The 72,089-nt window shown below is 40.8% G+C and overlaps 1 protein-coding gene and 1 long non-coding RNA gene across 2 annotated transcripts; one reads left to right on the forward strand and one right to left on the reverse strand.

Annotated features, from left to right (window-relative positions):
- Positions 1–8,875: 8,875 nt before the first annotated feature.
- On the reverse strand, positions 8,876–12,614 carry pim1 (Pim-1 proto-oncogene, serine/threonine kinase). The gene is made up of 6 exons (XM_077514789.1): positions 12,200–12,614; positions 11,909–12,009; positions 11,742–11,792; positions 11,278–11,644; positions 10,361–10,537; positions 8,876–10,269 (listed from the first exon to the last, which is right to left on the reverse strand). Exons 1-6 carry the CDS (start codon positions 12,270–12,272, stop codon positions 10,055–10,057), a joined length of 984 nt encoding a protein of 327 aa, XP_077370915.1. The 5' UTR covers positions 12,273–12,614; the 3' UTR covers positions 8,876–10,054.
- A 57,921-nt stretch (positions 12,615–70,535) lies between these two features.
- Positions 70,536–71,720, forward strand: LOC144013189 (uncharacterized). Its single transcript, XR_013282165.1, has 2 exons — positions 70,536–70,664; positions 71,392–71,720. It is a non-coding gene; the product is annotated as an uncharacterized LOC144013189 (long non-coding RNA).
- The last annotated feature ends 369 nt before the right edge of the window (positions 71,721–72,089 follow it).

Raw genomic sequence — 72,089 nt, forward strand, 5'->3', positions numbered from 1 at the left:
TTGTATCTCCAAATACTCACATAATGTCCTCGTGCCTGAGGCCAACACCCCCCACACCCCCACCCACACCCACACCCTGTCAGCACAAGCAAGCAGAAGCTGAAGTGTTGCCACATCACAGTTCTTTATTGGTCTTTCAGGAATGGGGAAGTGTTTGAGGCTGCATCTTTACGGGAAGCCGGCACGCGTGTGTGCGTGCGTGTGCGTGTGTGGCGGAGGGGAGGAGGGGCTTAATGGGAAAGTGTGTGGGTGGGGAGGGTATGACAAATATTTGCTAACGCAAACAGGAAGAGGGGATTAAAAAAGAGTCAAAGTGCAAAGGTAGAACATTTTAAAGGTATTCATCACAAGCAATCACACAGTCACGGATGACTATACTCACACGTGCTTGAGGGCAAACATTAATGGTTATTGCAAAAGAAGGAAATGACATCCGACGTCTTGTTCTTGCTCAGGGGCTATTCAGTAAGGGCGTTATCGTTGCTGATCAAAGTGATACACTGTGTTCTCTTTCACAATGCAGTGATCTTTTTATGTGGAAAAAAAAAAAAAAAGAGTGAGGCACCATCTACTCCAAATGGCATGTTCTTTCAGCTTGTCTCCAATGGCAATGCACCAAATAGTACAGACATCAGTTTTTAAAAGAAATTGAAAGGATGGATATGAGAAAGACAAAACAAAACAAAAAAACAGCACTACCTGCTGAATCTAGTGGGTCTCTGCCAACAGCTACACCAAAAGTGTGTCAATTTCTCAGTACAATTGTATGTTGTTGTTGTTGTTGTTGTTTTTTAAATGGCAAGTATGATTAAACAGCACAGAAAACACATGACTCACGGTTCAGTGTATGAGTGTGTGTGCTTCATAACACAACAAAGGCACTGAGCACTAACTGCGAGACTTCACCCTCGCAGTGAGGGAGGAGACGTTGACCTTTTCCCATGAAGGAAATGGTGGCCGCCAGGACCACGTGTCAGGCCAAGTCAGCCAAGTGGAATGTGGCGCTCCCCCGGCATCTCCTTGAAGGCCTCACCGCTTTTACTACTTTCTTTAATCCCACCAGGTGATGACGTGCAATTTATTTGTGTCATGTGTACATATTTACTGTTGTTCTGTGCGTGTCGGTCAAACATAGAGAACCCCCTGAAATGAATAACACTGTTTACTCTCCACTTTGAGGGATGGAAGGCCATTTCTTGTATCATCTCGTTCTGGGCCCAGTGACCTTTAGCATAAATATTTGAGGTGAAACTCAATAGTCCCACCCAGATTCTTCCATGTGGACGAGTAACCCGAAACAGGTCAACCTGGTTGACCTGGTTGCAAACCTGCTTGTCTACCTTGTTGTACGCTATTCACCACAAAGCTCGCCGGAAGGACAGGTTCCAAACATCAACAGAAACTGTGGAACACTTAATACATTTGAATGTTATTATTAAGTCATCCATGCTGTAATTGAAAGAAGAGTTCATATTGTGTGTCACAGTTCAGCAAAAAAAACGAGTTATAGCCTTATTTTTCAAGCTTTTGAGCTGGTTTTTATTTGCTGAATCAGTATCTTTAAGATCAAAACAACACAATTAAACGTCTTTTAAGAAGTCTTAATTAAAAATAACAAAAGGGCTGAAAATAGCTGTTAATTATTTCAATGACTAACAAAGCTACTTTGACTTCTTTTTTCATAAGATTGAGTCATTTCAACTTTTACTTTATTAGTTTTCGCAAAGACATTAATTAAAGTCCTCAGATAGCCAGCCAACTATTTTGCCTTCAAATTATTTTCACACTCAATAACTACGATGCAGATACAAGCACTGGGCCAATTCCAGTTTGTTTTTCATTATTGGACAATTTCCAAACAAAAGTCATCTAAGGACATCTGGTTCTGCTTGTTTCACCGAGAGCAACTGTTACGAAGGCATCAGACTAATTATATCGAGCTCATGAGATTTCTTTGAAATCACATGATGTGACAACAAACAATGCATTTTTTAATTTTATTTTTGATCTACTGTATAGAGGGAGAAACAATTTAAATAGCCTCCGTCATCACCAGCCATCTCTTCCTGCACACATTTTCTCACATCATTGGGAGACACCTACAGTGAAGCATGGTGCTGGCAGCATTATGATTTGGTGCTCTTTTCCTTCAGCTGGAACAGGGGCCTTAGACAAAAGGGGAAGAATTGGGAACAGTTCCAAATAGCAGTCAGTGTCAGCACAAAACAATCAGGTTTATGCTACAATGGGGAAAAAAATTAAAAAAAGGACAATCCTACTGGAACTGCTGTAATTTATTTGGGGTAAATCATAGGTACTTGAATTGAGGGCAAGTGTGTGCTAACTCACTATTGACATGTACTGTAACATTTTTAGCTTGGTGCTTTTTTTAAACAGCTAGTGATGTGAACATGTCGAAAGAAACAAAAAATATGTATTACATTACTGTCTCTTCCACAATTTATAAGATTAATGAAATAAAGGTAAGCCAACACGAATGTCCAAAAACAGAACCTTTTCGTTGACGATTATGTCTTGATCTATTCAAGCTGGCTTCTTCAAGTTCCTATTCCCATAACCTTTCACTTCCACAAAGCGCTTGCTGCCTCCCCATCTCGCAGCCTATCAGATGCTCAGGGAACTGGCCAAAGAGAGAGTCAGGGTTGCCCCTGGCTCAGACAACGCACTCCCCACTACCTTGGAAACCCAACAGGCATCCTGGAGACAAACACAGAGATACACTGAGCGAGCGCACTCACTTCCTGGATTCCCACAGAAGCCTGCCAGGCCTGGGAAAGCTGCTCACTACTAATGCTTAACCAAGGGCACAAAAAAAAAAAAAAGTTCAACATTAAGAACTCGTAATTCTCGCTTCGGGTTCACACTCCTTTCTCTTGTGGACATTATGAATGTGGTGACAATGCAAAAGTCAGCAGGATCTGAATGAGATCGAGGGTTTCTTGAATATATATTATGCTCTGCTTATTATCTACATTTCCTAAGAATTTGGAACTTTGCAGCAGAAAAGGTCTGCTGTATACCAGTTAATTGATACATCTATATTCCTGTTCATTACACATGTGAAAAGTCAGACACACACTCAAGGTCACGTTCTTGACCTCAGTACCTTTTTTGTTCCCCAAGCGAGAGCTCAGAATTGTTCATTCGGCAGTCTTACCGATTCAACATCTTATTATCATTGCTCTCTCTTTTTTTCTTTTTTTGTGTGTGTATGTGCGCATTTGTGAGCATGTGTGCATGTGTCTGTGCGTGCGTGTGCGTGCGTGTGTGCGCGTGTGCATCCGTGTGTATGCATTTGTGTAAATTTGTACTCATTAGTTCACCTCAAACCTAATAAAAAAAATCCCATTACCCTTCACCTTAACCAGATACTTCATAGCCTCGCCAGAGTCGTGAAGTTCAGAAGGTCAGGAGACCAGAGGAAAGGTCAAAGGAAAGAAAGATGAACCAAAGTGAAATCCATCACCAACTAAACACCATCTGCCACCCACATGGTTACAAAACCAGAATCTTACGCCAACCCAGAAACCTCTAAATCCAGAAACCTCTAAAGATAAAATGTAAGATCATTCTTCAAATTAATTAAATAACACCCGAACTCAATTTGCTTGCTATTTTAATGACAAAGTACAACGCAGGTCAAATATAAACAAAGTCACAAACTGATGTAACACCAAAAAGCACCCAGGAACAACTCAATTGCCATGCCTGAATTTGACACAGTTCATCAAACAAAATGTAGCGGAAACAGTTCAACTTGCAGCTAAAATCATCAACTTGCTGCCTTGGCTCAAGACCATCTGACTTTTTCAAAACTTTTGTGCAAGGTGTGCAAACTGAGTTAAAACAAATAAATTGTTCGCTTCAGTCCAGGCGACTTTTCTAAACACTTGAAAGTAGCTCCCCTCAAACCACTTCTAAAAAAAAAAAACTGAACACTGTGGTTCCTTGTTAGCAAATTATAGATTCATATCGAACCTCTCTTTTGTAACACAAACTTATTGAAAATATGTTTTTTTAATGACTCAGCAATTTCTTGAACTCAAATGGACTCATAAATATCAGTCAGATTTCCGACCTTATCACAGCACAAAAATAGCTCTTATTAAAGTTCTAAAAGATACATGATTGATCCATGACTCATGAAAAGTATCAGTACTAGTCTTATTATTTTAATAGTTTTTTTTTTGATAGACCGCCTTAACAGAGCATCAAACAGCTGCAGTTCATTCAGAAAGCTGCATCTTGGGTTCTAACCAAAACAAAGACATCAGAATATTACTCCATTACTATTACTCCATTCCTAAAGGCTTTACATTGGCTCCCAGTCAGCTGTAGAACAGATTTTAAAATGATGCTACTGGTCTATAAATCATGAAATGTCCTGAATACATTAAAGAAATGCTAATTAATATAAGTAAGGCTCAGTAAGGCTCTGAGGTCTGCAGACTAAAGTCAATTCGTGGAGCTCAGAGTTGCAACCAAACGTGGCGAAGCAGCCTTTAGCTGTTATGCTGCACTTAAATGGAATACGATGCCGGTAGAAAAGAGGTCAGTCACAAGTGTGAATGATTTTAAATCAAGATTAATATTAAGGTCTTTTAAAGCATTTGCAAACTTCATCTGCATCTGTCCTGGCATCAGCCAGCTATTTCGGTACCGTGTATTCTGGCACTATGATTCAACTCCCAGGCTGAAGGAATTATTCAATTTTATTACACATTTTACTGTACACTTTACACTTGAATGTTAATTCAAAATGTTGACTCTGGAACTAATGAATAAATTTGTGTTCAGCCTTAAATGTATCAAAGTGCCCTTTGCCTTCATCCTGTAAGTCCAGTCTATTTACTAACATAAATAACCAGCTAGCACAAAAAAACAGAATTTGAATTTTTTTAAATGAAAAAAATAACTAAATATACAATTACAAGTATAAGGATGGAAAACTATGTTAAACAAGTCACACTTTAATTACAGAAAAATAAACAAAAAAGAAAACAAAAGATACACAAAAAGTTTTCAAAATATAACAACTTAAATTTCATAAAATGTTTTGATGTTCCTCTTGACTATTTCCATAGTAGAAGTGTATTTTTTTGTGTGTGTTCCCCTAATATGCTAATACAGTATGTCAACCATACTGTAAATGCTACCTTTAAATTTATTCACAAGTCAGACAATAAATAATATACATCGTTGGTCAAATTTCACATAAAAAAAAAATAAAAATCTATGCTTTTGGTCAGTCCACATATGTGGGTGTCATTTTTTTTTTTTTTTTTTTTTTTTTTTTTTTTTTTTTTTTTTTTACGAAATATTGACCAATCTGAATTGTTGAAAATGTCTTGTTCTCTGTGACGATGCCTGTTAATGATTGAAAAACAAAAAACATGTCGTTTAAAGGATCTCCTGAAAAGTGGTGATTTTGGAGGTACAAGGTTTTGTCCAGACACTAGTGATATAATATATGTAATTGATATAGAATACTCAAAATATATATACACACATGAACAATAGATAATAATACATAAACAACATAGTGATGCTGAATTGGAAATTCCCAACATGCGCATCTGACCTTTGGCTCCCGTGTTGTTACACAGGAGTTTCAGTCTGTTTTCCTGGGAAAACTTGATGCAACCAACTGTGTGGGAATTCTCCCTGGATTGAAATAGGATCACTTTGTTTTTCCAAACCTTCACGCACGTACCAACCTCCCGACACCTTCAACTCACGGACCTCCTTGCGTCATCCTTGCCCAGACATGTCGGACATGGAGGTGCCAGGCAAGGCCTCGGCCCGTGGGACCCGGCTTCGGAGTGCTGAGGCGGGGCAGGGAGTTGTTTCTCTGCGCCTGAATCACTCACTGTTCGCATGTGAAAACAAATTCCACATGCAGGTTGACATTCATGTGAATACAAGTGCAGGAGGATGACTGCCGGCTGTCTTCTCATGCAGATGAAGCGAGCAGGAGACGTTTACGCATTCCTGCTTAATGAGTCAATGAATAACAGCATCACGGTCTCATCTGCTAATGAGAAAATGTTGTCCTCTGGCTTGTTTGCTTTGATTAAAATCTCACTCTGCTAGACTGGATTTACCTGAAAATGCAATTTGATATTTGTTTTACAAAAATGCTGCATTCATTCGAAAACGGCTAACATAAAAATCAGGAGATACTATTTTTCCTTCTTTTTCTTTCTTTCTTTCTTTCTTTCTTTCTTTCTTTCTTTCTTTCTTTCTTTCTTTCTTTCTTTCTTTCTTTCTTTCTTTCTTTCTTTCTTTCTTCGAATAATCCCATGTTCAACCCGATATTTTTATGACTTCAATTTACAACCATCACTAGACCCAGTGGCTGTGAAACTTGCTATTTAAAAGTTCAATCTAAACCTGCAATGTGACTGATCTTTTTGAGTTACAGTGTAAAGGTCACGGGTTCAGGTCTCAAAGAGTGAATAAAATATGTGAGTGTTGCTTTAAGATGATGGAGCAGCAGCGTGTTCTCATGAGAACCAAACTTTTTTTTTTTTTTTTACATGGCCACAACTTCTCTTGATCTCGTACATGAGCGTACACATTTGTTGGGGAATTTTCTTATCCCTACCAATTAATCAAGTATGTCATCAACCTGCCAGTGTGATGACTGCATCATGAGTGATGGCTGTATCTTCTTATCAGTATGTCTCTATCTGACTTGTACATGCTTGATGCAAAAAAAAAAAAAAGATCAAGATAACAGAAATTATCATCAATGAGCAAATCATGGAAAATGTTAAGGGACTACAGGACTTACAGGACTCTCAATCATGATGAATGAGAATACTTGAAACAAAGGTGAAGAAAAAGTTGCATTTGGATTTGATTATCTTTGCAAAGCAGTCTTCACAATTTCACATGGAGACATGCAACATCTTGCAGATTGTCCAAGAATGTTTTTTCATTTCAAACATTGAACTTTTTAAATATTCCTACCTGTAAATGGTTGAAATGATACACATAATGCAAGAATAGAAAGACAATTGTTCCGACAGAAAACAACATGATAGGAATCAAGGCGGAAATGCATACATGCAGTTTTGCCCCTTCACCTTTCATAATTGTTCTTGATCAGACACCTGGAGCCTCTCTTGAATAATCACAAGTGTTGTGATTGACTGTTGAATGTACAGGAACAAACTGAAATAAGCTATACTATAAAATGTTCTCTAGAATAATATACAGTAAATGTCTGGGAGGCCCAATTAAGGAAAGAACAGTCTGTAATGTGGCACGAGGGCCGTACTATCCCCACCTTTACTTATCATGCTATCCAAGGCCAACATCAAAAACAAATCTTCTAATAGTAATTCTAATGCTCAGTTTTAATAGACACTGAGCTCTATCTATGAAAACACTGGTATTAAATTAGAGATAACACACTGACCCAGGGGCACATGCTATTTCCCATCTTCTAACGAACATTAGCTGTGCAAGCAAGAAGGTGAAGGAAGGGACAGAGACGAAGCGATAAAAGGGTCGGCGTCATGAGCGATGCTTCGTCAGTATTACCCAATCAATCTAACAGTCAGGACAGATGAGTGGCTGATTATGCAAGTGAGGAACGAGCACTTACGGGAAGAAGACAGACATGATCAGCTGGTGGACAACACACTCACTGATTAAAAATGCAAGAAGGAGGAAGATACGGCACACTGTAATAAGATAACGGCAAACACCACATTATTTATCATTAGAATCAAGCTGTCTTTTTTTCTGAATCCTACTCGTGTCCTGTTTTAGTGATGACTCATCTGTAAACTAAACTTGTCCGTTGACACCGTGCATGAATGTTGTGATAAGCCGACACACACCTACATCAGTTTACTGGCATGCATTTGCAATACGGTGCAGTTTCTGCGAATGGGAGAGGAAATGAAGCGCTGAGACATTCACAGAAACCAACTGTGGTGCGATGCAGTTGTGCAGCTACCTAACGGCAGTGAAGAAGCTGCCTGCAACAAAAAAACCTTTGCTCTTTGCTGGGGTCTATAGTCTTCCTTGGAGATTCATTTACAGTAGTTGTCCCCAAATGAGACAGGAAAATAGCAGGTGGATTAGTGGCTAGCACAAAGCTCAGGGTTTGGATGTCGGTTCCAGCCTTCCCATGTGATGTTTGCATGTTCTCCCTGTACTTTTGTGGGATTTCTCCGGGTACTCCAGCTTTTTCTTCCCCAATTAAAAAAAACATATATATATAAATTATTATATATATAAATTGTTCTCTCTTTGGTGGGGAGGGGGCGTTTTCGTTGGAAGGAATCCCATTGGATGTGACTGATTAAATGTGCTGCCCTCGTCTGTTCAGGTGAGCAGCTTCATAGCCCGCTGTTGTCTAGATTAACTAGAAGAGCATCTTGAGCTTGTTAGTGAGATTAAACACACGGGGGACACGCCACCAACACCATCTCACTTGATTATTTCACACCTCCTAAACAATGCAACATGGCAAACGATGTGATTATCCTCTGCTTGTTAATGCCACAGCGCCCCGACATTTTTCTATAAAGTGCTGACGCTTGAATTAATGCTGTTTTTTTCTAGTATATAATACTATGAACTGCAAATGACTTCCAGTTTTCACAAATGTAAGGCAAGCCTATATAATATGAGGCTACTGACTAGTTACAGTAAATGTGGGCCCACTATTTGGCAAGCAGATGTTCGCTACCTAATCACTCTCTGTGTAAATAAAACGTATAATTTAAACCAAAATTGAATAAATATATTCAAACCTTATTGTAAAGTGGACGTTATTAACAACATATATTTGTAATCTGTCCAACATGTTGAAGTAATACACAAAACTCAAGAGTCAACATTGTAACAAAAATATTTATTGAAGTCGTATAAAAAAATAATTTCTAACATAATTTACAATTCTAATCTGAATGGTTGAAGGAAACAAACAATCAAAGCTGCATTCAAATGAGGTTTCTCGCTTTCATACACACAAACACGCTGCATCCAACAGTTCATCAGTAGACGTTCAGTGTTCAAATACACTAACATGGAAGTGCTTTGGGAACTATTTACAAGTTATTTACAGGACATACACAAACATGTGTCTGCTCTTTTATCAAAAACAAAGTTCAAGCCATAATAAATATGGTCAAAAAATATTCTTGCTTTTGTCTCTTAAATAATGGTGGGCCCTTCAGTGACTGTGGAATGAAACATATGAACAGCCATAATTCTTTTCATAAATAAAATAAATAAAATCTAGTTAAGAAGCTTGTCGCAGAAAAAAAATAAATACCATATTATAAAATTCATACCTCCCACCAAAATGTTTAAGACCTGTGTGAGGCACTGTTTCAACATTTTCCCCCCCCCCAAATTGTGAAGGCGAGCAGAGGATGATGCATTTGGGTATTGGTTGACTTTGCATTGAGTAGTAGTTTAAGGGTGTGAATGTGACCCATAAAGGAAAGAAGGTAGGAAGTGTAGAAGGAGAAAGGCAGATGCTGTGGTTAAGAAATGGGTGAGGTAAATCCAGTGTTGTTGTTTGCACAGGATGCTGCCAGAGCCGTGAGGTTTGTCTGGTTGCTAATGAGATTGGATTGAGCAGTAGTAGTGCTAGTAGTGGTTGTAACGTAACGGCATAGGCTTCACTGATCTAGGCCCATGAGTGGAAAAATAAGATAAAGCCTTGAGCATAGGAAAAAAAAGAAAAAAGAAAGAAAGACTATCAAGAACATTAGCCTTTTTTTGCATTCCAAATATTCAAGTATTTCCAGGCTCCCTCCCTCCCTCCTAACAGTCTCATAAGGCACTTTTAACAACAAATCTGCAGCAGAGTAGTTACATAACTCGCACTCTCCTGGCAACATGTGCTGTTCTGCAAGCAGAGCACGCCCTCCTACAGGCTAACAATCAGCCATCAGAGTTCATGGAGATAGATGGTGGTCTGATGTGGTCACAGGGAGTAAATCAAGTGAGGCACGAGGATGGCGAGGTTCTCAACATGGTGCTTTCTTTTTTTCCTCCACCGTCACAGCGCCACAGCCACAGAGGTCGACGTGAAGGCCGAGGGTTCGTGGCTGATGCTGTGCAACTTGATCTCCGTGCTCAACTTGTCCGTTTGCGGCGCGGCGGGTAGCGCCGAAGAGGACGTGCTCTGCATCCACGAGTGGTTGATGATGTCCTCGAAAGACGGTCGATCGGCTTGCCGCAAAGACAGGCACCACTTGATCAGCTGCTGGCACTCTGCAGGGAGGAGGGCGGTCACTCGGTTAGTCACATTATTGGAACACGTGAGAAATTAAGGAAACTGTTCATCGCCTTGTGCGAGTCTTACCGGCGGAGATTCTCCTCCTAAAAAGGACCTGCCCTCGGAGGATCTCCTCATCGTGTTCGAAGGGGATGTCTCCACACACCATGTCGTACAGCAACACACCTAGCGACCAAACTGTGGCTGAGCGCCCCTGATAGCGGTGGTATTTGATCCATTCGGGTGGGCTGTAAACTCGCGTGCCTTTAAAAAGAAAACGACACATTTGGTGAATTTTCCAAGTTGGACATTGTCTATGGGAATAAACCAGGAATTATTTTTGTTCCTGAATAAAATGCGCTAAAACATGTTTGTAGCTGTTTAAGATACAAGCATGTGTTGTGTGTGCTGTATGCTGCTGCTCAGATTAAGTGAAAATAATTCACCAATTATGGTGAATGTAGTTATAAAAAGCTATCATTTGCATGATGTCTATTTATGACAAACATACAAAATAGCTTTGCATGAAATAACCTTCAATTACTAGTTAATTTGCATGAACTGTTTCCAGGTTGGACTATTTCCAAAATTCCTCAGATTAATTTCCATTGAAATATTCCACCCCTTTGCAACCAACAGGCTCTTAATATTGTGTCTGAAGTGGAAAAATGTGTATCAGGTTAATCCTGTGTGCATGTGTTATCTGGGCTCAGGTGCCAGGGAGCGTGACAAGGCATGTGTGCGTGAGAGCAGAGCAAGTAGGCTACGTGTGGGCGGGGGAGCAGCCATGTGACTTTGTTTACAAACTTTGAGTTGTAAAAATACCCCATTCGGCCAATGGGAGGCGCCAAAGCGCCTGTGTTTCTGGGCTTGTATAAGAGCGGGCTGCTACACCCGAATGATTCAGCTTCAAAACATCCACTTTACGAATTAAAAATAGAATCAAATGCAACCATAATTTCAAGCGATCAAAAACAAAATAAGTAAATTAAGTGACGCCTCACCATCAAAGTCTGTGTAGATGGTGTCCTTCAGTAGAGCTCCTGAGCCGAAGTCGATGAGCTTGATCTCTCCCGTCCGGAGGTCGATGAGAATGTTCTCGTCCTTGATGTCCCGGTGCACCACGCCACAGCTGTGACAGTGACGCACGGCGTCAAGCACCTGGCGGAAGAAGCTGCGGGCCAGCTCCTCCGGAAGGGCGCCCTTCTCGGTGATGAAGTCGAACAGATCCTTGACGTTTTCGGGCCTCTCCATGACGATGATGAAGCTGTCCGCCCGCTCGAACCAGTCCAGCATCTTGATGACGCCCCTGAAACCCGTCCCGACCTTTTTTAACAGCACGATCTCCATCGGGACCCGGGAGCCGTTTGGCTGGGGAGGAGTGGGGAGGGTGGGGAGATTAATTCACGTTGCCATGAAAATGAACGCATCAGTAAATAAAGGCTGCATCATAAACAATAATACTCACCAGCTCCCCCCACTCGGAGATTCGGTCCTTGGCGACATGTTTGACAGCCACCTAAGCCAAACAGAATCAACGTAAAAAACAAACAAAAAAAACAAAACAGTAATTTTCACCCTGAAATAGATATATACAATATATTATTTAGCTTGATAATTAATTCGAATACTAACCGGTGCTCCATCTGACGTCCTAGTGCCAGAATACACGGTACCGAAACCTCCGCTGCCCAACACCGCCCCGACCTGGTAGAGCTTCTCGAAGGGTTCCTTCGCTGCGCACACAAACACACGCACATCTCCGGTTACAGCAGCAGTCACCAAATGCTACATAAATGCTTCCACGATACGATTGATTTAATTGGCTAGTTCGGGTAAATATATAAGTGGCGCCCTTGAGAGCGGGCTTCGCCTTGTCCTCAATGACGGCACAAAAAAAAGGAAAATAAAAGAAGGGCGTCTAACCTGGATGAACTTGCAGCTTCGCCGGCATGTCGCTGGAAATGTGAGCCAGGGAGTTGAGCTTGGAAAGCAGCATTCCTTTATTTCAAGTCCCCTTGACAAATAAAATAACAATGGATGTGTTTTTCTTTTTTAGGAGGCTTGAGTTATAATCCTTTTGGCGCGGTTCTCCCGTATCTCGTGCGCACGTCGCAGGAACAAAAATGCGCAGAGGATCCTTTCATCCGGATAGAGCCTGAGGGAAACCCGCTTTCGGTCCGAAAAGGAAGAGTGGTGAATGTCGTCCAGGCGAGAGGCGGCGTGTTTGCGTTCAGACAAAACGCACGTTCGCAGCCTCTCCTCGGTGTTTTGTAAACAAATGAGTACAAATCGACGACATAAACAGACGGCGTTCTGAGCCCGAGGATTGCTCTCAGACACCGGCTTTGGTAATAAGAGGCGGGGGGGAGGACGTTTATATGGCGGTAGTAATGGGCGTTACCGGCCACTCCCCGCAACGCCCCCTTCCGCTCTGCCCACCAATAGGAGAACGAATGCCCGCTCCAACTTCACGTCAATCACCGACATAAAAATCGAGTGAACTCGGTAACCCAGCCCGCCAGACACAGACGTGGCGGGAATCAAAACGCGCCAAAATGGGGGTAGGCTTTGAATTAAGCGCAATGGACTCACGTTGGACAAGGAGGAGGAGGAGGAGGAGGCGGAGGAGGAGAGGGACATTCAAATCCAAGTACCCCCCTGGAAGCCTCACTTAGCGGGAAACTGACGACATTGTGAGGAAAGAGGAGCATGCATTCGACAGAAACTCACGTGCTCCCAGCTTCAGTTTATAATAAATGACACACTTGAACCATAACACTTTGAAATGCATTTGCAAAGTGAAAATAGATAGTGGTATTGTATTCTGCTTTTAATACTAAAGCTTCCTCATACCATCAACGTGTGGGTGTGTGTGTGTTTGTGTGTAGGGGGGGACTATGGTGGGGTTGGCAGTCCATCAACTGCATTCCAGCTATTCTAACCCCCTGCCATTTACCTGATTGTTTCCACATTAAACACGGAGGTTTATTGGCTAAAGTGAAGTCTAGGACTATGGTCTTTATTTGGGCTGACTGACAATGCCTCTGAAGCGGTTTGCGCATCAAAGAGCCGGGTGGGGGGCGGCCGTTGGGGCGGGGAGTGAATGGACGCATTCCACTCATTCTTTCAAATTGGGTGGCCGCGTTTGGAGCCGTTCACAGGATGTGGGAAACTGGAGATAAAAAGCTTTCCATTTACTCCCATCCCCCACCACCACCCCACCCTTGTCTTTGCTCCTCCCATCCGCAAGCTTCCCTTTTCCCGCGCGAAGTCATTGTTTGAAAAGCCTGGATGACACCCCCACCCCCCATGGTCGCCTGCCCCACCCACGCAGCGTGAGAGCTCTAGTTTGGTTTTACTTTGAATGGGAAGTGTAAAACGTGCACATAGGCTGCCTGTGCACACTTTTTTTTTTTTTTTTTTTTTTTAATTTCTAATGACGATTTTAATTTTAGGCACTTCACTTTCAGTTGTTCAAATCATATATCACATCCTCACTGACATGTATATATATATATATATATATATATATGATTTTTTTTGGGTGTGCAAAATTATGAGATTTTATTTTCAAGGCCATACTGACCTTCCTTTAAGGCAGTAGTTTGCTGTAGTGTAGAACTGTTGAAACTCTGTGGGCACAGTTTTATTTCTCTGCAAACAGCCACACTATTTAGCAAACTGATTAATATTGCTCAAATGGTGTATTATTAATAGTAGTATTAGTAGTATTAATTCCTTATGTTTCCTGGGAAAACCTAATAATGGGCTCAGTGACTCTAAGCACATTAATTTACAACAAAATGTTTGAACGTATGAATAAAAATTAAAACACATTTAAATTAAATGTATATTTTTTTCCAATATTTTTACAACTGAAAAAAAAACAAAAAAAAAAAAAAACACACGCTTTATTTACCGGGAGGTAGTGGAGAGCTGCCCCCAATGCCCCCCACCCCCCATGACTGGAATGACAACGGGAACATTGGAATGTTCATACAAGCTTTTGGGATGCCCGGGGCACATTCTTTGAATACCTTTGAAATGTTGCAAGACTACGCAAATCAGGCAGAGAGAAACCTGAGGGCTTTCTTTAACATTAAAATAATTGGAAAGATTGGACATAGAGTAGTAGTCTGTAAAAGCGGATCAACAGATGCCCTCTTGTAATTGGATTCCTTGCAGCAAGTTCCGAGAAGCACGTATGATCGTTATTGTTGCAATTGGGTGAAAGCATATGATTTACCAAGTCCTGAAAGATTCAAAGAGAGGTGTGCAAGTGCTGAGATCATTCCCACTCAGGTCCATTGGGGAGGTGTGTGAAAATGGAGAGGTCCAAGTCAAGCAGTGTGACAGTGGTAGGCCTTTGAAATGCCAGCGGTGAGTGGGTCTATCCGGGGCTGCAGCTATGCTTGCCTGCATGGTCAGCAGGGCTCAAATGACAGCCCATGTATCAGCGGCGGGGGTGGCATTATTAGCTGCATTGCTTGCTTTGGGGCCAGTTGCTCACTCAGATCTCAGGAAGGTTTGAAGACAGGGAGGGCAAACAGCTTCTTTATGTAAAACAAGAGCTCTTCCTTTTGAAACTCTGTGCCATTGTTTCAGTAACACTGAAACTTTAGACAGGTTGGATGAAATTAGCACAGTGATTTATGTCATATTTCTTTCTCTTTCTAGATTCATGGGAAACAGTGTCCTCGATGGCAAATGAATTGTACATTTGATTGCAAAATACAATAAATGTTACATTTAATGCTTAGCTTTTTGCATGGCAAGAACAGAGGAACTGGATCCTCCTCCCTGTTTCCCTTCCTTAATATTAACGTCACTGAGAAATAAATAGCTATGTTTTTCAAGAGTTTCATGTGATTTTAATAATGTGTTTTTACTCATTTCTAAATGACATTACAGTATATTTATTTTGTCACCACATACTGTTAAAAAAAAATAAAAATGTATGTATAACATAGTTTTGGGGCTGGAACACATTAATTGCATTTCTCTATTCATTTTAATGGTAAACATTCCCTCGATTTGACCTTAATTGTTTTAGGTTATAAACGGGACAATGGGATCATTAGTTCATACACATTCATAGACACTAGAGATGGAAAAAAAAAAAAAAAAAAACTCCAAGTGAAGGAAAGTTCAAAGCAATAGCATATTACGTATAACGGTTATACGTAATATGCTATTGTTTTGAATATATATATATATATATATATATATATATATATATATATATATATATATATATATATATATATATATATATATATATATATATATATATACATGTTATACTATAACCTCGTGTTGAAACAAACCTTAAAATGTGGTTACTGAAATTTGTACTCTGATAAAGTATCATTCACAATTAAGCACCTGATTTTTTTTCTTTTAACTTCTTTCTTTCTTTTTTTTTATTTTAGTTGTGTCACGCCGCCACCGGCGTGACGGTCCATGCTTTTGTTTTGTTATCCATGTTTCCTGTTTTACTTTGAAAACCCTAACTCTCATCTCACCCCAGGTCACTTGCCCTTCCTGCCGCTCCATAATTACCGGTCCCCGCCCTTGATTATCACCACCTGCCACCAATCACCTACAGCAATAAAAGCCACCTGCATTCTCCCCTCCGTGGCCGAAGTGTCACAGTCAGTGCATGGAAGCGTCCCACAGTCCTTATGTCCTCGTTCATGTTGCCAAGTGTTTTTGCCTTGTTTTTGTGCTTTTTCCTCCCCAGTGGAGCGCCTTTTGTTACCCCTTTTGCCTTGTGCCCTTTTTCCTCCCTAGCGGAGCGCTTTTCGTTGTCCCCAGTACCTTTTGCCTGTTTTTTCCTCCCTAGTGGAGTGCCTTTTGTTCTCCACTTTTTTGCTTCCCTGTTCTCCTCTAAGCTTGACAGGAGATACCTGTTGGCCGGAAATAAACCTGCTGCCTTGGTGGCTTACCTTACGCCTGCGTCTGAGTCCTACCTTACCTCGTCGTGTCAGTACACTTCGGCCAGCATGGACCCAGCAGGCAAGGTCGAGGCTGCACTGCAGAGCCAGGAGGCCCGGCTCGACAACCAGGACCGGATCCAGCAAACCATGCTGTCCCAGATTGGGGAATTGTCCAGCCAGGTCCACGAGCTGGTGAGCCTCTCACGGCGTCGAGCGCCAGCTCCCACCGGACAACTTCCTCATCCTGAGTTCCTAGTCCCGATCACGCCAGTCACCGGGGTAGGATTAAGTCTGGCCTCCCCAGAGCGATACTCCGGTGAACCCGGGCGCTGTCAGACTTTCCTCACGGAGTGTGACATACATTTTGAACACTTACCACAGGCATTTCCCACAGCCCGGTCCCGAGTGGCCTTCATGGTGTCTCACCTGACGGGACGGGCCAAAACCTGGGCGACCGCGGAATGAGCCAGGGGTTCCTCGGTCTGCCAAAGCGTACAGGACTTTCAAATCGCTTTGCGCCAAGTCTTTGATCCAGAGAACAACGACTGAGAGAAGGCACGAGCATTGAGCCGGCTTCAACAAGGCAAGGAACCTGTCAGCGATTACGCTGTCCGTTTTCGAACATTGGCAACGAACAGTGGCTGGAACGCCATAGCTCTACATGACCATTTCTTGAAAGGACTCTCACCTGCCATTCAAGAACTTCTGATCCCCGTAGAACTCCCCACGGACTTGGACGCTTTGATTTCCCTCGCCATCCGTACAGATCATCGTCGCCAGGAGCTGGCTAAGATCGGCGGACCACGAAGGAGGGAGGAACCCACCCCCTGGTCACGGCCACCGGAGGCCGGAAGGCCGCAACCCATCCTTCCTTCCCGACCGGAACCAGGAGAGGTGGGCCCCGCCAGAGAGGAACCCATGCAACTGGGAAGGGCTCGGCTTACGCCTGAGGAGAGACAGCGCCGCCGCCGAGAGGGCCGTTGCTACTATTGTGGTGGTCTTGGACACTTGGTGGGATCCTGCACCACGAAGGGCAGCTCACCGGTGAGTTCTCCGTCACCCCGACCCGCCAAGAACCACAGACTCACGTAAATTCAGATAACCCACCACAATGTCACCACCGATCTGTCAGCCCTCATCGACTCCGGATCCGACGAAAGTCTCATGGACTGGGAGCTCGTAAGGCAAATACGAGCCTCCACCGAACCCCTTTCCTCGACCATCCAGGCTCGAGCGCTGAATGGCAAGGAGCTCTTCAAAATCACCCACATCACTGAACCTCTGGGAGTCCGAATCGGATCTCACTTCGAGACTCTCCGCTTCCACGTTTTTCACGCAGCATCCCCCACGTTGGTTCTGGGCCATCCTTGGTTGCGTCTACATAATCCCAAAATCGACTGGAACATGGGAGTGGTTCTGGAGTGGGGAACGGACTGCATCTCCCACGGGTTGGAACAACCCGCTCCCCGAAAATCCACAGCCCAGGTTCACCAGGTGACTCTCGTCCCACCGGCTCAAGAAGAGTACCCGAACCTGCACACTGTTCCCTCCTGCTACCACCACCTGCGGGAAGTCTTCAGCAAAACCAAGGCCATGACACTCCCTCCACACCGACCATATGACTGCCCGATCGATTTGATTCCCGGTTCAACCATTCCCATGGGGAGACTGTATTCGGTCTCAGGACCCGAACGGCAAGCCATGAACAATTACATTGACGACTCCTAGAAGGCCGGCCTCATCCGACCGTCTTCCTCACCTGCGGGCGCAGGCTTTTTCTTTGTGAGCAAAAAGGATGGATCCCTACGCCCATGCATCGATTACAGCCCTTTGAATGACATCACTGTTAAGAACCGGTACCCCTTGCCCTTGATGTCCTCGGTGTTCGATCAGTTGCAACAGGCTAAGATCTTCACCAAGCTCGATCTCCGGAACGCATATCACCTCATTCGGATCCGCGAGGGAGACGAATGGAAGACGGGCTTCAACACTCCTCGGGGACATTATGAGTACCTGGTCATGCCATTTGGCCTCACGAATGCTCCAGCCGTCTTCCAGGCCATGATAAATGAGGTACTCAAGGACTTCATAGATCACTTCGTGTACGTTTACTTGGACGACATTCTGATCTACTCTCCTGACCTAATGAGCCATCGAGACCACGTAAACAGAGTACTGCAACGTCTTCTGGATCACCATCTGTACGTGAAAGCTGAGAAGAGCTTATTTCACGTGAACACCATCTCCTTCCTGGGATTTATCGTTTCACCAGGGAAGGTGGAAATGGACTCGGACAAGGTCAGCGCCGTACGAGAGTGGCCCACGCCGGACTCTCGGAAGAAAGTTCAACAGTTCCTCGGATTCGCCAACTTCTACCGTAGATTCATAAGAAACTTCAGTACCATTGCCGCTCCCCTACACGCTTTGACCTCCCCACAAGTTTGTTTTTTATGGAACCCGGAAGCCGAAAAGGCCTTCAAAGACTTAAAAGCACGCTTCACCAATGCCCCAATCCTCAGAGTCCCTGACCCCAAACGCCAGTTCGTGGTGGAGGTAGACGCCTCCAGTATTGGAATTGGGGCGGTACTGTCCCAGCGTTGTCAAGAGGACGGCAAGACACAGCCCTGCGCATTCCTCTCACGTAAATTATCCAAGGCTGAACGCAATTACTCAGTCGGAGATCGGGAGCTTCTCGCGGTAAAAGTGGCCCTAGAAGAATGGAGACACTGGCTGGAAGGCGCCGAACTTCCTTTTGTGATCTGGACCGATCACCGAAATTTGGAGTACTTACGCCAGGCCAAAAGACTCAATCCTCGACAGGCCAGATGGTCCTTGTTCTTTAACCGCTTTGTGTTCTCCCTGACTTACAGACCAGGCAGCAAGAATGTCAAGGCGGATGCGTTGTCAAGAGTCCACGAATCCGAACCTTTGGAAGCCGAGCCTGAGACCATCCTGCCCCGGGACTGCATAGTTGGAGCCATGAGATGGCAAATTGAGGACGATGTCAAGGAGGCACTGCGCAACGTCACTCCCCCCACGTCTTGTCTACCACGTCGACTCTTCGTGCCTGAGGAACTAAGGTCTCAGGTGATACACTGGGCTCATACATCAAAGCTATTTTGTCATCCTGGAGTCCGCAGGACCACGTATGTTGTTGCCCGGAGATTCTGGTGGCCGGCAATGGAAACCACGATAAAGGAGTACATCGCGGCCTGTCCGACTTGTGCCCGCAACAAGACGTCCAATCAGTCCCGGATGGGTCTACTCCAGCCTCTACCAATCCCATTCAGACCATGGGCAGAAATATCAGTAGACTTCATAACCGGACTGCCCTCATCTCAGGTCTCACCCCGTTTAAATGTGTCCACGGCTACGATCCACCATTCTTCGCTGAACTGGAGGAGGCAACGGTCCCCTCGGTCCAGGCCATGATCCGTCGGTGCCACAAAGTCTGGTCGTCGGCCCGGACGGCGCTTCAACACCAGGGAGACCGGGTGAAGAGGGTCGCCGACCCGAATACCGCCCAGGCCAGCGGGTGTGGCTATCAGCCAAACATCTCCGACTCAAGGTACCATGTCCAAAGCTGGCCCCGCGATTTGTGGGGCCTTTCCCAGTAACCAAGTCCATAGGTCCCGCCGCCGTTCGACTCCGCCTGCCAAGATCCCTCAGAGTTCATCCAACATTCCACGTCAGTCAAGTCAAGCCGGTCCACGAAAGCCCACTTGTGCCCTCCGAACCCGACCCACCCCCCCCAGAGATGATTGAAGGCGGCCCCGTTTACAAGGTCAGGAAACTCTTAGATGTGCGTAATCGGGGCCGCGGAAGACAATACCTAGTCGACTGGGAGGGGTACGGCCCGGAGGAAAGACAATGGGTCCCCTCCCGGTTCATTGTTGACCCCTCGTTAATTGATGACTTTTACTCTGAGCACCCTGACATTCCTGGGCCGTCAAGAGCCGGCCGTTGAGGGGGGGGGGGGTACTGTCACGCCGCCACCGGCGTGACGGTCCATGCTTTTGTTTTGTTATCCATGTTTCCTGTTTTACTTTGAAAACCCTAACTCTCATCTCACCCCAGGTCACTTGCCCTTCCTGCCGCTCCATAATTACCGGTCCCCGCCCTTGATTATCACCACCTGCCACCAATCACCTACAGCAATAAAAGCCACCTGCATTCTCCTCTCCGTGGCCGAAGTGTCACAGTCAGTGCATGGAAGCGTCCTTATGTCCTCGTTCATGTTGCCAAGTGTTTTTGCCTTGTTTTTGTGCTTTTTCCTCCCCAGTGGAGCGCCTTTTGTTACCCCTTTTGCCTTGTGCCCTTTTTCCTCCCTAGCGGAGCGCTTTTCGTTGTCCCCAGTACCTTTTGCCTGTTTTTTCCTCCCTAGTGGAGCGCCTTTTGTTCTCCACTTTTTTGCTTCCCTGTTCTCCTCTCAGCTTGAGAGGAGATACCTGCTGCCTTGGTGGCTTACCTTACGCCTGCGTCTGAGTCCTACCTTACCTCGTCGTGTCAAGTTGTATCCTATGTTGAAATACTAGCTTTCCATAAACCTTTTGTTATCAGCTCAGTCCTTCAGTCCACCCTTGACCTGGTACAGCATCTCCCGTCCATGATCACAAATTTGTAACACTTCATGTTTTCTGCTGCAGCTTTGTGTCATTCTCGGTAATGTGGAAAAAATGTCTCTTCCGACACGCCACCTCAACCACTTGTTTGTCCATCATTCATTGTGACCAGCCTGTCACCTCCCCAGCTGCATGTAGTCAAATCCCACCTGCTGCTGCTCAGCAAGTGGCAGGAAAAACAGTGCGAAGCAGTGACGGCCCCCAAGTAAACGCAACGATGAGGTACAACATGAACTCTGAGGAAAATGAAACATGGTTGACGTCGGGCTGAAACCGCCAATGTGACAATTTGGAAGTTTCATAATTTTTGTCACAAATCATGTGTGTTATTTTTTCCAACTTATTGACCACTCTACGGTGTTTTTTCCCCTTTTAGCCGATGCAATGTTAATGGCAGAGGTGGGCACTTCAGTCTGCCATCTCTTCCTGTCGTTGACAGATGCCCACATTTTTGGTGAATTCTTTATGACGCCAAGCCTCGACAAGGACCGTCTATACTGACCCGGATCGGCGGACGACAATCTGCTTCAGTCGTTGCTCAGTTCATTTTTATTTTTATTTTTTATTTTTTCTCTCGAGGCTTTGCGCCATAACACACTTGCCATAAAAGTAGGCAACTGTCAATGAAGGGAAGAGACAAAAGACGAGAAGTGGCCACCGCTGGTTAATAGTTGAGAAAATATATACTGGTACTTACTATCGACTTTACTTGAAAACATGAGAGTTTTTGGTCTCCTGAAAAGTGATGAATTTGGAGATATGTGGATTTTGCCTGATATCAGCGATAATGCAGTACTGGATTACTGACACAACATATTTCTTTTCCAATATCTAAATGTTTGCAAAATAAACCTTTATAAGGCGAAGTACATAAATTCCACAAATAACCACAAAACCTTGACTAACCCAAATGTGCCCAATAACGATTTGAATCAAATCTTAATCCTAAAATGGTCTGTTGAAGAACAATTCTATTGTTTTCATTGTTTTTTTTTTTCATTGTATTGTTTTCATGGCATGTTTCTGAGACCTTAAAAGTTCAATAATGTGTCCAGAATCTCCGCAAAGACTTGGGGCCCTAATTTGTGTCTAACGCAAGTTTAGCGCAAAGGACAGTCTAAGTTTGCGCATGGGTGGAATTTTCTTTCTTTTTGGTATTTTTGCTAGCCTAGCACAGAAAGAAGAGGCCATTGTGGGAGGGAACACAGCCGACTTCCACTCAATCGAACCAGCTCTCCTCAATGTTATACCCCCACCATTTATAGTTGTGCCATGCAGTTAAAATATTTGTAAGATAAGAATTCATTCAATAAATTGATTTCTACATTGATTCAGAGGGATTAGGGATTGTTCCATGCTGTTATCATTGTTATGAACGAAATGTGATGACATCCACCAAATTCATACACCCGCTAAACCAGACTTGTTTCGGCACGCAAATGAAGATATTCCAATTATTATACTTTGTATCACCAAATTCTAAGGTGTGCCGGGGATGTTGTGGCAACATCCGCCAGATCACCCAGCGAGGCACAATGCGGTCCTGAACACAGTAAACGAGACTTGCCCCGGCACGAAAATAAAGATGTGCCAGTTTTTACACCGAGTGCACGGGCCCCTGTCCAAGAAAATAAGGCCCTTACATTTTCTAGTTCCTTTATGTTCCTTTAACAGTAATCTTTGACCTATATATAATGCAGCAAGGATAACTACATATCTTGCATCTTACGAAGCTGTTTTGTTACATAATTTAAAATCTTTCCACCCGGTTCCCAAAATAAATCATTCATTTACTTAAATTACAATCATCATTCACTTTGGTTTTGTATGTCCTTTCCTTGTCTTTCTATCACTGGCCTTGTTTACTAATGGTTTTGTAGACATAAAACTCCTCCCCTGATGGCATGCTCACAATTTTGCCCTTATTTTGTGGCAGTAATTACACATGCAATACACATATATTTGCTTATGTATAGATTTGAAATAGAAACGATCAGGAGAATATGCCACCCTCATCATAATAAAGCAATTAAGGGGACAAGTCTGTCTCATACAAGAATCATAAATGTAGCTATTAGGCAATCATGCCCTCAAGTGCTCCAGTTAAATCGCTCAAAGCACCCTAAAAATCATCTGCTACGCTCTCCTCTGACAGCAAGTCTTCGTAGCGATGTGATGCGTAGTGCAGGATGCAGAACTGGACCGGAGCCAGGTGTGTCCTGGTGTTGTGTGTGCCATGACAGTGATTGACAAAGATTACTCCATAATTACAGGAGGATCGTAATATAGCTCTGCAGCTCAGCATGAGGAGCAGCCTCACTCCTCTCACACAAACAAAGCCTGCCCACTTACGCTGATGGGACAGACAAACAATAGACCTCATTCACTAACCATGTACGCACAAATTTGTGCGCCAAATGGGCATTCTCAATATCAATATCTTTGTACTGTACTTGAATTTCTGCAATGTCTGCAAACAAGTTTATAACATCCTCAGAACATGCATATACACAAATAAGGATGTATTAGCCTTTGAAAAAAAAAACGTCAAAGAAACACGTACATCTCTTACCCAGTATTCGCAACATATTGAAACTAAAGTAATTTATAAAATCATTAATTATTTCAATGATAATAACTTAAATCGGCCATTTGCTAATGAGTTGACGATAGGTCCTAAATATAGCTCTTCTCTATTCTGTTCTTGACGTTTAGAAATGTGTCTTTGGTTATTCAACGGTCGCCGGAAGAACATCTTCTTCAAGAAGACAAATAAGTAGAAGAATCAGATGCAGAAGAAGTAGTCGTCATGCCGACTAATGTGAGGAGATAGTTTTTTAGCATCGTGAGCATGCAGCCGCAACAAAATGGTTAGTTTATGAAAACAATAATCAACCAGGATTTAACCTTTAGCTACAATATGATGCAATTTTCTAGTTAAGGTCAGCCATTTTAAACAAAAAAAACCAAAAAAAAACCTTTAACATAGAAATGGAAATTTTCCACCTTGTCTGGCACTATCATTTACAATGAATTCTGATTCATCAACATACACACAGTGGTGCAAAGAAAATGTTTTGTGAATCTGACGGTGATTTTGCGATGCGCTCAACTTGTACATCCCTACGAATTTATTAGTGATTGGTGTGTAATGAAGCCTTTGGGGTTTCCGTGTTATTTTACCTTACAGTTGGTACCAAGGAAAACACCAGGCATGCCCACACGGGTTACAGTATCAGTTCTTTTATTTAACAGCAACCAAACGTTTTATACAACTGTGTATATCGAATGCTGTCACGTGCATGTAATCAAAGACAAAGTGAATACTCCAGTGGTGGTTTAGCTTGCCTGAAGTGCACATGTAAACATACTGATTACTGCCAAACTATTCTTGTTCTGTGTGGTCTAGAGTTAAAGATGTGCCTGATTGATGCTTTATCCTCTCTCAGCACTGATCTCACCACCCAGGGATGCCTGAGGAGAGAGTTATGTTTGGCAGCTGCCCACTCAACTACAGAGTGCCATAGAAGCTACGAACTTGACCGCTTCACGCTGACGCACTTAAACACACACAAATAAACACACAAACCCTGAAATATTATCCGCCAAGGCTGGGAATTAGCTGCCAAGTCGTTTTAACTCCTCCCAAATAAGGAAGTCGTCAGCATGTGTGAAAGTTTGCAAGTGTCTGTCGCAGGGGACCGGATGAGGTAAAGGGTTGGGGGTTAGCTATTTTTAGAGGTGTCATAAAGGAATAGCTGTGCGGTGGGTAACCTCCGGTGTGGCCTGACCTCTCCTCAGGTAGCCTTCACCCCTTACCCCCATGATCCTGAGGAATCTTGACGAGCGACGCCATGGGAAAAGTGCTCTATTGAACATCAAGTGTGGCCTTTGTGGCTAGGCATTCATTGAAAGGCCTGTTAAAGGACCCCAAGGGTCACCATGGGTCAACTTTCATGTCAGCATAGGTCTGCTTTGAGGTCAAAGGTGATCAACATACCTGCCCGGCACCCCTCATACTGCTCTTCCAGGAAATTATCCCCACTTGTCTCAATTAGGGGTTTGGCTACTGAAGGACTGGCGAATGGTTTGTTTATGACTATTGTTGGGTCTTTTTAGGGGTAGTTGTAATCTGTGTGTAAAAAGGGAATGACGCATTGAGGCCGCCAGTGTTTACAATGGTGTGATTGCAGTCAGATCCAGACCTTTCCTCATGGGAGTTGAGATGACAGGAAATAAGACCTCTGGGTTTATCCTCCAGATTCCTGCTGGTAATGACACTGTTGACAGAGGGGATTTCGTAGTATCCTATGAATAGGATAGTCTGTAATTTGTCATTATCAATTCCTCAAATAGTTAACTTTTACCCAGGTGAAAAGGTGTGTCGTTTCACATTTAGAATCTCTAGTACTTTGTCACTCGCAAGCAAACATTTTTGGTTGGTTTCAGATTACACTATTGGGGAAACCTGCACTCAGTCAATTCTGATAGGATTTTGGAAAGCAATTGCACATTTTCTGGGCTTGTTTGAAGTATGAACCTTTAAATTATATAAATTTTTAATTAATTTAAATGTATATATTTTTTTATTTAAATGATATGCCGATAAATTTTTAATAATTAAAAGTAAACAATTAGAGATTAGTAATTGTGATCACTTAAACATCTACTCAGGCAATTTTTTTTCTCTATAATAAAAATTGGGACGTGACAACAATGACTAAGTAAAAGTTTATCAAGATGACAACTTTGCCAGACAGTAGTCCAACACTTTTAAAGAACCGCATTATTGAACAAAGCTGCCTTTTGATAACCCTGGTTTACTATATTATGTGAATTAAGGATGAATGTGACACTACAGAGAACATTTGCAGTACGGTAAACGTACACATTTTACAGGTTAAATATTATAAACATAAAAGCAGCTTAAGTGCCAAGTTCTACCATTGCTGATTCTTTGTAACATAGAATGTTTTTGTTTTGTTTGTTTAAGCCAAAATGATAGTGTTTCTGTCACTGGTCTTTGCTAAGCGGCCCCTGTGGCCATGCAGACATGGCATGCAAATCTTTTACCTCAAGTTGCTTCCATTTCTCTGTTGCGCCATCGGTTTGTTGAGCAGCGCACTCATGAAGATGACACGGAAGTGTCTGAAAGAAAGGCTATTGCGAATAGGCAGTGTTTTGGAAAGCCTGGCAAAATGACAAGGAATGCGCTGAACCAGGAAGAAGGCTTCTTGTGTCACCTTCCCACGGAGGTTATAAGAGAGGAGGGGGCAAATTGTCCGGTGAGCTCTGTACACATTTATCCTCGTGGGAAATTGAGAGTGGTGACATATTAAATGTCGTCACCCAAACATCTCATGACACTGCTGCCGTTGTGAAAGCAGGTTGGCATGGACTCATGTTGAATTCCCAAATGGGGATGGACAAAAGGGTTTTGCTTTTTCCATTTCCCTATGTTTGGTAATGGAATTTGAAATCACGTAAAAGGCATATTTAGAGTTGAGTAACATCCTCGGAAAACAATCATTCATGGAATCATTAAAAAAAATAAATAAATCCCAATGACCGTATAGTTCTGCATTTTAGTTCTGCATTTGTTTTTATTTAAAAGATGGTAGCTGTTCTATTTTCTACTCTGTCAATACAAAGCCTGCCTACCCCCCCCCCAACCCCTGACACTGTTTACAGCTGATTTGCATTGGCACCCAGGATAGGGAGTTATTGTTGTTGCCGTGATGGCAGTGGGGTTTTTTTTCCCACCAGCTTCCTCATCTCCTCCGCTTGAATCAAAACACTTCTGTGTTGCTGCCACTGATGTCATGACCCAGAAATGGCTGAATGCGGCTTCCCTGGGAAACCCCATATCAGGAAGTCCAGATTATTTTCCCTTCGACTTGATTGTTATAACAGAGTATATTTAAAAAAAAAAAAAAAAAAAAAAAAGCCTGATGTTTCTGATTGTGTTCCCATACGTTGCCAGTTGGGACGGCTAGCGTGAACTTGCTGAACCCAAAATCAAATGAAGCTTGAGTGCTCAGCTATTATTGGTGGATCTTTGACCAGGACGATGCTGCTTATGTGCTCAACTCGCTAAGTCTCACGAACCACAAAATTAGCTAAACTAGCAATGCAGTTGAGTTTTGCCAGGTATGAATTTTGTATCATCTATCTATCTATCTATCTATCTATCTATCTATCTATCTATCTATCTATCTATCTATCTATCTATCTATCTATCTATCTATCTATCTATCTATCTATCTAAGAGATGGGAGAGGTCCCGTTCAAGGTCCTCGTAGAGGTCAATTTTGTGGAATTGTAGCTTCCGTTGCCTGACAAGTGGATTGACCTTTGAATAGTAGGGACACAATGCAGCATTCGGCCGGCTCACCCACCCACCCGAACCTCTCAACTCACTGCCCTGGAGGAGAACGCAGGAAGAGTCGTCTCGCCTTGTTGTCCCCTGGGCTGGAATGCTATGCAAAAAATTCCTTCCCTCCCTTACGCCCTCTTCTTTTCTGCCGTCTGTTCTCTTCCGGTGATATCCTGTCACCATATCATCACAGATGATTTTCCCTCTGTGATTAAAATGAGTGAAAAATACCACCCTCTCTCTGGTGGCATGCTTGTAAATAAACATTAGTGGCCATTTAGAAGTTAGTGACATGATGGAAGTCGATGGATGTTGGATGTTTGGAATTCACAACATTCTGTAGTCTTCAAACAAACTTAGTTGGAACTATTTTGATATTCACAAAAAAAATCAAAGTGCATTTAACTTATTAATTCACAAATGCAATGTGATTAAATAACCATGTTTCCTATGGTAACAAACTTGTACTTTATGTTGAGAATTATAATTTAATACCTCAACTTTTTATACACCTATAATATTTTACACAGCTTTCAAACTGGATCTTGTTATATGTGTTCAAGTGTAGATCTCTATAGAGTGATTTCCAACACAAAATAAGATAATCCTTTAATGATTCCCACAGGCTACATTCACATACTAACTAGCAGTTGTCACTTGTATTCTCCTTTACTTTCACTTGAAGATTTTGAGGAAACTTCCAGTGCTCATCAACCTGTACACATACACAAGGCCTCCATCATTATGTAAACCATCCTTTATTATACCAGGAGGACTGACTTAAAGTTTTACGTCAAGGCCAGCTGTTGACTTAGCTCCTCTCCCACAGATGACTGCCTGACAAGCCCTGCACAGAGCTTCAGAATGTGGACAGTGCAAACAAAGCAGCACAAAAGCATGCTGGAGCAGTTCTCTCTTGCCTCAACACTCACGGATGTGGAACTTTCCTCTCATGATCCTTCGTCACTTGTGTACAGGGAAGCCTATTGTAAACACGGGCCATTGATGTGAGCAGGGGAGGCGGCAACGTGGGAGAGATTGCGCCTGGAGTCCCGGCTTTGTTGACATTCTCCTGGCCTGACGTCAGCAGCGGAGCACAGTGCTTGGTGGATCAACACTGTACATGAGTCGTGTTGGCTCACACAAAAGCCACGGAAATACACTGATAATTTCAAATAGGAACCAGGGATAAGAGAAATACAAATGTGGAGGCAAAAAATGACAAGAATCACTCACAGTTATGAATAGAAATTTCACCAAGCAGTTCAATTGAGCTCACCATGGTATGATACTGGGAAACAGGTTGTGTAGAAAGGCAGGAAGGGTGTGTCTGCCAGCGACTCGTGTGACATCATTGAATACAACAAGGATGAGAAACACAATGGAGGACATCCTCCTTTGCATTTGCTGTTTATGTTTTTGCCGTGTGGCTGTTTATTACACGTTTTGGTTGAGAAAATTCAAGTGACATTTATCTGCCTACCAATCAACAGACTACAGTACACTGTGCCAAGCTCTAGGCAAGGCAAGGCAAGGCAAGGCAAGTTTATTTGTATAGCACATTTCATACACAAGGCAACTCAATGTGCTTTACACGAGGAAAGACAACACATAAGCATCAAGAAACAGTAGTTAACATTCAGAGGAAGAAAAATAAATGAAAATAGGTTACAAACTAACAATCTTAAAACATTATTCAACAAACTTTAAAAAATTTAACATAAGGAAGTTTAAAATGATAATGATAAAAATAAAAATAAAAATAAAAATAAAAATAATAATAAAAAAAAAACCACTTAATTAAAGCTGTTTAAAAGTCCCTAATCAAAGGTATAAGAAAAAAGCAAAGTTTTTAACCTGGATTTGAAAGCATTTACACTCGGGGCTGACTTCACTTCTGTTGGTAGCCTATTCCATCTGTGTGCAGCATAATAGCTAAATGCAGCTTCACCATGTTTGCTTCGAACTCTGGGTTCCACTAGTTGGCCCAAGTCTGTAGATCTCAGAGCCCTGCTGGGTTTGTACTCAATCAGCATTTCTTGGATATATTCAGGACCCAAACCATTTAGTGATTTATAGACGAGTAGCAGAACTTTAAAATCGATTCTACAGCTGACAGGGAGCCAGTGTAAATCCTTAAGTACTGGAGTAATATGTTCTGATCTTTTTGTTTTGGTCAGAACTCGAGCTGCAGCGTTCTGAATGAGCTGCAATTGTCTCATGTTCTTTTGAGAGAGTCCAGTCAGAAGACCGTTACAGTAATCTAGTCTGCTGGAGATAAAAGCATGGATAAGCTTCTCTTGGTCTGCTTGAAGCATGCAGTCCTCCAGTCTGGATATGTTTTTCAGCTGGTAAAAGGCTGTTTTAGTGATGAATTTAATATGATTGCTGAAGGTCAGATCTGAGTCTATTAGTACCCCAAGATTTCGAACTTGGTCTTTAGTTTCTAAAGACAGTGACTCAAGCTGTTTTTTAACAGCAATCCTCTTTTCTTTATTGCCGAAAACAATGAGCTCCGTTTTGTTTTCGTTCAGCTGAAGGACATTTTGGTTCATCCAGTTGTTAATTTGCTCTAGAGAATGACACAATGCGTTAATAGAACTGCTGTCATTTGGGGACATAGATAAATACAGTTGTGTGTCATCTGCATAACTATGATAGTCAACATCGGTGTTCTGAAGCATTTGACCCAAAGGTAACATATACAGACTGAACAACAGGGGTCCAAGGACTGACCCTTGAGGGACCCCACATGTCATGGCCTTTCGATCAGATTCAAAATTTCCAATGGTCACAAAGTAACTCCTTTCCTCCAAATAGGACCTGAACCATTTAAGGACTGTTCCATTTAACCCCACCCAAGTTTCCAGCCTGTCTATTATGATCAATCGTGTCAAATGCTGCACTGAGGTCCAACAAGACGAGCACTGATACCTTCCCTGCATCAGTGCTCAATCTTATATCATTCAGTACTTTAATCAGAGCTGTTTCTGTACTGTGATGAGGTCGGAAACCTGACTGGAATTTATCCAAAAGTCCGTTTTAGCTCAAAAAATTGCTGAGTTGATTAAAAACCACTTTTTCAACTATTTTAGTTACGAAGGGAAGGTTTGCGATTGGTCTATAATTTGCTAGGAGGGAGACATCCAGTGTTCTCTTTTTTAGAATGGGCTTGACGGCGGCTACTTTCAGACATTTAGGAAGTTCACCTGATTGAAGTGAGCAATTAATTATTTGTTGTAAATCGATCTGAACAGATTTCACAATGGTTTTGAAAAAGCCAGATGGAATTGTGTCAAGACAGCTCGTGGAAGGTTTCAATTGCTGAACCAAGTCTACTACAGTATTTTGATCCACTGAGTCAAATTCTGTCATGGTAATTAAATTATTCCTAGGTGATTTTAAGTGCAGCATCGTTTTGTTATTTTGCTGGTTTGTAACTCTACTATTTATATACCATACCAGATGGTTCCTGTTGGTTTATATATCATAATTCTTTTAGTACATTTTGCTACTTTTGGTGAAATGAAAAAAAAAAAATCTGAGGCAACCACTTTCCCCCCACTTTATTTCCAATACCAGCTAGAGTACTCAACTCTTGAGTAGTCACTGATACCAAATATCAATACCACTAGTATTTTGATGCGTAAAACCTGTATATACCCCATTGCTTCTCAATTATTTTTTGTCATGCCCCCTCTCGGAAGAAGAAAACATCTCACGACCCCCCCACGACTATAAATATAAATAAATAAATATAATTATCTCCATCTCTCTCCGCCTGTCTTCTCATCCCTGTTAAATATTTTTTATGGTGTCACTTTTGGGTCTGCTATACTTCGTGCCTACACTTCATACTCAAACTCTGTGCTGCGTGCAAAAACCCCTACACCACCGAGTGAATGATCCCTGCGCACACTCTGCCAATGACAGCGCCACTGCCCCCTAATGTAGTGGAGGTGCAATTGCACTTTATTCTAAGACAGTTAAAAAAAAATCAAAATAAAAAAGCATGTTCCCCGAGGTCAAACGCACCCCCCTTGACGAAGCCTCGCGTCAACCTGGGGGGGCCCGCCCCACTATTTGAGAATCACTGATATACCCCAATATAAAATTTTTCCTTAAAATTGCATGAAATTAATAGGAATTTTATTCTCCTGTTGTGAGCACTTATGTGATCATTTAAAATAAGGTCTGGTATCGACCCAATAATGATGGCATCGGTATTTGCGGGTGAGGTTCGCCCATACGTAATCATAACCTAATTATTATGCTTGCTACCTTCTTGTACATAAACATGAAACCAATATGAGTCTTTTTTTTTTAAATCACATTTGAAAACATATAGAAGTATTTAAAGGAGCTGGAAAACAGCTTTAACATACTCTTCACTTGCTGGAAACAAGCCATGCTAATGAAATATCTGCTAATGTTGTTATTCTTCACAATTTTTGAAAAATGAAACATACCAAAACAATATACTCTACCATGTACTCTGCCTGTTTGATGGGAAATGGTGCCTAGTGTCAGTGAGTGAGGGTACATGGTTTTGAACAAAATCAACCATCTGTGTACATGGTTTTGAACCAAAAATACCACTGTTACCTCTTTTACCAAAAATACCACTGTTTTCACACATAACAAGTGTTTTGGCGCCTGAATACCCAACCCCGCCACTCACACTTTCTAACTACACCAATGGTTACTACTTGTGTGACGTTGCGTAAGTAGGCTATATCAGAACAAAATCAACTGTAGTGCTGTTGCTGTTCAAGCTTAGAAATACTTTTTCAAATTGTTCTTTTACATTAATTACATAGCTCAATTTTGAAACCAACAAACAGATAATTTCGAAAACCCAAAAGCCACAATTAAATAAAAAATCTCTGAACTTTGATGTGTTTGTCAACACACCCCAAGGCCAAAGTAAAAAAGAAAAAAAAAGTGATTCCCACAGTACGAGAGAGGTAGGTAAACAAATGGAAGCAATCAGAGCAGAAAACCCCTCTCAAAGAGTCACTAGGCAAACCAAAGCGTGTAACATGAAACTACAGCGGACGTCAATAACACATTTGGTAGCATCTCTATTTTAAAACTCCAAGCGTGGCTAATCAGCCCTGACTGTTTTTGGTGCTGACTTACTGGTATCAATGTGTGCAATGGACACACACAAATACCTTCCATATATGTACATTTATAGACAGTATAATATTTAAAATATATTTCAGTAATCTTTTGAAGACAATTATTTTGCATCTGCGCTTAATCTCATATCTTACTTTGCTGAAGCCTGCAGATCCTTCAGCATGACCTTTTACTACAGGTGCACTATTAAAGATAGTACAGCCACACCTGAAAAGTTATAGCTCTGTCAGTACATAGAGGTGGGGCACCTCTATGCAGTGGCAGAGCCATAAATCTGTGAGATTCTATACATTTCACCTTATGCAACTTTATTCTGCTATTTGTCATGCGCTGTCATGTTAGATTGTAATCTAACCAAGAATCCTGCGCTGGCAGGTGTGGAATGGTGTAATGACGATTCCCTTCTAGTTTTACCTGCTTTTTATGCAATGAGACCCTGCAGTAAATTATGCAATGTAGGAAAAGAAAATCTTTTGGAATGCAAATGCAACCTAATTTCTTCTGTTGACTTAATGTTTCTTTGCAAAAATAAATCATATTATTGAATGTTTAAAATTGTAAATTAAAAGTGTCATCAACCGCACCATCGGGAGGGTGTGTGTGTGTGTGTGGGGGGGGGGGGGGGGGGGGGGGTCATTTATTATTCCTGATTGAATTTTCATTTGCATGTCTTTGACAGATTTTTCAGCCATTTGTATTTATCAATAAAAGTATTATTTTGATTCATTCAAGTGTGGACTTCCCTAAAAAAAAAGCTACACATTGCGGATGTCCTAAAATCACATTGGAAGAAAACAAACTGTCGAACAATTTTTTTTTCTAGTATGCAGGATCAGAAGCTGTCAAACTAAGTTTCAAATGGGCCTAATCACAATTCAGATTTGGAAGCAATGAAAAATTATTTTGAAAATCTGCTCACCGAGGTCTATAACTTATATAACTTATGTTGAAATGTATATACAAGCCCATATCACTGTGTTGGTGAAACTTCCAATTTGGTAAATTTCGATATTGGTCAGTCCATATTTATTTATTTAACAAATTTTTGACCAAACCAAAGTGTTGAAAATGGCTGAACAAACATGCCATTTTGAGGGTCTGAAAAGCGCAGATCTTAGAGATACAAAAATTCCGCCCAACGGCAATAATATGAATTAGTCAGCCTACATAGTGGACAATAAAACCTAACTGAATCAGTTCAAGCATATCTGCATCCGAGACAGATTAGATAAAAAACTGATCTGCCCTTTATAGCACAACTCTCAGTCCAGGCTGATGATTGCACCACTTTCGCTTTCCAAAATGTGACATGTGGCTAGCTCATAGTGGGAATCCCTGGGCTTGCATAAGACACAGTGAAATCTTATACACAGCAGGCCACTGTGGATAAATTAATGCCACTGGGGGAAACTTTATCTATGGTGGCACAAGTGATGTCTGGATGATTAATTGTTGCTAGATTAAATGGATGGCTTCTCAATCGTTCATTGCCTTTTATTTCTGTAAATTACTGTCCAGTAGACAACAAAACTCAAGACATAAAACCCTTACAGATTCACGTTTTATACTAAAAAAAGATAACCTTGTGCAAATGGATTTGTTAAAAATAAAAAAAAATCAATAAAAATCATGTTCCCTCTAGTTTAGTATGGCTTTAGTAAAACTTCCCAATGTACCAAAATGCATCACAACAAACCACATGACATTGCTCTCTTACGTTATTATTTTTAATGTGAAGAGACAGTAGGTTTGCTGTACAGACTAGTCAGTCATGAATGAATAATTAAGGCAACAGAAATAAACACCGCATGGAACAAAACTGGTGTTTGTTGATAATTTTGATAAATATCTAGACAATGTAGAAGGCTAAAAACACAACAGCAAAAATCTAAAAGTACGACTTAAGGACATTAGCCTATCCTTGTTCGCTAAGTCTCTAGGTCCTGTTAGCTGTTGTTGCTATCGCTAAAGCTAATGGTGTTATGCTATTATACCCACCCAAGCTGAATCACAAAATATGAGGAGCTGGATACAGACATGCTTGTTACTGTGCTGCTAATGATAATTTCAGTTTTAAGAAGGAAGGGAGGGGAGGATCATTACCATTGTTTGCATGATTCATGCTGATTTTATTGTAACGTGAATGAATTATATTCTTTATTTCTGTTTGTGTTCTGTTCTTTGCTGTTACGTTTTGTATCCATCCATCCATCTTCTTGACCGCTTATTCCTCACAAGGGTCGCAGGTTAAATTTTGTAGTGTGTTTTAAAGTTGTTTTTATGTTTGCAATTTTCTTTATCGGTATGCTTCTCAAGATTTAGAAGTATATATATATATATATATATATATATATAAGTATTAAATTGAAGACAATTGCATCACGATTAGCACAACTGAATTCAACTCAATAGTGGCAATGACCTGCATCATTAAATGGATAAAATGACTTGCAATATAACCTTGCCAAAATCAGTTCCAATGTAACATGGTAGTGTCAATATTTAACCCTGTTGGACTCAAATCAGCAATGAAATGTTACTCTACTGATGAGAAAGTCATTGCGACTATATTTAAGCAAAACTGTCAAAGGTAAAAATAACCAACATACTACAAGAAATCCTTCCGAATTCTTATGAGAGCATGCTTGTCTCATTGCTCACTGTGTCAGGTTGCACGGCTTGAAGTGGACATACGATGCTGTTTTTGTGAGGTGACTGCCGTGTCAGCAGGTTAAACAGATGATGTTTCATGATTGATTCATCATGTGTGTCCCATGATCTCAAAAATAATCTGCTAACGCATGGCAATGGCTGTCATTGACAGACTGTGGAAATGACTGTGTGTTAAAATATTGATCATCGCATTGCACATACGTGAAGTTGGCTCCCACTCCACGTAAAATTAGATGGAAATAGTCTGTTTCGTTTGTGCTGTGTTTGTGCTGGTTTGTGCCCTAAAAGGTTTCGTTTGTGCAATTACTGTTTTGCAGTTATTAGAAATTTTTATTTTTTTAGGTCATCCAGTTCACCCAGCCTCCCATCTATTGTGAAACGGACCCGAAATGGGTCCATTTGTTGTGCCACGTTTTTGCTGGATTGTGCTGTTAAAATTAGTTTGTTTTGTTGTTCGTTTTCCACAACGCCCTTCAATAGATAACCAAACCATTCTATCTCCAGATCTGATCTGTTACTGACCTCTAACCTCTGAACCCTCCTCCCTGACGGAGAGTAAGTGAACAACTCACGTTCAGAGATCAATAGAATGTCCCCAAAAGTAAATGAGACCAGGGATAGTTTCTTTGTGGAAATGAAGCAATTTTCTCAGGGGAAATTTACACTAGATGCACCCCATGGGTCAGGACGCTAAATAGGTTTTGGTCCTATTAGTGGTGGATCCCCTCATGGTCATGTGTTAATGAGCATGGGTCCCACAGCAAAAGACCAGATAACACATGCAAGTTGAGAACATGTAACAGGCCATATGCTGCATTCGAGGAAAGTGGGAAGTCAGATTTTTCTGACTCCAAACCAGGAAGTGTGTACGGAAACACCCCCTTGAACGTGGAAATCCCTCTTGCAAAGTTGGAAAAAAAGTACCCCGACTTCACAGATGGGCTACAATGTGATGTCACTACAATGGCGACCACTGTGGAAACAGACCGTGAATGTTAAAACTAGTGTTGTTCCGATACCGTTTTTTGGCTCCCGATATCGATACCGATACCCAGCTTTGCAGTATCGGCCGATACCGATACCATATCGATACTTGAGGTTTTTTTTCCTCAACATGAAAAAGCTGTCCTGCCATTGGTTCAGAGCATTCAAGGGCCAATAGGATATCTTAGAACGGCACGCAGTGAATGTCACATACCAGTGAATGTCATGCACCAGCAAGACACAAGATGCTGCATCCAAAATCCTATATTAGCGTTGGAATTAATGGTATCGGCATGTTACTTGTGAGTAGTCACCGATACCGATACCACTGTTTTAATGCAGTATCGGCACCTTTGCCGATACCAGTATCAGTATCGGAACAACACTAGTTAAAACACAATTTACTTGAGTATAAAATTAGCTTTCTTCATTCATAAATATTCGACATAACTTCACGTAACACAATGTACATGAGAGTATGCCGCTATCGCTATGCATGAAATTATATGGTGAATATGGAATGCTTATGAAATAAATACATAAATAAAAAAAAAATTGCAGGAAGGCAAGTTTGCTGGAGGCCAAAATGTGTTTTGAGTACAAAAAAAAATAAATAAATATATATATATATATATATATCCATCCATCCATCCATTTTCTTGACCGCTTATTCCTCACAAGGGTCGCGGGGGCTGCTGGCGCCTATCTCAGCTGGCTCTGGGCAGTAGGCGGGGGACACCCCGGACCGGTTGCCAACCAATCGCAGGGCACACAGAGACGAACAACCATCCACACTCACACGCACACCTAGGGACAATTCGGAGCGCCCAATTAACCTGCATATATATATATATATATATATATATATATATATCACTGTCCATCATTTTGGTTGTTTACTTTCATGTCGAACGCTTTCAAGGTGGGAAATGGGAATTGGAATAAATCTGACTTCTGAACTTCCTTGAATACAGCAGTATTAAATGAACTCTGTGCTGCCTTTGATCATGAACAACTATTTAGTAAAAATGTAGTACGTAAAAAAACAAAAAACAGAATCCACATTTGTTTTTACTGGCAGCCTAGAGTGTCGCATAAAAGTTAAGGTAGACTATTTATTGTGCTGCATTTGGCACTTTTTTAAAATTTCTGCTTTACAATTCATAATTAACATGAGACAATCCTTCTTTTGTTTGTTTTTTCCCCTATGTTGTGTTTATTCAGATGAACCTTTATCGCATTAAGCTGTTAAATAAGGTAGATTTTACAATGAAAGAAATAGTCAGCTTCTAAATATGACGCAAAAGCCGCTGAACGGAATGAGACAATCCTTTCAAATCTGCTTCTCTTCGCTGGCAGTTTTTGTCATAACCCCCCACACCCGGCCGGCACCCCAGGTCCATGCCACTGGAGGACATCGTGCATGGTGGCACATGAATGGGCCACCCAGCATGTCGCCAGAACAGTCTCATTGTGGCCAAGCTCCTATAGTGGAAGAGCGGTCATAGGGCGCAGACAACACACGCACAAATGCACACCCACATGCATGCGCGCACACAAATGCAGCGTCAAACGTACACACACATTGCAACTAGAGATAAACAGATCCAAGTGCCTCTCATCTTGTGCATATGCAGTATTTCTGCATGGCCCACCAAGCCTGGAATGTGACCCATTGTTCCAGCCATCACTGTTTGACAATGGAGCATTAGAGACAGTTAGCACCACAATGACTTCATGCTGATCTGTGCAGAAGCGTCTATGTCACTGGCTGGCCATTTACTGTAGTTACTTGGGCATGGAGTCCCTTGAGCAACTCATCAATTACCAATGCATTCCAACCAATCACTTGAATGGAAATGTCATCTTGCGGTGCCACCAAAGGGGAGTTGGATTGTGGCAAGTGGCAAACCTGAGCAGCATATACATTCCAATGCATTCATTGGCATCTGTCCAGTAGGAACTAATGAAGAACGTGTTAATAAGTTAAAGCAAGTTAATACAAACATTTTTAATATTTTTCTTTTAGGAAAGAACGGCTAAATTAATGTAACCCATATTATAGCTTCCTTAATTATGTAAATGCTTGATGTGGCAAATTCAGCAAATGGCCACAAACTTCCATGTTTAATTATTATTTTTTCCTTTGGGGGTTCAACTTTGAGGTAATTTTCCAGGTGTCAAATTGTGAGAAATATATGCAGAGTGCACAACATACACTTTCTTTTTTCTTTTTCTTTTTTTTTGACCTGCCTTTGATATTGCCCTTTGCTCCTTTTATCACTTACATGTTCACACCCTTATTTATTGCACTGACTGGCGCCAATTTCAGCATATGTTGGCGATTGGTAGCATAATTACATGTAGCAAGCCATCAAAGTGATGTGTATTTAATTTTCGAGTTTGGTTCTCCTCTTCGTTGGCAATCCGCCTTGAACACTGTATCCCCCTGCAAATCCACAAGTTGTTCCGCTGCCTTTGAAGATATGTTGACACTAAGGAGCAAAATGGCAAAGCTGCCACATTAAACAGTGGCATCCCCTATTAGTGGTTCACTGGCTGTCCGGAGGGCACAGGAGGAGGAAGTGAGTCTAAATTCACAGGAAGGGAACTGGAAAGCAGTTGTCAATGGGGATTTCTTTCAAGCCAGTTTCCACTTCTTCAACAATAGAGTGAGCTGCACTATTACAGGGAAGTCGGTGTTACTATCAGGTGTGACAATGATGCTAATGCTTACAGTATGTCAGGTTTCACATTGCGCCACTGGTACAAAGCCAGGTGAACCGTTAGGTAAGGTACATGGGTTCACCTTTCTCTCTCCAGTTGTTTGTTTACAAGTCAATTCAGAAAATACATTACATAAACCTAAATGATGTCAACCATACAATGGGTGTATACTAGATATGTATGAGGTACAGTAAGGAATGTCAGAAAAATCCCAGGATTGGTGGCACAAAAGATATATTCCAATTCATCACAAACGCCAAATTTTCCCCTTTGAAGTAATCCTCCTGAGTCTTTAAACACTTTGCACTTTAAACACTTTCTCTTTCACACTTTCATGCACTCTTGGAAGGATTCTGTTGGGATCCTCTGCCACTTCATTAATGGCTATTTTGACGTCCACATCTTCAAAACGGGTCCGTCCCCAGGAGCTTGGCAAAGAGAGAGCGAGAGAAAAAAAAAAATCACACTAAGACAAGGTTAATAGAAATTGCTCCAGCAAAGGGATTTTCAACTCAACCAGGAACTGTCAGATGCTCAGGGCATCGTGAGCAGGCACATTAACATGGTGAAGCATGTTCTGCCACAACTCTCACATCATCTCGCGCACTGAACGAAGCAAACACAACAAACCTTATTGTTGAAGAACTCCCTGATTGTCTGGCCTACATTGAAAGACAACACTTTTAGTTTATATAGGGTCACAGGCGCGCTGTAGCATATTCTAGATGACTTTGAGTGGAAGGCATAGTACAAACATTACAGTAACTTTCACAACCTATAGAGTATATAGTCTTGAATGAACAAAAAACAGGAAGCCGGTGTAAGTGGAGAAACCGACAAGCATTAGAAGGACATGCAAACTCCACACAGGAAGTCCTGAGCTGAGTGAACCCACAGCTTCACTTTGAAACAGACTGCTATCTATCTATGCATTTGTGCGTGTGCATACATGTGTTGCGAGGGAGGGGGTTAGAGTGGTCAGAATGTGAGTTGTAATTCAAAGAGGAATGAGAGTAGTGGTCCTTTTATCGGGGGTTTGTAATAATTTCCTACTCTATTTTAATGTGTAACGCCCACATCCACTCTATCCAACATTGGAGTGTGCACTTAAAGCTAATGAAGCGAAAAGGATGTGACTCATTTATACCACCAGAGTGAGCACAGCTACACATGTACCGCTTTTTGTTTTCATGTCACAACGGACCATTCAAATAACATGAAAAAGTTGCCAGACAAAGAATGTGTCAGACCATGGAATAACTTAACTTGCGTGTGTATGTAGGTGTGTGCGTGTGTCAGAGAAAAAAAGGGGGGGGGGGGTTGTGAGAACACACGTTTGTTGACGTCTCTGCTGTGTTTGTATAAAAACGTATAGTAACACAGTCATGTCATTGTGATTCACACAGGCGGCTCCAGTATGATATCAACATGATCAGAGTGAATTCCTTCTCACTGTAATATGTTACTTAGACTTAGACTTGACATTATTGATCCCTTTGGGATTCCCTCTGGGAAATTTACATTACCAGCATCAATAAGAACAGATAATAAAATAAAAAATAATTCAATCAATCAATAAATAAGGTTATTTACACCGAGATTGAATTAAATAAATTAAATTAAATACAGTACAGTACAGTAAAGTGCCATATTTGTGAAGTGAAGTGCACTCTACACCCTCCTCCCCCCCAGTGAGGAGTTGTAGAGTACAATGGCATGGTGGACAAAAGAGTTCTTCAGTCTGTTGGTCCGGCACTTGGGGAGCGTCAGCCTTCTACTGAACAGGCTCCTCTGAATGCTGATGACAGTGTGCATAGGGTGGCTGGTATTGCCATAATATCCAGCAGTTTGTCCAGAGTCCTCTTGTCTGCCACTGTCACCAGAGAGTCTAGCTTCGTGCCGACCACAGAGCCAGCCTGCCTGATAAGCTTGCCCAGTCTGTGAAAGTCCTTCTTGGATATGCTGCCCCCCCAGCACACCACGGTGTAAAAGAGGACGCTGGCAACCACAGAGTGGTAAAACATCTTCAGTAGCTTGCTGCAGATGTTGAAAGAACGAAGTCTCCTCACGAAGTACATCCTGCTTTGTGTCTTTCTGTACAGGTGACTGGTGTGTGTTGTCCAGTCCAGTTTATTTTCCAGCCACAGCCCAAGGTATTTGTAACTGCCCACCACCTCCACCTCAGCTCCCTCTAACAGGACTGGTCGCGGTCCTGGTCTGGACCTCCTAAAGCAGGGGTGTCAAACTCATGTTAGCTCAGGGGCCGCATGGAGGAAAATATATTATCAATTGGGCCGCATCGGTAAAATAACGGTATATAACTTAAAAACGATTGCCGTCAATTATACGCAGATTTTTGCTATTTGTGTGCCTGCCCTAAATTACAGAGCTCAGCTGTAATCATATTGTTCCAAAAAATACAAATGCAAATGGAACGCGGCAACACTGATGTCTGGATGTGTTGAATCGACCTGTTTTGCATATATTGTTCCCAGAATGCATTGCGTGGCGCAGTTAATGACGTTATAAGGATGCTATTCCTTGTCATATCTATTTGTGTTACCAGTAATTTAATTTGTGGCGTATTTAACACGTTTGTCGATCTATGATTAAAATAAATAAATAAATACATAAATAATTAAAAAAATAAACATAACTAAGTTGTGTGTAAAATAATGACATCCAGGACAATTCTCCTGTACAAGTTGTATTGCTCATCTGAGGACTGCTTGTGAAATTAGAAATTATATATATTTTGATTGTGGCCGGCCGGCTCATTAACAACTCATTCACTGCCAGTCATTATAGAAAATTTTTACATTTCCAATACTCACGTGATATTACATTCAATAATTATATATAAACCGAATCTACCAAATAACAGAATAGACTCCCTACTTTTTGTCCCGTCCCGTTCTTTTATAATTGACAGCAGAAAAATGTAGGTTTGCCAAAATACAGCCATTTCTCCCATGGACTCTGAAACTGTGTTTATTTCCTATAAAATGGGGCAATGATGTCATCTACCGGTGGTTGGGCATCAGTAAAGTTGTTTCCAAGTTTGATATTTACAGTGGAGCATGCTCAGATTCGCCCCCATTTAGCACCGCTCTAAAAAATACAATTGACAAGTATACTTGTCAAAGGCAGTGAATGAGTTAGTCCGACAGTACTTTTTTTTTTTTTTTTTTTTTTTTACAAAATCATCTCGTGGGCCGGATTAAACCCCGTTGCGGGCCTGATCCGGCCCGCGGGCCTTATGTTTGTCACCAATGTCCTAAAGTCAATGACCAGCTCCTTCGTTTTAGAGGTATTGAGCCGTAGGTGGTTGGCGTGGCACCAAGCAGCAAAGTCTCTGACCAATCTCCGATATTCCTCCTCTCTGTCGTCCTGGACGCACCCAACGATGGCTGTGTCGTTGGCGTACTTCTGGACATGACACATCTCTGAGTTGTAGCAGAAGTCCGAGGTGTACAGGGTGAAGAGAACAGGACCCAGCACTGTGCCCTGAGGGGCTCCTGTGCTGCTGACCACTGTGTCAGACGTGATGTCCTTCAGCCCGACATACTGTACACTCGCACAGTCATGTTGCCTATAAAATGCTACAGTAATATCATAGTGAAAATGAAAAGTAGTGATGGGCGAGTAAGGTATTGGGTGATATCAGACCTTATTTCAAGGTATCAGTACTTGCAACGGTGGGCGACACCCTCTTGTGGCCATTTTACAATCAAGAACTAGAAATTAGAAGAGTAGAAAATTGCGATTTATTTCATGCAGTTTTAAGGAAAATTATATATTAGGACATATTGGTCCATCCATCCATCCATCCGATTTCTGAACCGCTTATTCCTCACAAGAGTCGTGCTGGAGCCTATCCCAGCTGGCTATGGGCAGTAGGCGGGGTACACTGAACTATTTGCCAGCCAAACCAGGGTGATATATTGGTCTATCTTCAAAATTATCTGACAGTTTTATTTTTGTTTTTTTTTGGCAGGGGGGTTATTGTAATCAAAAGTGCTTGTGTTATCGGTACTTGGTGTCGGTATCAGTGGCTACACAAGAGGTGAGTATTCGTACTGGTATTGGTCTGAAAAAAAAAGTGATATTGAACATCTAATGACAACAGATACAAAAGGCAAGGCAACTTTATTTCACATTTCACACATACGGCAACTCAATGTACTTTACAGAAACACAGACACAACAGCTACAAGCATTAACAAACAAAACAGTTGTCAACATTCAGAAGCAAAGCAGAGAAAACAAAAGTAGCATACAAAAATTACTAAAAGAACATACATTGACAATGTTAAAAAAAAAAACCATTAAGAGCAAATTTTAAAAACAGAGTAAAGAAATAAGAGTAGTTTTCTAAAACAAAAGAAAAAAAATGTGATTTAAAAATGTTCAAAAGACCTTCATCTAAGGTGTAGGAAACAAAAGCAACATTTTTAACCTGGATTTAAAAGCATTTACACTCAGAGCTGACTTCACTTCTGTTACCCCGGGTTTTCACCGGATGCGGTTGCGGTGCGGTTGCGGTGCGGTCCGGCGACGCAAGCAATTAGATTCCATCGAATGATGTAGTTTACACCGCTTGCGGGTGCGTTGCGTGTCGACTGCGTCTCAGCTGCGGCGTGCCGCAGGCCTTCCGCAAGGATAGACCTATTTTCTATTTTTGCGTAGGCCTCCGGCAAATGGCAAGCTAGCACAAAACACATCGAGCGGGGACAGGAAGACCGACGCAGTTTCAAAATAAATTTCCGGTTACCTTTCAGAATAAAACACTCGCCAGCTACTATTTCGCAAGCTTTTCAGCAAAACGTGACGTGGGCGTCGCCGGGCCATGTGCTCATTCACGGTTTAGACACCAGCGAACATGGACGAGGAGAGGTTTATATTGGAGGTGGAAAACCACAAAATAATATATGACACGGCACATCCTTTTTATAAGGACAACCAAAAAAAGGATGCTGCATGGAATCTAATAGCAGAAGAAGAAGAAAAGGTCAAATCAAAAGAAGTCCACCTCTCTTTCTGCTTCTCTGTTGAGCACAGACTTTCTGTATGTTTGTCGTTGTGAAATGCCACATGATCGCACGCGCGCGGTCCCGCGAGACACGTTGGGAAGTGGGCGGCGACGGAGCTGCCGGACCGCAGCTGTGCGGAGCCGGTGTGGATTGACAAAAAAAATTGACCCGTCCGGAGCACGCAGTCAAGACGCACCGCACCACAACCGCACCGCAACCGCATCCGGTGAAAACCCGGGGTTATTCCATTTGTGTGCAACATGACAGCAATGTGCAGCTTCACCATGTTTACTTTGAACTCTGGGTTCCACTAATTGACCCAAGTCTGTAGATAATATGATCTCTTTGTTTAGGAGCTGCAGCGTTCTGAATGAGCTGCAACTGTCTGATATAAGCCACTAGCTTATATCTCTCCTGTACAGAAGTTTCCAAAACAAAAGTCTAAGCAATCTCAGGCCAAATATATCAATTCATTTTCAATATTGCTTATCCTGTTCAACCAACAGTGCTCATGGTTGCAGGGAGCTGGAGCAGATTCCAGCTGACTACACCCTCAACTGATCACCAGTTCACCCCAGGGCACATACAGGATAGAGACAGACTAACATTCACAGTCACACAGTCCATCCATTTTCTGAACCGCTTATTCCTCATAAGGGTCACGGGGGAGCCTATCTCAGCCGGCTTCGGGCAGAATGCGCGGTACAACCTCAACTGGTTGCCAGCCAGTCGCAGGGCACACAAGGACGAACAACCATCCACACTCACAAGCACGCCTAAGGATAATTCCAAGCGCTCAATTAACCTGCCATGCATGTCTTTGGAATGCGGGAGGAGACCGAAGTACCTGGACCAGACCCACGCGGGCACAGGGAGAACATGCAAACTCCACCCAGGAAGGCCGGAGCCTGGACTCGAACCCGAGTCCTCAGTACTGGGAGGCGGATGTGCTAACCAGTCATCCACCCAGTCCCAGTCACACAGTCATGGAATTGAAAGTGGATCCATGCTGCCTGCAATTAAGTCACAAATATAGCTTTCCAATCACTGTAATCTTTATATTGATACAGTTAAGTTGCTTGACTGTCCAAAGAGAGTCTGACACTTGAGGCGTGGTAATACATGTCACAAAAAACTAACAAACAAAAAAACAAACAAGCAAACAAACAAAACAAAAAAACTTAGCAAATACGCTGACAAAATGTTGTCCCCATTTTCTTCGAAGAGTTTGTCTTTTTCCAGAAGGTTTCTGTTGGCACTTGGGCAGAATCAACCATGTATCCTATTTGAGTAGACTATTTAATCATAAAGTCAGCAGGGACTGCAGAGACCTCATTCATGTAGTGTAAGGCCTGTTATCGTTCCGATATGAGGGCGGGTGGTGGATTTGGAATAGCGGCCTTCGTGTGTAAACATGTGTGCAGCCATGATAAAGTGAGTACTACGCTGCCGCTGTCTGCCAAGTGACACGCTGGACACGTCACAAAAATGAATTGGTGCTCGTCAGAAGATGGTATCACAATTTTTATGAACTCTGAATACAGCACAGGAGCTAGAACGGGAAGAGAGAGAACAACAAATGTCCTCTTTAATGCTACAGAAACTGGGAGAATAACTTTTAAGAACTCACGACAGCCTCAGTTTGTACTGCGAAAAAATGCATAAAACTTTTTCAAGCTATGAACGGTGCAACAGAAACTTAAAGCGGAGATTTTAAAATAAAAAATTTTGTTTTTATGTTATTTGAATGTTATTGGAATGTGCTTACATTTGACAATTGACACCCATATCCTGGAAGCTATAAATGTTATGCTTCAATTAATTTAAAACTCTTAATACTATGGGGCTCTTAAAGGAATCCTTGAATAAGGAGTGCCTAAAAGTTTAGACATTCGGTCTTTAAAATATATGGGGGGAAAAAGTCCCAACACGCATGTTCGGTTCAAGTTCTACTCATTTTGATATTTGACCAAAAAAAAACAAACAAAAAAAAACCCCCAAAACAACAAAGCAAAACTAAAATCTCATTCTTTCGCCTTGAAATTTGATGACTTCTAAAGTTACACAAGGTACGCACAAATGACAATATTTTAAAATTGCCATTTATTTGTAAAGTTCCGTGTCAAATTTGACCCGTGTCTATGAAAGCAGACTCAAGATTTACCAGTTGAGGTTAAATAAAGGAAAATGGTGGTAATTGTGAGAATCATCAATGTGTGTACTGAACTTGAACAGTCCAAAGAACTGTTTGTCTCTACTACATTTCGAAAGGTTGCCACAGAAGACTCATGGGGGCAATCTCTAAACAATGAAAGAGTAAATAAGAATCATCATTAAATGTATTTGGACTAGATGTGGTACAAGACAAACTGCTGACAGGTCTCTGAGTCAGACCACCCCCTCTCAGTGTCACGTGCAACCCCCACCCCCGTCCCCCACACTTCTCTGGAAGTTCTGTGGTCTTATCTAACTCACCCATTTCCAGAGAAACAACACACGCTGACCTCTGCCGAGCCTTAGATGTCTGTGTCGCACATGTGTATGCATTTGCTCACATTTGCGCACGTGAGCATTCTCCACTCGGGGAACGTTTCTGTGAGCGGCTTTGGGTGAAGGGGAGGTTTCACACAGCTCATTGGTGTTAGTGTTCTTGGCCATTTGTTTTTAATACCCCGGCACAGGGTTTGTTGGCATGCAGCCACAGTTGCCTCGAAATTGGCCCAGTGACACCTCCGTGCTTGTGCTACATGCTGAAATGAAAGTGATGGGACTGCATCTATAATGCACAAGTAATGTGCAATTTTCTGGAAAATTAATGAAGATAACCTTCCCCTCCAGCAAAAAAAAAAAAATGCTTATTTTACTGCATGAGTGATGAGTGGAGTCCCCTGTCATTAGACAAACATGAAAAGCACAAGTGCTGTAAACACACGTAACAGGAGCGCATCGTTTTGAACATCAGATCATAAAGAAAAATGTACAAAACAATGACCAAAGCATTTCAACTACAGTACAAAATAGTTTGGCGTAATTTTATATTTTCAGGGTTTTCTCCAATATAACAGAGAATTACACAAGTTCAAGTCATCACTAAAGCAGTATGGAAGCCCAAAAGTGTCAAAATTCAATACATAAAAAGGTCATTTTGAAATAACTATCCTGTCGTTAAATAAGAGATAATTATGTAATATGGCCATTAAATTTTAAAATGAGGTGTTAGTATTACTATGAAAAGTGTTATACTATTCTTTAATATGTAACAAATATTTTATGTTAATTAATATTTCATAATGATTATTTTAACAACGTCATACTTTTTAAAAATAATGACATTTAATTTATTTTTCAAGGTTTTATAAGATAAGAAAACTTTTTTTACAAAGTCAGATTTTATTTCATAATGTCCTTTTTCACAATAGTTGTTAAAATAATCATTATGAAATATTTAATCAAAATAAAATATTTTTTACATATTAAAGAACAGTATGAACACTTTTCATAATAATACTAATGCCTCATTTTACAATTTAAATGCCATATTACATAATTGTCTGTTATTTAACAAAAGGATAGTTTTTTCAAAAAAGCCTTTTTATTTATTGAATTTTGACACTTTTGGGCTTCCATAAAGCTGTAATGGCGCAGTTTACAACATATCCATTATGTTGCTTCCAGGAAGGTTTGTGATCTATAATCATGCCCAGTAATTTCCTTTTAGCCATGTGTCTATCATTGACAAGTTCCCTTACACAATTAAAAGTAAGTCATTTGTGTTCTCACATTAACAATATAAATTTGAATCATCAGCAAACATTACCCATTCCAATGCATTCACTCCAGCAAAAATATCATTTCAGTAAATTCTAAATAACTAAGGTCCTAAAATAGAACCCTGTGGAACACCACAAGATACTTTACATAGGTGTGAGCATAATTTGAGCATCATTGCTGCTAATCCCCATGAAATAGTTCCCATGTATGTATGTATGCATGTATGTATATATGCATATATTTGTGCGGGCGTGCTAACCACTCGACCACCCATATACATACATACATACATACATACATACATACATACATACATACATACATACATACATACATATATATATATATATATATATATATATATATATATATATATATATATATATATATATATATATATATATATATATATATATAGGAGTAAAAATGACATGGGAAAGCCATAATGTAGTGCAGAGAGGACACTGAGGAGTCAGCATTGCGCATTGAACTACTCCCAACCTTTAAGCTTTTCAAACTATGATGTCAGTGCATTCCTCAGGCTTCAGAGACATTCTCCAGGCAGCACCAGCAAGCCTTAAAAGACTTTTTTTCTTTTACAGCCTTTGAGTGAAAGCTCACCCTGAAATCAATTTCAGATGTTTTTTTCCCATCCATCCATCCATCCATCCATCCATCCATCCATCCATCCATCCATCCATCCATCCATCCATCCATCATCCATTCATCATCTAAGCCATATATACAGTAAATGGGACTCTTGATAAATCAGGTGGTGTTTTAACCCATTTAAGGCGGCTTACACAATGTCCTATTCCAACTGACCCGTGGTGCGTGTTAAGAATAGTTTTTCTTCTCTGTTACACTTAGCAGTTAGCCTACCATCGTCAATAAACAGTCAAGCTAACCAGGGTGCATACGTGACGGTGATTGCCAGATTTTCTTTCCGTGCAATGCATGGGCATTGGAAATAAATTGTAACTTCGTCAATTCTCTCTCTTTTTTTATTTATTTATTTTTTTACTTTTTGTCAATGACAAACTGCGTGCTATCAATTCACAACATAAAAAAAAGACCAAAAAAAAACCCATTCTCTTCTGAAACCAAGGAAATCATGTCCTACTTTATGTATTGTATTACAGAAAAATGCTTTTCTCACACATTTGCTTTTCCTTGGAATTATCCCTGTTGTTTTTAGCCAAAGGCTAACGATAGCTCTGGGGTAGCTAACCTTCCACACGGTTGTTAACTGACTATTTACTATTAATGCCAACAAAACATTGAAGGTATGAGGTACTATAAATCCATTCTGACCCTACTTGACAGGAACAATTTCCAAAAACTTCGGTTTCGCTGACAACCGGTCAAAGTGGGTTTGGCGACTGTCTTTTTCTGACTTCCGTGGCAGCAGGCAGCAACGTGTATTTCCTTTTGTTTTTGTGCAAAATTGCAGGGTGAGGGAGTGAAGATACCCTTTACTAAAAAGTTAAAGCCCCCCTACTTGCTTCAAAGAGAAATATTGTCATCCTGAAAATACCTGAACGAGAAATCACAAGGAAGATTTGACAACTTTGCCATTGCTGTGCATGCTCACCTTGACCGGTAAATGTCCGAGGGGGCTGCTCATCACATTTAGTGGGCGGGGAGGGGCGTGTCACTGTAGGGTCAATTGGACTGATCGGGTTAGTGGACCTTTTGACAATTTAGTTGGAGACCCCTGGTCTACTCTTTTCCCAAGCATTCTGCTGCAGGTCACATTCTTTCTAAGAATAAATATTGTAACATCTCAAAGCAGTGAGTCTGTTTCAAGGCCTTGTCTGCTTCACGTTGCACCCTCACTTTGGCCCCACTTAGTCCAAACACAGCTGATCTGAACACACAAACACACACACGCACTCGCGCAAACACGCAAGGATACATTCGGATTCGTCTCCTTCCCCTTCCACCAACGCAAAGACCTCTGTTTTCGCTGTATAAGCACAGCTGATATCCTCTGTCTGAGACGCAAAAACACAACTTGTCGACCTCTGGCCGCCGATTCCCCTCCTCTTTTCTGTGAAATCTTATACGTGATGAGCAGCTGTGTCGCAGATTTTGCTCCAGATTTACGAAAACTCCCCTTGAATCACAGTTGGAGTCAGTCCCAGGCTGTGTTGTTGTGATACTATAGAAATCTCATTACTCAATTGTGCCGTCTGAGAGGATGAGAGGTGATTTAAGTTGCCGTTGACTGTACTTGGCTTGATCAGGAGCAACTTGCTGGGGTCATACGGTGCCACAGCTTTAAACTAAGCCGCTGAAAAGCTGTTTCTGATAAAGGGGGCTGAATTTCCCATCAAAGGCTTTCTGCTGTTTGTCCTCACAGTCATGACGATACTTGAGCTTAGGAACCGAAATTATTCAGCTCTCACTTTCAGTCTGACTGTGTTCCCCTGAGAGATACTTGGCTTGAAAGTGTGATACTGATACACACTCATCAAGTGCCTCCCTTGAAAACAAAAACTTTGTTTCAATAAAATCACAAATAATGTCCATCCATCCATCCATTTCCTTGACCGCTTATTCCTCACAAGGGTCCCGGGGGGTGCTGGCGCCTATCTCAGCTGGCTCTCGGCAGTAGGCGGGGGACACCCTGGACTGGTTGCCAGCCAATCGCAGGGCACACAGAGACGAACAACCATCCACACCCACAAGCACACCTAGGGACAATTCGGAGCACCCAATTAACCTGCCATGCATGTCTTTGGAACGTGGGAGGAGACCGGAGTACCCGGAGAAGACCCACGCGGGCATATGATTGCATAGGTAGGCTACATGTTACAGGATTATATGGTGCAAATCATCTGCAGTAATTAGTCAAATTCAAAAAATTGATGCCTCATTTTGCCACTCAGGTTTTAAGATTATATTTGATGACAGTTTATAAGAAGTGGTTATAACCTCGACCTAGCCAAGGTTCTGAGCGCTACACCATAATTTGGTTATTGCCACTGTTGTTATCACCACACAGATAGAAGCCTAATACCCTTAATTAGATAATACCTACACTTGTGCAATAATAAATCAGACAGTTTCTGTCTTTGCGCCAAGAATTAAGTGTATGTGTTTGTATGAGCATGTGCGTTCGTGTGTGTGCGTTTTGCCAGTGCTGGAATCTTTAACAATGTAGCAGTTTTCCACAGCTGCACCCTGGAGTTCAGTTACATAAGAAACATTAGGCTAGTGTTCATTCTTGATGGACTGTTAGCTTCTGAGGCTCGACTAAGTCTTATTGATTCTGACATAAATGCCTACTAATTGATAATTCAGAAAGTCACAAACATGAAATGTTATGTATTGCACTGGTCAATAAATGCACATTTAAGAAATAAAAGGTAACACAAATAGATGTCATTTTGTCTTATTTGACCGTTCAAAACCAATAGCTGATCTATCAGAAAGGAACAATGCTGCACTCAAAATAGAGCAAACTAACCTTAACAATTAACTCAATCGGAACGACACAAAATGATACATATGTATTTCCTTGATATTTCCTTGCAAATCAACCATCAGATGAACCAGTGGTTACGTGGATTAATTACAACTTTATACAATATTTTTACGAAGCTGTTCTGAACTCCTGCTGCCATTCCAGCATCTTATTAGGAACAATGATACTGATTTAAAGAGGCATAGCGACATCACATTTTAACTTCTTTTGAAAGCAAACTACTTGTACTAGTAGTTGAGACTAACTCAGCAGCACCTCTGCTGGTGAAAGCCGAGTAGTGCACTCATTTTGTCTAAGCATAATTAACAATCAATTTCACAACATCTTGAGTCATAACAATTCATGAAACAATTAATATGCCAATCCTTGCCTAAATACCACTTTTAAATTAAGATTGTTTTCATTATTATTATTTTTAATTTGGTGACAAAAAACACGCCTGAACAGGAATGCTAACACTGGCTTGCGTTAACATGACATATGAGGTGGCCTGACTGGGGCACAAATAAAGACACCTGAAAAGTCTGTGATTTAACACTTGCCATCAATGTGACTTCAAAACTGTTATTTCAAGGTCAAATTACTCGATAGTGTTGCTTTAACAGCACTATTGTTTGTTGACATATTTGTTGTGGTAACTTCCGCTGCCGTTACCTTAGCTGAACCGCTGAGGCTTTCCGTGGTCTACTTTCTTGGCTGCCTAAAGCTGCTGAGTCTTTTTTTTTTTTTTTTAACACATTCATGTGCACTCTAATGCCGTTTGTCTCCTTCTGCTGCTTTTCACTGTCCCCAAATGACTCCATTTTCCTGCGATACCATCTGCTAGTATGTCTAGGAGCCACTTCTTTCTCTTCCTCTCTTCTTGAGCCATTGCCATCTGCTTTCCTCCATTATTTGGAACAATATTTTTTATTTTTTTTCCCGACCAGCTCTGTCTGCTCTCTGAGTCATCATACTTCCATCATGTTTGCCACACTGCGCTCATGCATCTCTCCTCCTGCCATCGTTTCGACATGAACATCTCCAGATTCTAAAAGCATTTTTGACTGACACTTCATTGAGTGAGCAGAGAATGCATAGAGACGCCTTCTTAAAATAGTGTTTTTTCGCATAGCAGCGATGCTCTGCTAACGTAGTACTGTATACACATGCATTCGTTATCCATATTTGGCAGCTGTATGGAACACGGGCCAAAGGGGAACCAATAGACTTCTGGTGCTAATCTGGATAAAGGTGCAGTAAGATGATAAACATATCAATATCTCACATGTTAAAGTCTCAGTAGTATTGATACACCACATTTCAATTTAGTAGAACTAAAGTAGTAAAACTGTGTGTGTGTGCGTGCGCGTGTGGGTGTGTGTGTGTGTGTGTATGGGAATGATTAGTTGGCTTATTAGCATTATATTCAACTGCTGAACAAGTCAATACAGGCCTTCTAGGCAGTGTATCAAAGCCTTTGTTGGAACTTTGCGTTTGGCTTCTGACGTCGTCCTAGCATAAAATGAGTTTGCAAACTTGGATGCTGGACCAGAGAGACGAACCATCCTAGGTTAGCTTAGCGCTAGCTAGCTAGTACGACAGAATTGATTTAAAACTCTACCAAAGAGGAAAAAAATTCCCTGGCTTCTTCTGTCGGTCACTATGTATGACGAGGGTGCCTGGAGTTTAAAGTTATTTTCAACTAAAAGGAAAACCTTTCCGTAGGTTGATGTTGCTGTGTTTGTGAATTAGCCAGTCTTGCTATACTCTGACATGTTTTCAAAAATGTCGATACGAGGCTTGGTAAAGTACTTTTGATAACATATGGTGTACAGAAAGCACTATATGTGTACTCGATTTACCATTTTCATTTTTTGACTTTTGTTTTTCGGCAAAAGTACAATAATCTATTGATGTTGATTTGTGATTTGGTGGCTAAATGGTAAACAAACTGCAATTGGGGATTGGGTATGAGTCCAGGCACTAGAATTTCGATTTCATTTGACTTTTGAAAATTGTGTGAATCTCTATATTGTCTTCTTAAATTGTTTTATTAATCTTTGATTGCTTTGCTAGTAGCCGCGCTGTTCATTTAGTTAAAATTTTAAAAATCGACTGAACTTGCCAATAAACTAGAATTTTACACTCAACCTCATGAGTATTGGGGAAATCGCAAAATATTATAACAACAAAATTCTGTCATTCAACTTGTTGGTGATGAGTATCTATGGTGGTACAATTTGCTGCTGATTTGAACTGGTATTGTTCAGCCTTGTGGGAATGCTGCACTCTACCAAAAGCTATTCTAGTTTACCAGTGCAATGCATACGTGAAGGTGCTTGTTTGCGAATCACTGTAAAACCACACAGGAACCCTTGCATACGTGCATCCAAGCACTAATAGCGAATGTGTGCACCTGCACTGTAAACAAGCACAGCAGATGTGCCCACATTTATTGTTATTGTGTGCCATAAAATGCCACAAAAACTGTATGTGTGTGTTTTTTGTAGAAAGTGACCAAACCACTACTGCGGCTATTCACATGTAATGAACCCTCACTTATCAAATGAGCTTTGTGCTTTGGGGCCCTGTGATTACAACCGACTGCATGGTTGCAGACACACACGCTAACACAAACACATTTCTTGTCTCTCATGCTCTGACAAAAAATGCTGAAATTACAGAATTATGAGAGGTCATTAAAACAAAGCCATAGGGGGGTGATGAGGCCCTCGCGTTGCTATGGTGCCCAACATCTCCCAGCTGCCTCCTGGAAGACGAGAAGGAAAGCAATGGGACCAGAGCCAGCTTGGCATCGGGAATCTCAGCAACAGATTCCCTTGAACAGATTTAGCTCTCCTGTGGGTGCCAAGGATACAGTGGAGGACGGAGCGTGGCTCGCTTCAAACTAGTACAAGTAAATACGTTAGAATTTACACCATTGCAAAGCTTCAACTTCAAAGAAGTCCGGGAGATTATCACGTTTGGTAACGTAATGCCATTCATATGTGGTCAAAAGTTCACCTCCTGAGCATGCGGAATTTTTTGTGCATGGGGTCAGTTTAAGAGGTGATGATTTATTGAAGGAATTTATGGAATTCCCTTTCCTTTTGATTGTCATGCTACATCTTGAGCATATGATGTGGTGCAATCCTTCTGGTGGAGTTACTGTACATCCATTATTTTTCTTTTTTAATCTCAAGTAGGACCTTATTGGCTATTTATATACATTTTATAACCAATGTGACTTTTTGTTTTAGCAAGAAAAAGCTGTAACCTGTGCCGATACAAATAGGTAAATAGAAATCATTCAAATTGGAGGTACAGAAACATTTGGAGGAAGAATTTAAATAAATATAACAATATGTATTACAAATTTGATGTTTGATTTGCCATGCAACAGGCATCCTCGAAGGCACATATGAATCAATAGGATATTTTCCTCTCTTCCTGCACTGTTTGGTGTGCATGGAACTGACATTACAGAATCATAATGAGACCATGGATCAATTTGTCTTAAATCAATCTCAATTAGTGTAATTCAGGAATTATCCAGCAATCAGACAAACAGAGAGATAAACTAACACACTCATATAATGCAGCACCACTGCATTTTTTTTTAATGACTTTTCTTCAGCTTTGGTAGAGGTTTGTGCCCTTCTGTGTACTATTTATTTTTTCCATTTAATTAAGATTTCACTGTCATTGCAGATGACGCAGGTACAAATCAATTGGATGGATTTACTGCTCATTGTATTATTCCTCATTCGTTCCGTAATTAAACGTTGTGTTGTGTATGCGTTTGTGGGGTTGAGACCGTAACAGGTTGATTAGATGACGTTTTGTTTGTTTTGCTTTGGAATTTACTTATGACTTTTACTTCCTCTAAATAGTCAGGTTTGATTGTCTTTGTCACCATGAAAATTGTTTGTTGGTCAACATGTTTGTTGCTTATAATGTAAATATAATAATAGTGAAACTAAAATAAACACCATCAATGTAGACTGTACATTGTGAAGACAATACTACATTTTATTGTAGATCTGGATGAAAATGTTGAGTCAGGATCAATATTTTCTCACTCTTTTCCACCTTTTATCACTTGATCAGTTTTACAATGTTCAATATAATTGAACCATTTCTCAGTAAACCCAAACATTTTCAGAATTAAATCTAAATTGATAGAATTTAAAATTTTGTTTTGCTATACTTTCATTGGGCTGTATTTATTTTTGAAACATTGCAATAAGAACAACAACAACAACAACAACAACAACAAAAAACGTGCATTTTTATTTTTGCATGGTGAAAAACTTCATTTGTGATCATTGGCTTATATTTGTGGGAGTATTTTGAAGCATAATATGACAGAAAAAAATGTTTTTTTCACATCTGTCGGGGTTTACTCTTTTAATTTGACTCATTCTAAATTACAATATTCTCTCGTTCATCTAGTGATTTATTCTATTTACTACGTTTAGATCTTTCCTCAACAAAGGCGTTGATAATGATAAACTGTAGATTATCCTGCAGATCTCCTTCCAAATCAAGATAAAAAAAAAAGGAGAGAGATGATCATATATAATGAGCTAGTGGGTCAGAGATCCAGTTCCATTCCTCTCTATGGAGGTCAACATCAAAGCCGAAGCATCCAAACATCCTTCTAGTGGATCCACACTGAGGCTCATGGCTGTCTTCAGAACATTATCATTCCTAACGGAATAATATCCACTACTCAGTTCACATTGCTTACGCACCTCATTTGTCTTTTTCCAGTCATCCTCCCACACCCGCTCCTCTCTGCCGTCCGCACACTTGATCATTTCCTCTTGTTTGAGGAGAATTTGCTGCAGTGCCCTGTCCCTTTGGGAAATAAATGGGTTTTTAACTTTATGTGAGCTATTCCCATTGATTTATACAGGGGGACAGGAAGCCATGGTCTTCACCATATAATGTGATCTCTTTAGTAGAATGAGAAATCTGTCAAAAGTTAAAGTGCCACTGATCATCACACCCACCTAAGTAGGGCGAAATTCTTTCTCCGCATTTGACCCAACCCCTGAGGGAGCAGTGAGGAGCAGCAAGAGCCGCACTCAGGAATCGTTTGGTGATCTAACGCCCCCCAATTCCAACCCTTAATGGTGAGTGTCAAGCAGGGAGTCAAATGGGTCCCATTTTCATAGTCTTTGGTATGATTCGGCTGGGGATTGAACCCACAACATCCCAGTCTCAGGGTAGACACTCTACCACTAGGTCACTGAGCTGGTAAAGCCAATACAGCATTGTTATTGCAAAGCCATCATCGATTAAAGATGATCACCCAACCAAAAAAGAACTCATTCGGAATAGTTCAGAACAGCTGACACCTTAATTTTTATTGAATTGGTTAATAAAGCTGTAGACAATGACGAAAACAATATATAAGAAATCAGTTTTGTGATGTCAGCCCCGAGTGTAAATGCTTTTAAATCCAGATTAAAAACTTTGCTTTTTACCTGTACGTATGATTAAGGTCTTTTAATAAAAAAAATAAAAAAAATGAAATCATGTTTTTTTTTTTATTATCTTAGAAAATTTCTTTACTCTAAATGTTTTTAAAGTTTGCTGTACAATGTACGTTCTTTTAGTAAATTTTGTTTTTAAATGTGCTATAGAAATAAACTTGCCTTGCCTTGCAACTATACTGTCATGTTGTTGGCACAAATCATTAGCCATGTGTGGTCAATCATACACAAATTTACTCCCAGCTGTCAACCTTTTTGGGCATGCTTGCGCTGGTATATCATCCGAGCAATATCCTTAGTGAATAGGACGTTAACAGAGCTCAAGCTGCGGGTGCATAGGTGGAGCAATTTTTGGCGCCGTCAGCGGACGCAGTGCATTCTTAGTGGATTTGGCCCTAAGTCATGTGGGCTCGGCTCCCAGGATGAGAAGCCAGTTAGCCTTTGAACTGGTCAACTGTAAACCAAATTGGTCAGCCAAATGTTCAGCCTGCCAGTCAGCTCGTTCGCGTCATCCAGTCATTTATCCAATGGATCCATAGAGACTACGCGGCCGATTTGTGCCAGTCTCGACCTGTAGGAGACAGTCGGATATGTACGCACACTGTTTATACTCACACGGCCACAGCTGCTTGTTGTGGACCCATTAGCCCAAAGCAGATAGAGATGTTTTCCACCTCCTTCCAGCCTGTGATTCAGAGGAAGGGTGAGGTATTGTCTCGTGGTTGGGGGATGAAATCATTCCCTGCGTGAAAACACTCGCAGATGGGAGGAATGAGGAGAAAAGGGGAACCGGAGGAGCCGTGGATGTAGGTCAGGATGATGTGACACACGAGGCCAGACGTGGTTTTCCGGACAGACTTGAAAACCACCAGCAGTGAGGAAAAAATGTGTTGTGACTTGTCTGTAAACCACAAAAATCTTGCCAACAATGGCATGGCACAAACTGATGATGAATGTGCTTGGGAGATATGTCAAACTGGGAGTGACTCCAAACAGCTGTACAACTTGTTATTCTCGCTTTTGGTCAAGAATGTAAACAGAAAAACTTTGTTAGCAACATCCATCCATTCACTCCATTTACTATAGTGTTTCTCCCTATTAGGGTTGTGGATGAACAGGAGTCTATCACAGCTGTGGACAAACAAACATTCACGAGCATGTTTTGAAACTGGAAGGAAATGGGAGTACCCGGTGTGCCATTCAAACCCAGAACCTCAGAACTGTGAGGCAGATGCGCTAACCACTAGGATACCGTGTTGCTTGTAGAAGCACATTATTATTACCAACCCAGGCATTTAGCCTACTTTGTTTTTTGGTTACAGTCACGAAATCAGAAAAGGAGCATCATTGACACTGGGGGGGGGTGGGGCACTATTTCCGTAGACAGGCGTAAAAAGCGGCGTAAATGTATTTTCATTCTGGGGTAAGCAGAATGTTGGGTCACGCACTAGTGAATTGACTGTGCTCGGGCTAAAATCGGACGCATCTTCGTTTTCCTTCCAGGTCAAGTTTAACGTGTTTGAATTGCATTACCTGAAAATTTGTGTTGTTAAGTTGGTCAAGAACCAATTTCATTTTTTTTCTTTTTTTTTTTTAACTATGGAATCAATTGTGATAGCCCATCATTGATTGTGCTTGACCGCCTACTGGACACATATTTTTTTTCATTTACTGGTATGAGGGAAACATACATTTTCAGCTGTCACTGCATTCAATCTACAAACCATTTAGGTAATAATCAAGTTTGTTCAGCAAATGAAATGGACCAAAAAAAAGTGCCAATCTGTATTTAATCTTCTTAGCTTGCATTTTTGTCTTTGTGTTTTTAACCACCAAACATGCTTGAGAGAATAGATGCTTTCCAATGAGTAATGTTTTGGAGGGAAGAAAAAGCTTAGTGTGTGCAAATCTAAATCGCTGTCTCTTACATTTCAAAGGAAGTGGAAAGAGTGGCATAAATTACTTTTTTTTCCCTCTCAATTTGATTCACTTGTTTATTTCAAACTCATGTTTCATATAACAAATACAATCTCCTCGTTCTACAGAAATTGTGACCCAGTGGCCTTGACTCATTATCAACAACTAAATTTAACTCGACTGTATGCAATTTTCTTGTGTTCGGCTCAGTGTCTCTCAAAGAGGAAAATGTTACATAATCCCTTTTGAAGAAGCATTCAAGTTTGAAGTGAGAGACACTCCAACTGTCAACTGACAAAGATCGCTTTTTGCCTGTATCTCATGTTACCTATTCTATTCTGTTAAAAATAAAACATACAGGTTGAACACTCTTCATGCTTTATATATACCTGCACTACATGTATTCAGTACCTTGACTCCCATAGACACGCTTAAAAAAGGGGTTAAAATCAAAGCAGACTGGGCTGTGATGAGTCGACTTTTACTCACAAGTGACGAAAGATCAGAGAAAACACGATCCCATTCCCGTCAACCGCATGCGCATGTTTCATTCAAGGCCTTGATTGACTACAACAGTTACAGATTGAGTTTGCTGTGGAAAACAATTTTCCAACAAGGAAACCCAACCACAGAATTTAACTTCTGCAAATCTGCATCTTTAATAATTGGCTATATGCATTGCTGATAAATGAAGTGTGGATTAGGCATGTTTGTATGTTACATGGATTTGTCTTCCAGTTTTAATGCTATGTACACTCACACTGGAACCAAAAGGCTGGGCCTTGAGAAGGAACCTCGAGTCCTCATTAGTTGACTGGTGATAGTCTGGGTTAATCCCAGGTAATCCTGTCCGGGCCAGACGGGGACATTTATTGCACTAAACCTTGATCTTGTTACTGCTGTTGCACTGTTATCGTGTAAAGCTTTATATTCAAACATTGCAGTAATTACAGATTATTTTGAAAATAAAGTACTATTGTATGTGTTGAAGGTGCTGGGTTGCAGACTTTTAATTCACAAAATTTTACATGGACAAAATAGGTTGGGCAAGTTACTATTTGTTTTTTTGGGGAAAAAAAAAAGAAAGTGTTAATGGATTGTGCCCAAAAGGTCTGAATATAGACTATTTATGTTGAAAATGAAAACAGGCGCGTGCACACACACATGCTGTTCACAAAAATAACTCCTTTTGCTAGAATGAAAGACATGAGGTGAATACAAAAACATCAACTGGAACAACTCTCAACAGATTGCAAACCTTTGGCAAGGCTAAACTGTTGGAAAAAGTGACAAACAAAACAACACCTAACAAATGATAACTCGCACTCTTTCCCTTGGTGGAGTTAACTATAGGAGAGCATTGTTTTAGTATTGTTCGTCCACCTGATTAAAATGGACAAATGGGGAGATTTTGATTCTGGGATGGTCTCTACCTTTTGTGCCATTGTGACCCAAACACAGCCCTCACCTTGGCAGTCTGCTAATAAATAAATAAATAAATAAATAAATATACTCACTCCACTGTAGACCTTGTCTAAAGTGTATGAATGCCATAATAGCTTAAGTAGCAAAAAAAAACAAAAAAAAACGGAATGAAAATACAATATTTGGTCTGAACCTTTGACTAAATGGAAATAGTTTCTTCCTTGACACGGCCCTCCTCTCAAAAGTTTTGTGGAAGTCTGTGAAGTAGTTTTTGTTTATACTGAAGTAATCAAATAAGGCCATATTGCTATTATTAAAAAATATATTTAAAACCAGTCTTGTGTTGGGGTTTCATTTGAATGTGATAGATAGGAACAAATTTGTTTGGGTTTGGATCAGTGTTGCACTGTTCATTCATTTACTAGTGACACAAATGGCGCAAAGTGAAAAGACATCCCTTGATCTGCACCTTCATGGAATGTGTGCTTCCATGGACAAATGACCCCACCCTTTCATGGTGTTGGGGAATTTGTTTAACGAGCTAGTTTTAACTATTAACTTAAAAGTAGCATATAACCACCATATCAATTCAAAATGTCTTGATGTTCTCGCTGCTTTGGAAAATTTAATGAACACACATGCACACACATCACTAGATGAGGAGTTCCCAGGGGAGTGGATACAGAATGGGAGGGAGATACTGGGGGGAACTGTTACAGCTCTACATTTATCACACAAGTTGTTTTCTCTTCAAATCCTGATTAGTTGACTCTGTGCTTCCCTTTGGTTACCCTAATGTGATTTCTGAACATGTGAATGCAAGGTTAGCACATGTCAGGCTTAATGTATATTGGGGAAAATGTAAGTAACCACATTGATTACCTGCTTTTCATCATGCCACTGACAACCCCTTTGGATGGGTTTTTCATCTTCGCGGGACGCGCACTAAACCTGGTAAAAGCAGACCTTGCAATAAGAAAGAACACGCCTGCTCCACACGAACACTTCATTAGGGATTACTAACTGATGAGAGCTCTGACGTTTACACTGTCCGTCAGTAATCCCTGAAAGATTAACCGTAACCTTGCACTTAAATGTTGAAATAGGTATAGGCTAACATCTAATAAACTCCACAAAGCCTGCCTTGCCTTAAACTAAGTGAGATGGTTTTGCAATGTATATATCGGATAATGATTAATATTTCCGGTATTTCAGGGTGGGGTTTCCACCAGCAAAATGATACTGTGCAATCCATGTACCAGCAATAAACGCATTCATGCAATTCCTGAGGAAAACTTACAGTCTATAGAATGAATCTGCCTACCGCTTTATTATGCACGACTAATGAGAAAGTATGACAGGGGATATGAATGCAAACGTAAGTGAATTTACATTTTTAACAGCTATGTTTGATGGGCTCTTCATACATGCATTTAGAATGACACATGCATGCACACGCTATTGAACCACGTGATTGAAGCATACTGTGAAATCACAGCTGGATGACTCTTTTCACATGGTCACACTTCCCCCACACGTACACACACATACGCAACGATCATAAAGGATGTTCAATGCATATTTTCAACATCAAACACTGGGCAGCTGCATCATAATTCCTTTGTTTTTAGATTGTGAATAATGAAATCTCAGCAGTGATGTTTGCTTCTGTATATAATCGACTCCTATAAGCGCTGATAGAAAGTAATCCCACGGCAGGATGTGCGCTCATACTCTTGCATACTAAGATTCCACTCTGCTCCTTTCTTGTTCTCATTATGCTGCCCTGTACGTACAATTCCCTTTGCACAAATAATTAACGAGGAATAATGACAACACAAAGAGCGTAGAGTTTGAAAGATTCCCTCGAATGCTCAATTCATAGGGCCTTATTTTCGTGCCCAGCGCAAAGCGCAGTCTAATCGTGCGCATGTGTGCGCATGAGTTTTCTTTCTTTTGGTATTTTGCTTGACGGGCACAGAAGAGGACTTTTTGCCCCGCTGTACACCATTGTGGGAGGGAATCGAAGGCCAAGTGATGCAGCTCCCCTCAATCCATTTATATTCAGGTGAGGAGTACACCGTCTTCATGTAGAAGGACTCGCTGGAGTCCATGAAGGAGATTGGCGCATGCAAAGTGCATGGACTCTCCAAGACCTTCACGTGCGAATTATGTAGTGACCGCCCATGTGACTTGGGCAATTGGAGAACGACTTGCACTCCCAATTGTGCGTCTGTGTGACAACGCTCTCCCCACAACCACCACCATTGTAAATATTTTTAAGATGATAATGATAATAGTTCATTCAAAGATTTGATTTCTGCAATGATTCAGAGGATTACGTGCATGCTGACGTCATATTTATGAATGAAATACAATTAAATGGAACACACATGCCTTTGGGAGGCCAAATACTGTCTGCCTGCGCCTCGATCAAATCCAACAAAATCACGTTACACCACCTGTTTCACCACTTAGACCTGGTTTTATTGAGTCTAAAATTGAAAGTACTTTAACCCCACCCCTCAAATTTCAAGATGCACAGAAGATGGAGTGGTTGGAGTGTGATAAATTATGGCAGAACAACTATCGAGGCAAAGCACGGTCTACCAAATTCACTGACATGCTAAACTAGACTTGCCCTGGTAGGCCGTCAGGTCAGACACGTTTTCGTTCAGTTTCGCTCCACTACCAGGGGCACTAAATAATCTTTACTTCATAAAATAGATTTATCAGTAGTAAGTAAGAATCCGTGGAGTTCACCCTGTGAAAACCCGCCAATTTTGTGTTTTCGGTGGTGAAACCCCGGCACTATTTTGCGATGAGGCGCAGTGATCTCTGGTGTGGGCGTAGTGCTGTAAAGAGGTGATGTGACAATAACACTTATAATGTAATTCTTTTTTGTGTAAAGGCGGGTTGCTGCAGGCAGATGAGATGATGAAAAATAAATAAATAAAATTGATTCTCTAAAAATGAAAAACACTTGGTTGTTAATTATTACATGCAAATGTGTTTTTTTTTTTTGTCTTCTGTATTTATAATTGTTCTTTGACCAAGAAAGTATATAAGTCTATAGGTGTATTGTTATTTCTATCCAAATATACGATTATTCACTAGAATTTTCAGTAGGATATCCGAATACCAAAATATTCGATAGCTGCAGCACTAATAATACTAATTTTGAGTTGTGGCACGCCCACACGAGTTATTTTACCACACACCCATGTCAAAACTAGCTTACTGCACACACTGCACCCCAACGTCAAATTTTTGCTAACATAATAATAATAACAACAACAACAACAACAATAATAATAATAATAATAATAATAATAATAATAATATATGAATTTTGTTGGATCCAAAAGCAACTTACATAATTATATATTATATGATTGTAATTGTCTTATTTTCAAATGTTTAAATATTTTCTTGATTTGAACAAATATAATTGTTTTGAATAATCTTGATTTCGATTATTACCAAAATAATTGTGATTATTATTTTTTTCCATAATAGAGCAGCCCTAATGTGATGTGAATATGTGTATCTTGTGCTCATCTTTCCCTTCAATTTTCTATTTCAGGCAGGATATACTGAAACGAAGATTCAGGCGTGATTTCCCCCAGCTGGTTTTTCACACCCCTTTCGAGCAACACCTCTGAAATGGTTTTTGTAGAGACATTACCAACAACTGACAAACTTTTAGACAGGGTACCTCACTCATCAGATACATCAACTACTGAGTCTACTGACGTAAGCCAAGAAAGTGACACTAACACATGGCTGGTACAACATCAGGTTGTAAAATCACAGGGCATACGAGGACACTTTACAGTGTAGGGCTGTAAAATCTATGTAAAATCTGCCATTTTGTTTGTTTCATTATCAAGATGTTAACTCTCCATTTTAACACTTTTCAAGCAAAAATAAAAATGTCTGTATTCCATTTTCCACAAAAAAATGCCCAAAACAAAGCTGTTCCATTGAAGTTCCATGGTTTTATTGTGAATGCACATTTGATTTTTATTTGATTTTTTTATTTTTTTTAATTAATATTTTATTGTGTGTCGGGCATAAATAACATGCTGTGATGACATAATCTGATACTTTAATAAATATTCTATGTTATAATAATCTGGGCTCTGAATGCATCTATTTTCATCTAGTCCATTTTGCCTTGTTCCAGGTTTGTGGTGCATTGTAGTATTTTTGGCCGATGTATGCTGCTTCTTGTGTACCTTTCATGACGTAGTAGGTTGTAAATTGTTTTCATATATGAAACATAAACATTGCTAAATGTAACATTCGTGTGCTGGTGTCACTTCCAGTTGAAGCGTTTTTTGGGTTTTTTTGGCACAAATTTAATGATCTAAATTCACATGATTGCACCAAACCACCAATACTTGTTTCTGATGTTAGGTACATGTATTTATAACATCTGGGAATGATATTCTGTTGCCAAATTTAATGTAAGACGTTTTAAAACCAAAAACTGCAGCAATAAATTTTCGTTTTTTGTTATTTACCTATATATGCATTTCTGGCTTGTGACAAAATTGGGGCAGGAAAACATTGGGTGAACTTTTAACCCAAAGTTCAGAAGGGTATTATCTATCAAAAAATGCATTGAACAAGTAGTGCCCAGACAGTGGAGCGAAACTCATTTTCTAGGCACTTTTTGGGGGTTCACCCCACGGCCTATGGCACAAAAATGAAGCTGCACCTGTTTTTACGCCGAGCGCAGTCTACTTGTTGTCACCAAGGTAGCTAGTTTGCCTTTATGCCCAGCGAGGTGCAACAAAGTTACAAGTAATGTTGTTCCGCTACCAATACATGGTATCGGCAAAGACCTCGATACTGCATTAAAACAGTGGTATCGGCATTGATGAGTACTCACAAGTAACATGCCGATACCATTAGTTCCGATGCTAATATAGGATGCAGCATCTTGTGTCTTGCTCGTGCATGACATTCACTGATGTGTGACATATTCACTGCATGCTGAGCCAAGATATCCTATGGGCCTTTGAATGCTCCGAACCAATGGCAGGACAGCTTTTTCATGTTGAGAAAAAAACAACTTAGGTATCGGTGCGGTATCGGCCGATACTGCAAAGCTGGGTATCGGAATCGGTAAAGTGGGCCAAAAAACGGTATTGGAACAACACTGGTTATAAGTTACAGTTGCAAGTCATTCCCATTTTTAAGTCGAGCAGACAGACACCTATAATAATAATAACAATAACAATAACAACAACAATAATAATAATAATAATAATAATAATAATAATAATAATAATAATAATAATAATAATAATAATAATAATAATAATAATAATAATATAACTAAACACCAGAACATTAAATATGAGTATTTGGGTCAAACTGGAAAGAATGAAAAAGAAAAAATCAAAAAAATATTAACACCCTTTATTTTATTAAAATATTTTAAAATAACCTCCCCAAAAAGTAGACATGTGTTTGAACATTATTCTGGTAAAACAAAATCAAACATATATATACAGGGCGGCATGGCTTTTTTCCCGACCCTTGTGACCATGTCGAAGTGTCCTGGAGCAAGTGATCAGCAGGTGAAAGCACTACAAGTGAAAGACCACAGACCAAAGAAAACTATTCTTCTTCACACTTGAATATACAAAGCATGTCGCCCTCACACTAAGTGGCAAACGGAATTGATTTTTTCTTGAGTAACATTATTATGTGCACATTCATACTGTATGTATGTCCTGAACCTCATCAATTGTTGCCAAATCAATACTAGCCACAATGTTAGCTCATTTAGCCTTTGACCTTTTGTCACCCATACACATTATGAATATAAAACAAAACCTTTTACCTTCTCAAAAATAGCTGATACTTTCTGAAGAACTGGGGGGTGGGTGGGGTGGGGGGGGGGGGGGGCATAACCACATTTGCAGTCCCTTCTCAAGGTTTCTTATTTTTCCCCTATTATTAGGGCCCGAGCAGCGGCGGCGGCGGTGCCGCTGCGAGGCCCTATTGTTTTTGTAGGAATTATTATTATTATTATTAGGGCCCGAGCAGCGGCGGCGGCGGTGCCGCTGCGAGGCCCTATTGTTTTTGTAGGAATTCTTATTATTATTAGGGCCCGAGCAGCGGCGGCGGCGGTGCCGCTGCGAGGCCCTATTGTTTTTGTAGGAATTCTTCTTATTATTATTATTAGGGCCCGAGCAGCGGCGGCGGCGGTGCCGCTGCGAGGCCCTATTGTTTTTGTAGGAATTCTTATTATTATTATTATTATTAGGGCCCGAGCAGCGGCGGCGGCGGTGCCGCTGCGAGGCCCTATTGTTTTTGTAGGAATTCTTCTTATTATTATTAGGGCCCGAGCAGCGACCGCTGCGAGGTCCCTATTGTTCCTGAAGGAATTCTTATTAGGGCCCGAGCAGCGGCGGCGGCGGTGCCGCTGCGAGGCCCTATTGTTTTTGTAGGAATTCTTCTTATTATTATTATTCTTATTATTATTCTTCTCCGCAAACAATCGCATTTTTGAGACACTAAACGTGACCGAAAACTCACCAAACTTTACACGCACATCAGGCCTGGCGAAAAATTTGATATTTTAAAGTCGCCATACATGATAACAGAAAAATGGCTCCTTAGCGCCCCCTACATAGGTTAAACGGATCCCTGTCCTGCTACGATTGTCCGACGGCTATGAAAATTGTGTGGCACCTGTAGCACATCCCAATGAACAAAAACCTCTTTGAAGTGTGTACCCTAAAATAGACAGAAAGTGAGGTATGAGTATTTAAATGTCCAATTTTGGCCCAGTTTTGCATATTTACAGGGGTCATACTTTTGCCCGCTTCTCCTACACGGTTAACCCGATTGACTTCAAACTTGGGATGTACCATCTCAACACCTGGGACAACATCATTGTGAAAAATGAAAAGTTTTTGATATACTATATGACGGCGGTGGCGCATCAAATTTAGAGTTTAAAAATTCTTACTTCACAAAGCATTGCCGGTTGTACGTTTAATCTAGAGCTACGAAAATTGGTACACATATGTAACAGGCTATGACCTACAAAAAACTCTTTTTGAACCATATGCTAAACCTAACAGGAAGTCCACCATTTTGATTTATTTTGGAACGTGTTGCCATTTTTTTGGCCATTTCATTGGGGTCTTATTTTAACGAACTCCTCCTACAGTGTTTATCCGATCATCTTCAAACTTGGTGTGAATTCATCTTAAGATGTTGAAGATGGAAAGTTATTGAAAGCTTTGTAGTTCGTCACACGCTGTTGTCATGGCATGCACTGTTTGCAAAGGAAAAAAAATATCCTTAAAGAAGCATTCCCATTTATACGAAGCAGCGAGAGCTACGAAAATTTGTAGACATATGTAACAGCCCAAGATGTACAAAAAAGTCTCTTGGTGCCCTGTGCTAAACCCAACAGGAAGTCCCCCAGGGGCCGGGCATCACATTTTGAGCTAAAAAAACTCCTCTTTAACAAAGCATACCCGGCTGTACGTTTCACCTAGAGTTACCAAAATTTGTAGAGGTATATAACAGCCCTCGAGGTACAAAAAACTCTTTTTGAACCATATGCTAAACCTAACAGGACGTCCGCCATTTTGATTTACTTTGGAATGTGTTGCCATTTTTTGGGCCATTTCATAGGGGTCATATTTTAACGAACTCCTCCTACAGAGTTTATCCGATCATCTTCAAACTTGGTGTGACTCATCTTAAGATGTTGAGGATGAAAAGTTATCGAAAGTTTTTTATTTTGTCGCACGCTGCTGCTATAGCGATGCATTGTTTGCCAAGTAAAGTGCTGCTTTGTTTTTTTATCTATACATGTCTGAAAACTCATGAAACTTTGCAAACACATCAGACTTGTCATGAACATGAATTTTTAGAGATTTATTGTGCAATTTGCAATAAATAGCGCCCTCTAGACATTTTTATGAAGTATTTCCGATTGTATGATTCTGCTAGATTTGTGAAAATTAGGACAGACCCCTATCAGCCTAATACCTACAAAAAAGTATTATGTAGCCATTTGCCAAACCAAAGAGGAAGTCCGCTATTTTGATTTTATTTTGGGAATTATACATCATTTTTGGCCTCTTTCATAGAACTTTGCACAGACAAGGCATGGGAAAAACTAACATTTTAAATGGTCCTTGTTCCATGTAACAGTACCCCAACGTGCCAGTACCCTGACGTGCAAGTAACCCAACGTTGTGCTCAATAGCGCCCTCTATGCATTTTTATGGAGCATTTCCAATTGTATGATTCAAGCGATACACAACTAAAGATGACTTGACCTAGATTTTTGAAAACTGGGAGGCATACCTATTAGCTTAAGACCTACAAAAAGTATTCTGTAGCCGTATGCTAAACCTAAAAGGAAGTCCGCCATTTTGAATTTATTTTGGGAATTGCACACCATCTTTGGCCTTTTGCACTCACAAAGCTTGTCAAAAACATTTTAGATGGTCCTTGTCCGATTTGACAGTACCCCAACGTGCCAGTACCCCGACGTGCAAGTACCCCAACGTGGCCCAGGTTGCGAGGGCCCTTTATAGCTGCTCGCAGCTCTAGTTATTATTATTCTTCTTCTTCTTTGTTATTATTCTTTTCCGCAAACAACCACATTATTGAGGCACTAAACATGAACGAAAACTCACCAAACTTTACACGCAGATCGGGTCTGGCGAAAAATTTGATATTTTAAAGTCGCCATACATGATAACAGAAAAATGGCTCTGTAGCGCCACCTACATAGGTTTAACGGATCCCTGTCCCGCTACGATTGTCCTATGGCTACGAAAATTGTGTGGCACCTGTAGCACATCCAGATGAACAAAAACCTCTTTGATATGTGTACCCTAAAATAGACAGGAAGTGAGGTATGAGTATTTGAATGTCCAATTTTGGCCCATTTTTGCACATTTACAGGGGTCATACTTTTGCCCGCTTCTCCTACACGGTTAACCCGATTGACTTCAAACTTGGGCTGTACCATCTCAACACCTGGGACAACATCATGGTAAAAAATCTAAAGTTTTTGACATACTATATGACGGTGGCGGGGCATCAAATTTACAGTTTCAAAATTCTTACTTAACGAAGCATTGCCGGTGGTACGTTTAATCTAGAGCTACGAAAATTGGTACACATATGTAACAGACTATGATCTACAAAAAAGCCTGTTGGTGCCATATGCTAAACCTAACAGGAAGTCCGCCAGAGGCGAGGCATCAAATTTTGTGTTTCAAAATTCTAACTTAATGAAGCATTCCCGGCTGTACATTTCACCTAGAGTTACCAATATTTGAAGACATATGTAACAGCCCTCAAGGTACAAAAAACTCTTTTTGAACCATATGCTAAACCGAACAGGAAGTCCGCCATTTTGATTTACTTTGGAACGTGTTGCCATTTTTTGGGCCATTTCATAGGGGTCTTATTTTAACGAACTCCTCCTACAGAGTTTATCCGATCATCTCCAAACTTGGTGTGATTCATCTTAAGATGTTGAAGATGAAAAGTTATTGAAAGCTTTTTATTTTGTCGCACGCTGTTGCCGTGGCATGCACAGTTTGCAAAGGAAAAAATTACTTCTTAATGAAGCATTCCCAGTTGTACGAAGCAGCTAGAGCTACGAAAATTTGGAGACAAATGTAACAGCCCACGATGTACAAAAATGTCTCTTGGTGCCATGTGCTAAACCCAACAGGAAGTCCCGTAGGGGCCGGGCATCACATTTTGAGCTAAAAAACTCCTCTTTAACGAAGCATTCCCGGTTGTACGTTTCACCTAGCGCTATGATAATTTAGAGGCATACATAAGAGCCCACGATGTACAAAAAAGTCTCTTGGAACCATGTGCTAAACCAAACAGGAAGTCCGCCATTTTGATTTATGATGGGATTTGTAGACTTTTTTTGTGGCCTTTTTTAGGGGTCATATTTTAACTCCTCCTACAAAATTCATCCGACCGTGTTCAAACTTGGTGTGTTTCATCTTAAGATGTTTAAGATGCAAATTTATCGAAAGTTTTTTATTTTGTCGCACGCTGCTGCTATAGCGATGCATTGGTTGCCAAGTAAAGTGCTGCTTTGTTTTTTTTTATCTATACATGTGTGAAAACTCGTGAAACTTTGCACACACATCAGACTTGTCATTAACATGAATTTTTAGAGATTTCTTGTGCAATTTGCAATAAATCGCACCCTCTATACATTTTTTATGGAGCATTTCCGATTGGATGATTCAAGCGCAAAATAACTAAAGATGACTTGACTTGACCTAGATTTGTGAAAACTCAGAGGCATACCTATTATATTATTATTATTTTTTGTACCTTACAAGATTATCTCTTGTGCCACATTAAACCCCTTTGCAGGCCTGAGCCAAACCACGGTCCATACATTTGATACCACTGCTTTATTTCAATGGTCAAGTACTTCATAACCACACCTACTTATGCTTGTCCTTGCATATATAGTAGACAACAAAGAGCTCTTTCAACAAAAGACATTTCCATCTACAAAGTCATACAAGGTAAGCACTCTATAAATTCTGCAATCACTACACTTCTATTCCTAAATTATCACTTCAAATACCAACAATGGTTAATACAGCTACAAATTTCTTGTATGTTTATGAAGTATGATACTGTATTTATTTCTACTCCTTTGCTTTTCTACAGAACATGAACAAATCAACAAGCAAATTCTCTTTTGATAAAGACCCTCTAATCATCTCCATACGCAAAGATTGCCAACTTTTTTCCGTAAGTATACAATACATAAACTAAACAGCTTTCTCAATCATATACAGTATGCCATACATATATGTATTAAGTTCTCATTTATTAACAGGTTTGTTAAAGGCACCTTTAGTGTGTTTTTCTGTTTGTAATGTTTCTCCACGAGCACGTCTAGCCATTGATATCATGTAGAACACATATGCTAACCTTTTAGAGACAATTGAAGCTTACTTGCACAGTAGCCACTATCTTAACCACTTAATTCACATGTCTACTTGACAACTTATTACATGTAGTGAAATGGTACTTTGTGCGTCTTATGCTTTTTTCTGAACACTGCTTTTCAACTCTTTCCTTAAAACCAATACATGCGGCACTGTTATACTGTATAAATATATATGTCCGTGTGTATATATAACCATTTATGTACCTGTCGTATCCTTACTTTTATTCATCATTTCATCACACAATCCTAAAACATTGCTTTTTGACCCAGAGGATTCAACTATACCATTTTTGCGTGTCTTATTACTTACTAGCTATATTATTTATTAACGGGCAAAAACTATGAATATAAGATCACCGTCAAATATTACGTCTGTAATATCCATATACAGTGCATTACATAATATGCATTTGTATTAAGACACTACCATGCTAAAAATATGCACACGACTGTTCTGTAAACTACACCTAAGACAACCAAACTTCACAGATCTAACATGATTCTTCATTCTTTTTTGTTCTACAGATGTATCAAATGCTGCCACACAGACAGAAGAAGCCACTGAGGACATGCACGAAGACGATGATCACAATATAACAGGACAGGTTAACCCCCCTGAAGTTTTAGCCCGCAGGTCAAAGCGTCCTAGGACTAATTCATCCATGGAGGTTACATTATCCTAAGACAGACTATGTGCTAACCCAAACTCTTTGACCCCAAGGGATTCATCTGTCCCAGAAAACTTTTACACTAAAGAGTTTATCTGTCCTAGGGCGCTGTTAACCCCAGGTTAAAGTGTTATTTAATCTGTCCTGTTACAACAGCTATACATAAACAGCTGCATTCCTCTCCTGTTCCATCTCTCGCACTTCTTTCATCTCTTTTTCTCCTCTACTTATACCTATGCTTGCTCATGTGCTTTTTTCCCCTTTAGATGATGTCATTGGTTAGCCTGCTTCAAAGCTACATTTTTTCTTGAATAACTGTCACACATTTACTGTTTGCTGGACCCTACAAAACTGTCACAATACTTCACTATGTCATGAATACATATGTGTTGCACAGCGACACCACATTAAGAGTCATCAAAAAGCTTTTTATTTGATCACACACCATCTCTGTGCCATGCAATGTTTTCAAATAAACAGATGCTGGTTTTGAATATCAAACGAGCGACTTTTCATGAAACTTTGCACACACATCAGAAAGTCCACACTTTTGAA

This window comes from Festucalex cinctus, chromosome 2 (assembly GCF_051991245.1).
Source record: "Festucalex cinctus isolate MCC-2025b chromosome 2, RoL_Fcin_1.0, whole genome shotgun sequence".
In the NCBI taxonomy this organism is placed as follows: domain Eukaryota; kingdom Metazoa; phylum Chordata; class Actinopteri; order Syngnathiformes; family Syngnathidae; genus Festucalex; species Festucalex cinctus.

Bases quoted from the DNA above. Each gene is read 5' to 3' on its own strand.
- pim1 (XM_077514789.1), bottom strand. From the start codon at position 12,272: ATGCTGCTTTCCAAGCTCAACTCCCTGGCTCACATTTCCAGCGACATG. The intron at 12,010-12,199 runs GTTAGACGCCCT...TTGTGTGCGCAG, and splicing joins GAAGCTGCAAGTTCATCCAG to CGAAGGAACCCTTCGAGAAG. The intron at 11,793-11,908 runs GTTAGTATTCGA...TGTTTGGCTTAG, and splicing joins GGACGTCAGATGGAGCACCG to GTGGCTGTCAAACATGTCGC.